Here is a 72,089-nt window from a genome sequence, read left to right on the forward strand (position 1 = left end):
CGATCTACAACTTGATAACAATAATGAATTGTGCATTATTCAGAGCTTTAATGATGATAGATATTTTTCTACAAGTCAGATGGTCACACAGCTTTGTTTTCCTTCATTTTAATCCAGCCAAACTGGTCATTTCATAAAAAGATGACATGGTTGTTCATTTCAGTATTATTCCTTAATGTCAGTGAGACTGGGAATAGTCAGTCTACCTTCAGTCTGGCGGGATTCCCATTTGAAAAAGAAGTCAACTCTTCAAATCCTCTTGGCACATTATCATTTCATGAAATACTGAAGATATCCAGTAAAACGAGTTATGTCTTTGCAGTTTCTCTACTCGGCGAACAAGTAACACGATCTGCAGTGAGATTATTCATTATTATGGTTCATGTAGCTGGGTCAATTTTTTTAAGAAGGACGGACCGCTCTACATCATTTTGCTTTTCTAAAAATATCTAAAGGAATCTTTTCGAGCAGCAAAAAGATAAAGTTGTGTTTTTGGCTACCTGGATGGACACAGTAGTTATTGCAAACAATAGTGGGGGGAACAAATTGGCAAAAATGTAGTTTGTGGCAGTCTGCAGCTCCTAAATCGATGAAGCGAATAACAGGATAATGCAATAGTGGGTATTTTAGAAATATTGATTGTTCTCTCAGTTTGAGATGTATTTTATGTGAGCAATAACGGGAGAACTGGCATCAGTATTGGCGCCGCTGAAGCATAAACTGTACGTGCTCAGTTTCGTTGAACTTCGAGACAAATTAATTGTCTGTTATGGGCATTTAACCTTTTGGCTGTGAGCTCACTAAAGTGTCTCTTGTCTTTCAACTGCTATTCTCACAGTTTGCCTTTGTATCGAGGGATACTTGCGGATTTTTCATCACCTACGTCAGCAGAGAGGCCAATAAATTCTGCTTCCTGCCTTGTGTCCTCTTTTCTTTTTTCCTAACTACTTGTAAAAATGTCTTATTTGCACAGCCAGTGTGTTTCCTGGCAGCGTGCAATGGAGGTCAGACAATCACAAAGATAGAGATGTCCTTCATCGTCTGGGAAAGGTCTCAACATGTTGGACACCTAAACCCAGTACTTAAAAATAATAGCTTTTCATTTGATTGTCCGAAACTCTGCAGTCTGCAAATGAGCACCTGTTTTGCACTGCAGATGTATCTACATGTATTTTAGTTTGCTGTAGGACTTGGATTTAGACAGAGATATTTTTGTCTGTCTTGGGAGGCGGGATAAGAAGGCAACATGGTGAGTGATCTCCATCTCAACTCGGAGGTGAAACACAAGTGTGGATTGCACACCAAAAGCTGAAACTCAGCGGGTTGTTTTAATTTAGGAGATGTTAGAGAATTTAAGCTTGTTTTCATTTTAATTTTAAATGAGCCTTTGTTTTTATAGCATGCTTTGTTCCTAATTGCCTTCTCTGAATACTGTTTTGCCTTCCAGTTTTCATGTTGTGGAGGGGATGAGTATAAGGACTGGGGAGTCAACCAGTACCATTTCTGCAACGGCACTGGTCCATTAGCCTGTGGGGTTCCATATACCTGTTGTGTTCGCCACAAGGTGAGTGCTGGACACACACACACACACACACACACACGCACACACGCACACGCGCACGCGCACGCACACACCAAACAACATAACACACACACACCAAACAAAATCACACAAAATGCCGTGAAACATCTGCATCATCTGTTACTTCCTGCTTTTCATATCATATTTATTTCAGTACAGTTGATCAAGAAACAATTCATACCTTTTTAGTTCTGCTCTAGTCTTGTTCATGGCCACACTGAGCCGATATAAATAAACCACGGAGATTGAGCATAACGTCACATGGACCGACGGGTAACTCGCTACTATTTGGACAATTTTGGCCACTGTCATCTTGCAGCGTTAGCAGTACATAAACCCCTTCGGGAAATAAAATCAAGTCCCGGAGACTGATAGTAAGTCATGCAGCACATTACAGCACCACTTGTGGTTATTTGAATTCTCTGGAGTCACAATGTGCTTCCCAATAAAAAATGGATTATGGGCATGGGAAACCAAACATTTGATTAACAAATTTCCCAGCGAAGCAAACAGGAAAATGCACCAGAGTTGATTTGAACCGCACATAACCAGTTGGGTGTGAAATCACTTTGAAAAAATGAATACAGTATTTTTTAAGAAAACTCATGGAGTTGATGCTTCTGAAATGAAACGCAACATCAACTAAAACTATAAGGGACATTTCTTCCACTTGCATGACATCTTTTCAGACAGGTAATCGGCCATCTGGAATGTTTGTTTGCTTGAAAGGCCATGATTGGACTGAAAATGTGCAAGAAATAGACTAAAAATAGACAGACTGGATTTCTACTGGAAGATGAGGGCACATTTCAGAGGAACCAATTCAGCGCGTTAATTAGAAATTATCGATATTATGTCATCCGGTATTAGAGCATCAGTGATGTTGCAGCCATCTTGGTTAATAATCATTGTCCCTGCTGGCAGATCCCAAAGCATGTACTGAGTTAGTGAAATCTCCTACTTTCCCAAAGCATCATTTATTGTACAAGAGAAGCATCTCATATATGGCCTTTAGGGTAGCTCTCTCTTTAAATTAACTCCCTTGTGGCCACCTCCACCCTCGATATGACCGGTATCATTCCTGTCCCTCTGCTCAAAACACTGATACTGTCTCTGGAAGCAGCGGAGCTGTGCTGCAGAAACCTAATGACAGATTCATCCAATACACTCACACACACACACACACACACACTCACACACACACACACACACACACACACACACACACACACACACACACACACACACACACACACACACACACACACACACACACACACACACAGCGATAGAGGCCTTGATTAGGAAAGCTGAACATTGGCTAGGTTTCTACTGTTATCAGTCCCTACCTGTCAGGGTTGCAGCCATTTTTCAAATCCTTAAGTTCACGCTCTGGCTGCCAGGGGACAGGAACACCCCTTTTTGAGGAGCATTACTCCCATTTATGTCCCCATGGTTTTGTCTCTTGTCATCTTAGCTCAGTTAAAGTCTCGTCTCTGACTTTCTCAATCTCAACTCTTTACACAGGTAGGAGAGGTCGTCAACACTCTATGTGGTTACAAGACTCTGGATCATCAGGTAAGAGGAACAACAGGTTATTGTCGACACATTTTAACATTGGTTTTAAGTAGCATGACTCCTAACACAGGATGTGTGGCTCACACAGAGGTAACACATTTATTTTAGACCACTTTATTCGTTATACCCACCATGGAAATATCTGCTGTCACAATTAAAGTGAGGGTCCCATTTTTCTTGCATCATAGTAGAGCTGCAGCACTTAGTGGGTTAATTAAGGAGATACTTATTTGACATGTTGGAATGGGCAATATGGATGAAATATAATATCATGGAAACTATCATATACATCGTTAGTTTATATCATAAACCCTTTATTGATCAAATAACCAGATGGAAATGCATGTTTTGGGCTAATCCAGTCAGTCATTGATGCAAAATCCAATAACAAGTGTCACATATGAAATGTAACTACTGAGGTGGAAGATGATGAGTAAACGAATCCTGAAGCAGCTGCTCACACACACTTCTGTTAGGCTCTTTAGGCGGTCGTAATGATTTGTTTAATTCAGTTTTCAGTTTTCTGAACTCCTCGTCATCACATTCTGTGACACTAATTCTTGGCAGCTTGACAGGCCTATCTGGTCCCCGCTTTTTTTTTATTTTCTCAGTAAAACAGTTGGAGGATGCTTTCCACTCATTTACACACCACATATACAATTTACATGAATAATGCATGTTTAGTATGTGATTTCAAACAGAGCCTGTTCTGGTATTCTCTCCATTCAATAATAATATGTGATGTCAATACGTAATCATCTAGTCATTGAATATAATATGCATCCCTGATGTTTTTAATACGTTATCTAGTATTTCATGATTGCAAAGGAATATACAAATATTATATAAAGCCAATATTAACAATTTAAATTCTGCTAGCTTATAGTCAGAAGGTTTATTTGAGAAGGATGCACATTAGCATCTATGATTTACTTGTATCCCTCTTTAGAGGAATTATTTTTTTTTTGGACTGAAAAACATCACTTAAAGAATATATTCGTTTACGTCATGGTGTGTTGTTTCTAGATAACAGGGAGTTGCAAGCAGAGTCTGTAATACTAATTGACACATTTGTCATTTTTTTCCATCCTCCAGCATCTAGTTTTTACAGCAAACAGCTGAAATTGAAATATCTTTGACATCTTTGGAGCGTTAGAACTTCACTGACTCAACATGCTAGTCTACTTCTCTTTGTTTTTAGAGGTAGTGACTGTTTAGTTTGACTTTGGAACTGAAACTTTCCTCTTGTGTCTTCCTCTGGTCTGTGCATCAGCGTGAAACCCTTCATGAGCTGATCCATGTGCGAGGCTGCATCCATGCCGTCAACCTCTGGATGAGTGACAACATTGGAATAACTGTTGCACTCTGCTGCGCCATTGGGCTGCCCCAGGTAATTTAAAACTCATAGCGCCGACTCACTGACACTGAACGTGGTTTGAAGCCCTCTTTCCAATCAAATGCACCTCTTCAAATTAACCTTGATATCTGAACTGTAAACTCCCATCTTCCTGTGAAGGTTTGTAATTTTCCTCACATCAACACTGCCTTCTCTGCTGCATGAAAATAAAGGATTGACACTGCCAGAATACTTAACATGAATTGATTGCGTTTTCAAAAAGGTGCTTCAGTGGCTCAGTTTTTTATAAATTTGATGAATTTGAATTTGTCTCCTACACATTACAGTGTATAATATTTCCATCCATACATTTAGACTTGTTGCAGCATCCTCAGGGAGGAGTAATTACAATAATTACACTTCTAAAACAACTGCATAAATGAATACCATTGGTTATTTCCAGCACCTTTGATTCAGAATAAATCGTAGCTGATTAAGTTTATCCAAAAATAGTTAAGTGCCCTCACACGACTGTTTTCTGTGAGAAAAATCCCTTTATTTTTTGTCTTAAACTAACTGTTAGCAGACAGTACTTTCCATTCCTTTGACTTGCTGTGGCTTATGTGCTCTGGTTAAGATTTCTCATCACTGTAAATAGACGTTTCTTTCTACAAACGGCGGTGTGGCTATTGGGGATATTGTATTACTTTAGACCCCTATCAGAACTTTAACCTCAGTGATTGGATGTCTCTATGCCAAAATGCTCTTGGAGTTGTATGTAACCTCACACCAGATATTTTTTGACGTAGTGTTTCATCTTTTGTGCTGATGATTTAACCAGAAGGGTTCCGTACTGATTCAAGCTGTGTATTTGCTCTTGTCATTAGTCACCGAGTCAATTGAGAAATGAATAAAAGATGTTTTACCTGTCTGTTAATTTTCTGTTAATAATTCTTGGACTAAAGTCATTGATTGATGAAAAATAAAATATTTTTTCAAAACCCCGAGAGGCTTTTGTATTTACAATGTCTCATGTGTCCCTGCAGCTGCTGGGCATCATCCTGAGCTGCGTCTTCTGGAACCTGCTGGTGGACATGAGCGAGTCGACCGACATGGTGGACTTCAAGCTGAAGAAGAAGGATGTTGAGTACACCGAGCTGGACCTGGCTGGTGCCGGCTGGTGTATGTGTCTGCCGAGGGACGGCGGCTACCTGCCTGTCCCTGTTGTTGAGCCAGATCTCGACCCCATTGATGTTCACTTGCAAAAGCTCAAGAAGCAGGCGCCTCGCACTCACGCTCAGCTTCGAGAAATGCAGCAGTCCAGATCGACCACCGGGCTGGACGAGGTAGATGTTGGCCGGAAGCAGAAAAGGGAACACTAAATTGGTATTTTTGCTCTTTCTTGCCTTCTGTTGTTTTTTTTGCCTTTTTTATTTCTGTCATTGTAATCATTGCATTTGTTGAAGTTGTGTTTCACTACTTAATGGTTGAACCTGTCCGTCATTAGATCAAAAGAAAGTTGGTCAGCTAAAGGGATCAAAAGTACTTTGGCACTTCTGTTTATAACAAAAATTGAAGGAACAACATGCAGCGTTGGCTTTAAAAAAAACAACAACCTTTCTTTTGTCTTGTTTGTGGCTGTTGATATTCAAAGATTTATGGCATTATGTCACTTTTTAATTTATTAAATCTTTTTAGCCTTTGAAATTGAGCTATGTCTCATGTGCTAAAGCTTACCTCAGGCTGTTTTAAAAAAATAGCCCAGTATTCAGAGGACAGTACTATTTGGTGTGTAAATTAATGGTAGCTTGAAAAGATGTTCTTCAGTGTCGGAGAAATAGGATAGCCAAGTATGTCTTGCGTGTAGCGTCTGTGACGGATGTGTACAGTTTGTGTATTATTTCTTTTTACTATGATTTTGATTTGATTTTGTGCAGTCGGTGTACATTGTAAGACTGGTAGTTGTGAAATAACATGGGATGCATGTTTTGTACTGTATATAAAGTAAATTAAAAAAATAAAAAAATTCTCAGTTTACATGTTAGGCTGTCATCAGGGGGGCTTCAGTCTATTCCATTTTTAAACTAAACTTTTTATTCCATCTTTTAATGGAACAACTAAAGGGATTATCCAGACTACAAATCCAGTGAAAAGATACTCTTAATGGTTTTTTGTATCTGAGTTATGCACTGTTTTGAGCTTTCCCCTAGCTCCTGCCTTGTATCAGCACTACTGTTCTTGTCAATAAAGCTGGATTTGTCTACTGATTTTTGCGCTGAGTTGCTTTGCATATAAACACGATGAGGTCGCAATCAATTTCAACAGCAAACTGAAACATTGTTGTCTCCAGAGAGGAATACATGTCCCTTTGTAAACACACACAAAGATTTAGTGTTGCTCACCAAAACCCATTGTGTGAGGTCAAACCAATGTGTTTGTTTCTAATTTGCATAATTTTATTTTAAATGTAGCATGTTTACATCCATGTTCCCTACCATTGTTGGCACGTAGATCAAGAAAATAATGTGAAACCATTGGAGTGCGTACAGATCATGGACACTTCTCATAGTGATCCTATAAGCGGTTGATTTTTAAAACCAAATTTATTTTCTTTCTTTATAACCTAGTTTACCTTTTAATTTACATTTGTATATTCATTCGATGAATATAGAGTGATTAAACTGACCGGCTCTGATCCACCTTTGGACTTAGAGTTAGATGAGAAGACTGATATTATTGCGTTTTTTGGCCAGGACCAGTTGCCAGGCAACCAATTGAGATTGGGCTGGCGTTGAATAGACAAAAGGAATTACGCCCTTTGTCTTTTTTTTTTTTTACCCCTTTTTCCTAACCTCCATGGAAATTGCCATGAGATCAAGGAAAGATGTGAAGGAGAATTCATAACGTAGGAAAAGAACTGCGAGGCGGAGATGCAGTGATGAATGTTATTATTGACGTGGATGTGGGGGATTAAGTGTGTGACTTCACTAAAACGCTTCTCAGTCAATCATTATGGAAGCTAATCAATGACTGATGAAATGTGTCTTCAACACTGTTCTCTAAAAAAAAGGGTAAAACTCAGTAAGCAGTGACACAAATATGTAGATCTTTTTTAGGACTTAAATTTCAGGTGCATCTGCAAATTAGTTTGACAGAAGCTTCCACACCGTTATCTGTCGGGGAACAGGCTCGGGTATTTGAATGCTCTCCATCTCGATTGCTGCACAAATATTGAGTTCAGATAATAACATACAACGTGGAGGTTTCTCGGAAATAACCTGAAATTGCAGCACGTATTGTCAACAACCTACAGCCGTATGATGGAGAGAGCTGCATCAGAGCTACAGAGAGGTTAAAGCGTTTTGTTGACTATCAGCTATTCCTATGAAAATGTGTTTAAACATTAAGTATAACAAATCTAAATACTGCGAAAAAGCCCCCACCAGTGTTTGATCTATTTCGTTTATAACTATTTCATTCCGAAATGTGGCTCGGTAGAAGTATAAAGGCAGGATATGGAATTACTCATGTGAAAAACGTCCTTGCAAAAGTATTCATCACACTTGGTGTTTTCCTATTCTGTTGCGTTATACAACCTGGAATTTAAAAGTATTTTTATTTGGATTTTACGTAATGGAGCTTCCACAAAATAGAAACATTTGTAAAAGGAAAAGTGGAAGTAGTCACTGTGACGTCACCCTTTGGTTTGTGGACTGTGGTTTTGAAACCTCCAGTTTATACCATTGCCCTCTCGGTTTTTGGCAACCAAAGTGTCATGACCAACCAACCAACAGCTGAATAAGACTTTATCTAACTAATTATTTGATTTATGAAGGTAATGTGTTGCACCAGATTGTATTTAGGTTATTCACATCAAATGAGATGTATACATTTGCAAGCACCACTTTTTTTAAATCTTTCAAAAAACTTTTTTTTTTCATTTCACCTCACCGACGATTTTGAATAGGTCCATTACATTAAAAAGCAAATAAAAAGCAAATTCAATTCCAGGTTGACATGCATCAAAAAAACTCCAAGGGGTGTGAATACTATTGCAAGGCACTTCAGTCATGTACTTAGTTACTTTTCACCACTGCTTTAAACACTGCAATGCCTCATCATGGCTACTAGGGGTCAGACTGTGGGTAAGGGGGAACAACACAGTAAATCAACGAAGGCCTATCAAAGTGACCCTCATCAGCGGGTTCTATCATCTCTTTAATCTCACTTTTATAATGTGGTATATGAGATTCTGCTAAATATATATGTTTTATCCCTAATCCAATACTTTTTCTTGTGTAAAACACATATCAATGTCACTAGCATTAGTCCCTTGTATCTCAAACACTCTCTCTCTCTCTCTCTCTTAACATTTGCAGGACGGACAAGTGTCTATGTCTGTGTGCACCCTTGATTAAATTACCTACCTATCTGGCAACTGTTACAGGGAAAGCTTGACCAAGCAATCTGCAGTCAATTTCTCACTAAATGCTCCATGTGCTGCTAGGTACAAACACAGATTTGAGACTTTTATCAGAAGCTTCTCCCGCAGGGTATCAAGACTAAGGCTGTATAATGGTGCATGGTTACAACGGGGCTTCTTATCAAACATATCCCCTCTGTCTCGTCCTCCTTAACCTCTTCATAGTTTAATCACTCACATCCGCACCTCTTTGGATCTGCAGTCCCACTCCATTAGGTTTTCAAAGACTACCTTTAATAGCCTCTCTCTAGCGTTCTCCGCTCTATGAGTTTGGACAATGTGAAGCAGAAGATTATCATCGACACAATAACCTGAGCAAGCTTCAATTCATTTATTGTTAAGAGCTGGGAGGGTTTTTGGAGCCCTCTCACATGCCCATGTAAGCACTTTGTGACTCCTTTGTCTTCTGTGTTTGATATATTCATGAAATATTTTGTTACAAAGTATTGGAATTTACTTTCTGTTCGTTGAAGCTATTTTTACTCAACATGTCCCCTCTCTACCTCCATTACAGTTACGGATTTCCACCCAGAAGGCCTTTTGACAGAGAAGGGTGTGAATTGCTGTGAGTTAATAATATGACCACTAGCATGTCTATACTATAATTATGGCACTGCCACATGGTCAAAATGGGGACAATAACAACCAGATGCTGATGGGATTTGAACCCATTATCTTCAGACAGGAACTTTAACAAACAAAGCCACAGCACCTCCATTAATATATTGTACTCTGATATTAAAGCTCAAATTATATCAAATACATTTCTGGTCTGAAATGATGACAATGTTAAAGATTGAAAGATTATGTTGTAACAGTGTCTGGAAATAGTTAGCTTTTATTGAAAATGAATACCAGAATATTTCAAAGAACAAAGCTCACTAACAAAGTATATTCCTGACAGATGATGGGCAAATAATGTGATGAGGCAATTCATTAATATTCAGGAACTGTCTGGCATTGCAAATGTTTTTCGGAAGGAAATGGATTTGATATGTTTGTTAAACACCAACAATTCACACAGGTAATGCCTGTAAATATAATAAACACTATTTTTGTTTGTTCACAATAAAACTCCACACGGCATGCTAAAATGTTCATACATAAATTAAATTCAAAATCACAGATCAAATATTTGCCTTTGGCTTTACAATCTGTACACATACGACATTCTCTGTCCCGGGACCTCACATCGGTTAAGGGAAAAAAAAACGGGGAGAAACAGAGGAGGGAACCATCCCCCAGGATGCACAGAAGTGCAAGAGATGTCATGTGTACAGAATGAACAACATAACAGAGTTGCAACACATTCAATGCATAAGACAGAAATGATTGATGAGAGTAGTAGGCATGATGAAAAAGTTACGACTACTTATAACAATCGCAGCAGTGGATGTAGTAGAATAATATTGATAATAAAAGCAGTAATGGTACCGGCAATAGTAATAGCAATGCAACTAAAAATGATATTGGTAGTAGCAGTCCAGGGTCCAGATATAACCACGATCAAAGTCAGAAAATGTGCATGAATGGGACATAAATTCATACAGAAGGGAAGATTGAGAAGAGTGGGCGTCAGCAGGGCCATGACAGGAGGCAGGAGGCAGGAGGCAGGAGACAAGAGGAAGGAGGCAGGAGACAGGAGGCAGGAGACAAGAGAAAGGAGGAAGGAGGCAGGAGGAAGGAGGCAGGAGGAAGGAGGCAAGAGGCAGAACCAGGGTCCAAATATAACCACGATCTATGGAAACCTGTGAGGCGAGAAAGCACAAAGACTCCGGGAAAGAAGCAAAGTTAGTATTGTGCATTGATGGGACATGAATTCATCCAGAAGGAGAGAGAGGAGAGGAGAGAGGAGCTCAGTGTATCCACAAATGTCCCCTAGCAGTCTAGGCCTATAGCAGCATATCTAGGGGCTGGACCAGGGCAAACCTGAGTCAGCCCTATAAGCGCGTTCAAAGAGGAAAGTATACTCTTAAATGAGGTGACTGTGTCTGACTCCTGGGCTGAAAGTGGAAGCTGGTTCCACAGAAGAGGAGCTTGATAACTGAAAGCTCTGGCTCCCATCCTACTTTTAAAGACTCTATTGAACCACAAGTAGCCCCGCAATCGTTGAGCGCAGCTCTCTAGTGGGGTAATATGAGCTCCTTAAGATATGATGGTGCATCACCAATTAAGGCTTTGTAGGTGAGGAAAATGATTTTTTAAATTAGATTATTGATTTTACAGGGAGCGAGTGCAGAGAAGCTAATACAGGAGTAATGTGATCTCTTTTGGTTAGTACACGTGCTGCAGCATTCTGGATCAACTGAGTCATGAGAGAGTCAGCAGCATGATAATAAGGAATTGCAGTAATCTAGTCTAGAAATAACACATGCTTGAACAGGATGTGCCTCATTTTGAAATGTCACCATACTACCTTGATCTGTACTCCAGGACCCTGTGACATAACTGTTGGGTGTGTTTCAAGCAAATAGGCTTAAAAGAGAATCATCATATCTTTGGTACAACACATGCGCGGTAAACTCATTAGTCGAAAGGATCCCTAGTTGGAGCACGATCATAGAACATGAGGATGATTGATTTGTTACACTGAGGGTTTTAATCGCATACTTTAAGGGTGAGAATTGCAATTCATGCAAAAAAATATGCAGAACAGCAGGCTGGTGGCCAGCTACAAGGGCTGTAATGCACTAAATCACAGCATGTGGCTGAATATCTTCTTTTCTAATATTAAACTTCAAATGCATTTCTGTAGTGAAATGATGAAGACGTTAAAGACTGAAACATGATGTTGATCTTTAGAATTGTCTTTCAACAAACAGGATGACTGTAAAGAGTTTGCACTTTAACCAACTAAGCCACAGCAGCTCACCAACATAAGTACTGTAAAAAAGTATTTATTTTTAATTCACAGATAGCCATGCTCATCCACTCACACATATTGGGAACCGGAAGCTATTGGGCTTTCTTGAGATGTTTTTATACCCGGTAAATATCAACATTTTGTGTCCAGGAATGTCATCAGTTGCAAAAGCTTTATTCCCTTCCAACTATGGAGCTGAACAACTTTTGGGAAAAACCTGATACAAAATCTATGATCAGATAAGGTCCCACAGTGTGTTTTTTACAAGCAGCATCCTGTAACGCCCTATTCTTTATCACTTTTTCCATAATGCTATATAACCTGCTGGTACAGTATATTGAGAGTTTCTCTATTGGTGGGCGGTATCAACCATATTCTGAAACAACTTTGTGCCCGGAGCTCTCTGCCGAGTCCTAGTTTGACCATTATTGAACCAGCAGAAAGAGAGAGAGAGAGAGAGAGAGAGAGAGAGAGAGAGAAAAATAGAAATGAACTTTCCTCTTTGCTGAGTTTGTACCATTCGATAGTTAGTTGGAGCTCCAGTGGCATGTTTTCATTGATGCGACCCTACAAGCAGCAAAGGCCTTTTCTGCTTTAACTCATTCTAGCTGACGACTAATCCAGGTAGGTTGTTTTATCCTTTTGTCTTATTGTCTGCCTGTTATGTTATGTTTTGTTTTCCTTTTTCTGCACCATTGATTGTTTTTCTGTCGTACTGAGCTCTCTTGTGTGAACGATGCTTTTTCATTTTCTCAGCCTGTTGAGTCAGAGATGGCATTTAGATCCTCAACTTTATCTTCCGAAGGTCTCAATAGACACGTTGACAAATTGGAGAATTGTGGGCTCTTGGATATCAACTTCAGACTGATATTTGATTGAAACTAATGTTGGGTGTGATGTTTGACGGTTTGGTTCCCCTGCTTAAAAACCTGCAGTGGCATGTGATCTTTTTGTAAAGTTGTTTCATATGACCACATAATCTTGTGTGGAAAAAGTTAATTACACAGGTTTTTAAAAATACTTTGAGAAGTTGATGAGGCATACAGTAATTTATTTAAACTTACTGAAGCATTAATGAGCACCACTTATTCTAATAATTGTAATCTCTCTCTCACTTTATCTCCTCACACACAAATCCCTCAAAAGTTTTTGGCCTTGTGCAGCTGCTTAAAACTTTAAATAAGTGTAAGTCAATATAAATACCCCAAAAGCCATGAAAACACAACTGTGTGTTTGTGTATTAGATAGATAGATAGATAGATAGATAGATAGATAGATAGATAGATAGATAGATAGATAGATAGACATGAATGTTGAGATTTGCAGAAATCTGGAAATTATTGATGTTTGCACGTGTGCATGTTTACATGTGAGTGTGTGTTTGTGCGCGCGCATATCTCCATCAAGCGGTATAGGGGTTTGAAGGCAGGGCGAGCCCATCGATCATGTCGTGTAGGGGGCCGCCTGCAGCTCTCGCTCCAGCTGCCCACTGGGTGTGAAGGACACTGATGTGACAGCACTAATTACAGAGGCAGGAAGCCAGCGCTACAAACATTCACAGTGGCAGCTCAACCGGGCTCTGCTGGGCTAAACCCATCCTCCACCAGCTACTTTGCACATATCGTCCCTCTGGGGTGGATTGCATTTGAAGAGACTCATGGCCAAAAGCCGCATTATATTCAGAGTAGAGAAGCAGAGGTTTGACTCATGGGATGTAGAAACCAGAAATACTTCTGAGTGAGAATTGAAACTTTAATCCTGAAACTGTATCGGAATAATTTTGTATTACAGGTGAATTGCCTTGCAATTTCAAAACAGAAGAAACCTCAGTAACAAATAAATAATCAATTGTATTTTATTATTTAAAAATGTTGTTTGTTTGGTTCTATGGGGTTCAATTTACCTTAACTGTATGTGATGGGATGGATTTCTTTAGATACAAAACTAAATGATATATTAGACCAACAGATGTATTTAACAAACCAAGAATGGCCACTTCACTTTGCTTTACATTGTTATACTAAAGCTTGATATAGATTTGTGTAAGCAACAAGCACCGTTATACAGTAGCTTGCTTAACAGCTTTGTTGTTGTTATTATTGACAATTCATCTATAATTATTTATTTTATTTAAATCTGCCCATTGATGGATTTTTTGTCCACTTGGGACCAGAGTAACATGTTTTTTTTTCTGGTCACTTTATGAATTTAATAATTCCCTTTTCTGTTTGCTCTGTTTAGCTGGTGAAGCCAGTTAGCTGCTCACTAGTTAGTTACTAACGTTGTCTGTTTGGTTTTCAGTGGGTTTATTAGAGCTTTTTGGATTACAGCTGCTGGCTGCAATTAGACTGAACCAAATCAGGAAATCTGGTCAGAAATGCTTAAAATAACCCTAAAAGCTTCATAGTGTCAAATGGACTGATTGGAGATTTATTATTGCAGCTTGAATGTTTCCCATATGTAACCCAACAGGATACTTAATCCCACAGATCTGGTGTATTGTCAGGTCATGGCTGAGCTACATGGATGTGATGTACTAGAACTATTCCATTTAGGTGAGCCAACATAAGGGTCCTGCATTGTCCTGGCTACTTCAGTGACATGGCTTACCTCACTTTCAAACCTTTGCCTGCTGCGACAAGACAAAAAGAAACTGTGAAAAAGTCCAGAGTTAAGTTAATAAAATAAGTTAGTGGCTTAAAACCGACCGATATTGTCAGCGAAACATTTTTTTTATAAACCCCACGGAAGTTAGCGACTAGCTGAGGAAGAAAGTCAAAGTTTAAAAAGCTAAGCAACATTTTCAACAGTAAAAGGAAAAACAATTATGGACTCTCATTTGGACCAGAAACACAAAATGCCCCAAATGAATGCACATGTTCCCTGATGTCTGAAGGCAATTGAATGCGAGCACATCAACCATAACCGATATATGGTCATAATATGTCAGACCTGTTTAGCTTGTGTGGAAGTCCTTTCCACAAGCAGGCATAAATGTATTTGAGTTTTAAATATATAAGGCTACCACTGCAAACTCACTTAGCCTTAAAAACCCTATCTCCAAAAAATGATGTTGCCATACATCTTAATTGCATTTTCAATTACGGTTCAGTGGAAATTAATTTTTTCCCAAATGATGGTTTCTGTTATAAACACATGGTTAGTGTTGTGATGTGGTGTTTGTTACCTAACTGAAGTTATGTTAACATAAGTTAGTTTGTCTGACTCATTCTTCCGTCCATCCACCCCAACACCCTGTGTGGACTTTCTTTGCAGTGTGGTTGTAACACAGTTTTCATGTTGCAATAAATTGATTCGCTGACAAAAAAAAGCCAACGATTCACATCTGAAAGAAATGTAGGCAAATTAAAATTCCAAATGGCATCTTGCTTACAATTACAGTAGCTTAGTGTACATTACACTATGCTCTCTCTAACCTGCCACCAGCAGGAACAGGGTGGCCTTAAATTTTGCTGGTGGCGTTCAATGTGTGAATCGTTGCCACGTGCGATAGTTTTCCTCACATTTGTTTTCCATTGATTTGGCCTCCCTTTTAATTATTTCCCCATTGATCTGCACTGTAACCCAACGTGCAGGTCAGTGAACAAGAGTTGCTGCTGGAGTGTTCTCCAAGCAATGACACACGCACACACGGACACACACAAGTCACTGAAACACCCATGCACACACGTGTACAGAAATGGCAACACTAAAAAACAGTGTGCCAAGAAAAGAGATACACAAGTGTTACACAGGTGTGTAGGTAAACACACACATATGAGCATATCTATTGCCATTGTGCATTATAGGGCAAACACTAGTGATTTGTGTAAAGGACCTCTAAATTGATACACATTAGGTCACAGACCCCACTTAATTTCACTTCAGGGACCTCCATCTGAAAAATGTGTTGTTGTTTAATATAATTAAGACCTACTTTCTTTAGTTTCTAAGAACAGTTAAGGGGATAACCATGGAGGAATGATCAGAGTAGTCACTCTTATGACTCTTACTCACACTCTTGCTTACATAGTGAATTGACGAGTGAAAGTAGTGCCTATTCATGGGGACCCTCTGGAAGTCCCTCAAGGAACCTGGCTGACATCCACAGGCATACACACACTCAAATAACATACCGCAACAGTCTAATGCTACACATACCTAAAGTCAATTTGCATGTTATCTCTCTTCCTCTACACCAGGATGGACCATGGAGACCGAGGAATGGGAGTCTCTCACCTTCGCTATGAGGAGGAGGAGGGTGAGTGTGTGTGGTTCATATCTATGGTAAATCCATCATAGAGTTGCCCTCTGTTACAGTAATAGAAACAGGAAATGAAGCCATTACACCCACTCTGTCTCTTAGTATTGTCATGAGACAGTTAATTCATCACACTAACTTATAGTTTCTGATTTGTTCTGAGGGTTTGTGTGGGTGAATGCGGTTAATGGAGTGGAAATGATGAGGCAGGATTGACATGAGATTGTGTGTTTGTAATTTGGGGGCTTGGGGAGCTACATATGCTTGTTTGTGTGTTTTCTGTCTTCACACTGAACAGCAGGTTCTGTTATTTTCCAAACATCCGATATTGGTTGGCATCTCCTAGTTTAGTTATTCCACATGGGGTTTAGTGTGCAATTAGTTTTAAAGTGAAGCCCTAATTGCCAGCAGATGATCAAACTCACATCCTCCAGGTTTTTGTTGCAAAACAGGGATTGTACGAGCCAAATGCTAAGTCAAAGGAACACTACAGCTTTGAGTGAGTCTAAATAGACTTGATTTGCTTTTAGCTTTTAATTAGCAAACATGTTGTGAAACATAATACATTCAGAGTTTGTTAAAGTTGTTGAAAACACTCCACTGAATATGAGTAATTAATGATCTAATTAAACAATCTGCCAGTGTTACTCGCTGTCAGTCAAAACATGTTTGGTCTTTCATGAAACCTTCATTGAAGTCATTTGTTTTGGAAGAACTGTGCCCTCATTCTTTTGGTAAATCTGTGTTCTACAGAAACCCATATTGGCATTTTAGTTTTGCATTCATATGGGTGCAACCATTTGTACAGTATTCAGGTAACCAACCATGCACCGTCCATATTTGTCCTCAGACCATCAGTCTATCTACATAGGTGTCCCAGTGCCTCGGGGAAATCGACGCAAACGCAGGCGAAGGCGCTCTAGTCGTGAGGCGACTGACATGGACAGGGACAGACACTACAGCCAGAACAGACACCAAGAGCACAACCGCTACGGAGACATAGAGGAAGGACTCCATGATTCAAACGATCAGAGTCTCCAAGACATCAACCGCACAAGTAAGTCCGTGGCCAGAGACCCATAACATTACATGAGGTGATAAAGGAAAGCAAGAAACTGAAATCGTTATGGACAACTTTTCTTCCTACCCATAAGTTAAACTAATAGTCTTATATTTGTTTTAAAGGGGCACTCAGATCCAATGGGGACCAATGGGGTCTATGATCCACTAAACATTGCATCTTTAATGAATTTGGTGCTGACAGTGTATTAACATGCACCTTAAATGTCTTAAATGTATAATATAAAACTGCTTCTGACTGTATAATAAAGGAAAATCAATAGCCTCTAATACAACTTCTGCTAATATAGGGAAGTAAGGCTTTACTTTAATTGTTCCAGTGAAGTCTGCTTTATACAACCAGTGTTCTGCACACAGCTGCCAAGGAGGCTTTTACTTCAAACATTTAAACACTTTCAAAAGAATTGGCACAGACATGATCCAGATTGTATTGTATTGCAATGTTGTTTCACTCTTTATTCTTTTTATTTGAGTTTGCTTCCTTGCAGCAGTTTTAACAGAGAACAGAAGGAGGCTGAGACACAGCCTGAGACTGTAGTAATGAGTTGCCCGGCAGAACACTACTGTTTTGGCTTTCAAAGACTTGAAAACCAAAGTCACCCTTGCTAAATCAATTTGGTGCAAGCAGTAGCAAGTGCAGCAGAGGTGTCTACTTGATCTGGACTGTATCAACTCACAACTATGGTCTTTTAGAAAGTGTTCGTGCATGAATATCGATAGTGCATATAGTGCCATTACCAGGAGGAAGTTAATAGTAGTTTTTGAAAAAAACAACAACCGGAGAAAATGGTGGCCAGTGTGGGGTAAGTAAACAACTTGGAGATCATTGGAAGGAAAATAAATTTGACATAAAACATGTTGTTTGAAAGGTGTACGTGTTCATGAATGTTGTATTTTGTTGATTTTTTTCGCTTGCCATTCAGATAAAACAACATATAAGTAGAATTCATAGTTCGTTCAATATAATGGACTCACCCCATGTATAGTTACTACCATACAGCTCAGTCCATATGCTACATGTCAGCTGACAGCTCATTACCCTGCAGCACTACTGCAGAACATTGGGTCCAATTCCACCTCCATACAATAATGAAATGGATTTTAAGTACAGTTGACTCACAATTGAATACCTATAATCAGGTTGAAATGTGTGATCTGGATTTACGCTTCAGTACTGCAATCATTACTGCTATCGCTGTGGAGGAAATACATGGACTGACATACAACAGCTGGTTGTAAACAAGGTGTAAGTGAAAATATTTGTATAGTTAGGAAGTCTGTTTCTATTGATTCAGATTTGAGATCACCATTTGCATTCATAAATAAAAGTTCAGTTTGATTTGACCACTCAGTAAAGGAAAAGGGACATCCTGTTTGTCTCGTAGAGAAGCTGTGGGCTTATCTTTTTTTATATGATGTTTTAGGTTGCATTTCATAATCATTAGGCCCTTAAGCCTGTTAAAACTCTATAAATGATAGCATCAAATAAAGATTCTTTCACTCCATAGTGTCTCCAGCGGCAGAGCGGCTACGTTACATCCTAAATGAAGATGATGACATGCGCACGCCGACACTCTTCACTGAGATGGACACTCTCCAGCGAGAAGGAGACGAGCTGGAGTGGAAAGAGTCGGCCAGGTGGATGACTACACTCACAAACACATGCACAATCAGATTCAGACACAGTCATGCTTCTAAAACTCAAAAATACAATTTATTTTGTACTTTCTTGCTTTGCTTTTGCCGAAATATTCTCAAATTTGAAGTATATCCACTTAACAAATGATGCAACCTGTCCAAAATTCATGAAAGTCTTTTAGTACCATGTAGAAAAAGCACTGTGAATTTCCCTTGATGTCAAGTGTTTTCATTCTTTTCAATCATATGTTATTATCCGGGTCAAGTGTGAGCTTCCTTTTGACTGTTTACACCATATAGGTGTGACCCAACCCATATTAATGTAATGATTTAGCCACTATAAATAAGGCTTGTAATATACTTGCTATCCCTTGCTAGCCTGAAATTCTCTTATTTTCCCAATGTGCAGGAGCACTTGCCATGTTTTTGATCAACGGTTAAGTAAACAGAGAGATACAGAGTTACAGAGATACAGAGTTATCTATCTCTCACTGCCTGTTGAACTTGTTGACAAGTATTAAAATGAGATTTAGGTGATTAGTACCCCATCCTAGTAGTGTGTTGACTCAGTGGAATACTGAGGCAATTTAATGCAAGGGAGCATTCACAACTGCCATTAATTTATCTCTGTTTTTCCTGCTTTGACAAGGCAACAATATTACAATGGCTGATTGCAGATGTAAAATATAGGATATACAATATAAATATGAAAGACAGATATGATATCTAATCTCCAGTGATATGAAGAAAATGCTTTGCTAAATAGTTTGGATGGCATTTGATTGTTTCAGGAGTAGCTGCCATATTTATCAGTTTGAAAAACGGAAATTACGGTCAATGTCAACTCAGAAAATGGTTACTTTCCACAATCTACCAACAATGTAGGAAACACTGTCACATTTCTATTCTACAGCCTACAAAAAATGAATTATGGATTACATTCATGCAAAATCAACCCTCAGACCACATAAGCCAAAATAAAAATAATGTGTGTGTTACAAAATCAGATTGAGTTCAAAATGTTGGAAAGGTCATAAAAGAGATTATTTGACATGGGTAGCAGCAACCCTGTTCCTCTCTGGGTGAACTGACGTCTCTGCTCTTCTCCACAAGCCCCGTCCTGCTTCTTATTTATACAATGTCATGCCTGGGAGCTGCAAGCTCAAACCACAGACATCTACTGAGTATGGGCACCACCATGCTGAGCTCGATGCAATCTCGACAGTTGTGTATTCCTCACCTGTGCCTTCTCTCTGTGTGGCTTTGATGCCTTCAGGTGGGTAAAGTTCGAAGAGAAGGTGGAAGAGGGCGGAGAAAGGTGGAGTAAACCACACGTGTCCACACTGTCCCTGCATAGTCTTTTTGAGCTCAGGACGTGTCTCCAGACAGGGACGGTGCTGCTGGACCTTGAAGGCTACTCACTACCACAGATAATTGGTGAGATGATTTATTTTGCTTTCCTGATTATTGCATTTCTCATTGTGTGTCACTGTTAATATTACATTCACAGCCACTGAGTAATCATTTTTGGCCAGATACATTCTTGTGTCTCCACAGTGTCAGCTTGTAGCATAATGTTATCTAGTATCTTGTTAGCAAACCCTTCCCTAGTTGAGTGGTGATCTGCACAGGAAGTCAGCTGTTTTATAGATTGTTTTAAGGTAAATTGCTTCAGTGCACCAGAAGTTCAGCTCCCTCCAAAAGGATTAGGGTTAGGGTAAGTGCAATATGGTAAGGTGTTGTCTGTTCTTGATGATCAGACTGGAAGTGACTGCATCTTGAACCCGAGGCCTCTGGCTCAGGCTTCTACTTGAAAATGGCATGCCCAAAACAAATAGAGTGTATCTCTACAACTACAGGATCTATTTGAATCATCTTGGAACACAATAAAGGGCCCACTTGTGAGAATTCAGCAGATGTGTAAGCATCCATATATATGTAACTGTTTTCTATATGAAACTGTGTTTTACTGTATTCACAACAAACTAAGGACCAATTTGAGGCAAACCCTTGTAGCATTGTAATGGTAGTTGAATTTGAATAGTAGTCTATCTTAGGTTTCTGGTAAATTGTTTGCTACTGTATGCATATCCCTACCATAACAACTTATTAACTTTCCCTGTTGATATTTGCGTGACACAGCTGCCAACTCGTGCTTTTCCCGCTTGCCCCATACTACTCACCATATGCCAGAGCGGAGGCTGCAGATGCATTAGTATGGAGTAGTCAATAAATCAATTAGCTAATTAATAGAAAATGAAACAATGACAACAGTTACAGGGTTTTCTAGTTTGCAGCTATTTCAAACAACTCCATATAACATGTTTTTAAATGCATATACATCGATGCTTATACCTCAATTTTCCATTAACATTACCCGGTCAAGTGATCGGTAGAATACCTTTAGACCAATATCACATTATGCCGTTACCTTTGGCTCTGTAGACAAGGGTGTTGTTATGAAACACATTTTTAATTCTGATTTTGATTGAGCTGTTATTAGGGTTAATGAAGAATTCTTGTCTGTTCTTAGGAAATGCCTGTTTGCTGTGGGCGATTCTTTAGCAAATCATGATGATAATACACAGACGTTTCTTAATTCATTCATCTGACATGCACAAACTATTACTATTATTCTTATGGAGCCTGGGGTATCTGCATCACCGAAAATCCGAAAATCAGGCCGAAAATCAGGCCGAAAATCTACCAGCACAGTCACTCTTTAAACCAAACACCAAACAGGGCTTTTAGTGCTACTCAACCTCTATCACAGGATGTTGTATACATGTTGTGTATATATTAAAAGGAATATGCATGCCATTTGGTGGCAATGTTAATAGTTTTAGCAGCACTAAGCCTAGCCATCTGCTCTACACATGACCAGCAGGACCCTATACATGTTTATACTCTCAACATAGTTTCCAATGGATGATGTGTTAACAAAACTACAGTAATACAATGTGTGAATGTGTGTAATTGGGAACACTGGATCCCAATGCGACGTTTCTTCATGTGAAATTTGAATGTGTCCATTTCCAGATGACATCATTGAGCGACAGATAGAGGAAGGCATGATATCTCCTGAACTGAGAGAGAAAATCAGTTTTGTCCTGCTGAGGAAACATCGACACCAGACCAAGAAGCCAATCCACCGCTCGCTAGCTGACATTGGCAAATCCAGCTCCTCCACCAGTGAGTGCCCAGTTCTATAGCTATTGAAAATTATCATCTAGCTTTATCTAACAGAAATAAATACATTATGGGACCTCTATTTACATTATTAATAATACTACATATAATGTCGGAGAGCATGTATTACGACATCACACAAAATAACACATTGTGTACCTGATATATAGCTTTTTTTTTCTATTATCAATGATTACTCCACTTTGGTCCCTTGTATAATTTTGCAGCCTCTGAGAAATATACTATGCATGTATTTAACTCACTTGTTAAATGAATGAACGCACTCCTGCAGTCAACAAGGCTCATATCCTCCACAAGGGATGTATTAATGTTTGATGAGTTAATTACCGCTGTAGCATTTCCTCATCTCATCCGGGCAGGACACCTACTGCTAGACAAATCATAAAGCATCACCCCCCCACCCCTCTGTTACTGTTTGTGTCTGTTTCTGTTTCCCTTCCCTTGCCAGATCGTAATGTAGGGCCCCGAGGTGGTCCGGGGACAGGTCCAGGGCCAATAGCTAACTTTAATCGATCCACAGAGGACCTCCGAATGAAACAGCAGTCTGCCAACTATGGTCGCCTGCGTGAGTGTCTGTCTATGAGTTCACTGTTTGTGGTTTATGGTTAGATATATCTTTTCTTTTTTCTAAGGTTGAACAATATTAGGCTAGGTTTTTTTTTTTCACAGGGCTAAATAAAATAATCTTTTTTAAATCAGGAGAAAACCTCTGAAACAGCATATAATCTCATCTCAGAACTCTTAAACCAAATTGACCTCCAGCAGCTTTGACACAGAGACTGTGGACTTCTCCACAGTAACTCCTTCACGTCACAATCATAGTTACACTGACTATCTGTAATCAGGGAAAAAATGCTATCTTGTCAGCAGGGGTGTGTCTAAAGGGGAGGTACGGGGAGGCAAATCAAATATGATTGACCCCCTGGTGCCCAGTGGCTTGAGTACCAGGGCATTCCAGGTCTAGTGCACAGTGCAACTTTGTATGCAAGACCACATGTATTAGGGCACAGGGCACTGCGCAAGAGCCTGAAAATCCTGGTTTTCAAAGCCAATTTCGAACGCTATATGTATTTCTGATTTCCCACCGTGCCCTCCTGACTGGTTCTTGGTCTCCCCTGTGCCATCTCATTTTTTTAATGGAATGGAATTGCCCCTGCTTGTTGGAGAGGAATGGTACTACCCACTGCCCAAAATCAAATTGACCTACTTATTTACTCACAGGACAGTGTCAGCCATATCGATCCATAATTCATGATAAGAATGCTGGACTCAACCCCTTCACCCACTCATTCCAACACACATGAACCAACATTTGTTTACTGACCCCAATTTAAGAGTTATTGTAATCCTCAAAAAGTAAATAGTGCTCACTACTTTTGGGGTACAATAACATATTTGAAGTAACCAGTCATGGATTGGCATCTCAACAATTTAGTGTAATAAAGCAGTTTGAATTGAACTGGATTGTCCCAGAGCTTTTCATCTTCAACTAGCATCTTTAAAATAAGCAGGTGACTTTTGCATCAACTTGTTTCCTGTATTAGAGGGAGCAGTTTCACTCAACATAACTGTCGTGTGGTGGATTCCGAGAAAGAGGACCCAAATGCTGATGCAGCATGCAAAGTACATTTATTTCTCAAAAATAAAAGACGGGTTTCCAAAAGGCTGAATTAAAAAAACAGGCAGAGGAACGAACAGGAAACTAACACACAGCCTAACAAGGCGAACACACAGTACAATCGACAAACTTAAACAAATGATCCGACAATGGGGGAGGAGACAAACAGGGTTTAAATACACAGGGTGTATGCGCAGGTGATTAGACACAAGAGGAAACAATCAGGGACAAGGCAGACAATCACAGGGGCAGGAAGTGCAGGGAAACAGAGGACACAAGAGACACAGCCTTCAAAATAAAACAGGAAACAAGAAAAACTCAAACCATGACAATAACATTATTATGTTTTCATCTGGATGCATTACTCTCTAATTTCTAACTCATATATTGTCTTACATATCAGGCCCAGCGTGGTTAAGATGAAAGAGGGGAGAAGTAGCCAAAAAATGACTCTATCTTTTGTCTTATTGCTTTACCTTGCTCTTTCTTTAAATGGTAACTGTAAGAACATATATTTTTATTGTACGGCTATAGCTGTATTGTGTAGCTCATTTTACAGTTCCAACCAATGTTGGATCATAAATGATATATAATATATTGCATGTAAGTAAGATGTTATAGCTGTTGTTGTTGTTGTTGTTGTTGTTGTTGTTGTTGTTTTGAACTCCAGGTCACGCCCAGAGCAGGAGTATGAATGATATTGCAGATGCTCCCAGCACAGACCAGGTGACTACTTTAATCTTAAGCATTATGTACCGGACTAACAAATTAGAGAGTGATATTGACTGTGATAATAAACAATCATATGTGTATTTTATATTTGTAGGGTTTAAGCTTTTTCGATAAATTCATGTTTTTATTTGTATATATTAGCAAAATGTCTATTTATCTGCATCAAAGCTATTTATGTTGTCTATACTTATTTTCCACTCTGTGGCTTTTCAGAGATTACCTATCTCATGTCTCAGTAAGGCGTGAGTGTTGTGTTGAATTGATGTTTCACCAGAGCTGCAAGAACCAGCTCAGTCCCAAGTGTCATCAATCTTTCATTGCTGTTGCTGGTGAAGGTGACAGCTCGTGATAGAGGAAGCATGCAAGCACATAACTCACTCATTTGTGGGGCTGATGTAAGGGTGTGCTGTTATCGCCTGGATTAGGCTTCCAAGTTTTGGAACAGACAGGTCAGGATTAAGTGTCATACACAGTGATGACTAATGTTCAAAAACTAATGAATGAAAAGATGTTATTTGTTGGTTCAACTACGGTGTCCAGTTCCAAGTAACCCAGTTATGAGTGGTTGGCTGGATATTCAAATTGTATTTACAGGCCTACTGTTGGTCACATATGACAATGGACAAGTGGTAGCTTGTTACTGCATGGGTGTGTGTCAATATTGAACTGGCACCTGGAAAAACATGGATTTTGTTGTTCGTGTTCGTGTGCTTGGCCTTCATATGTAATCACAGATTTGGGCTGCGTGTTATTGGGAAGGCTCTTCAACACTGAGTGTTATTGTGCTGCCATCCAATATCCTGCCACACCTTGACCTGCAATCAGACAGGTCAGGTTAGCTTGCCATCTCTCTTTCACTCTTGTTTTGCCTCTCTCATTACTGCTGTTCAACGCTCATGAAAAAGCCTCGGGTTGTTATCTTGCAAACTTCTGCCGATTTAACGTCCCCCTCACAGATTCACTGCCAGGTTTAGAGAGACTGTTAGTAACAAATGATAAAGATGACTCTTTATGATCAATGTGGGGGAGATCCAGTCATTGCAGCTGCAAATCTACAGCTGCAACTAATAGCTATTTTCACTATCGATGTATTGGCCTATTGTTTTCTTGCGTTTTTTTCTATAAAACGTAAGAAAATAATAAAAAAATCAGTGCATTCACTTTACTATCTCATATGAAAAAAGAAAAGCAGCAAATGCAGACATTTGCCAATTTGGTTTAGAAAATGACTGAAACAATTAATTGATTATCTAAAAGGTTTTCACTAATGTTGCAGTCTAATTGTTTCAGGAAAAGTAATAGATATTAGTGAAAAAACTGAAAAAAACAATAAACAACATAAATCACAAATGTACTGATACAAGATGTCTCATCATGCTCTCTCTTTGTCTCTCCACTTTTTGTAGCTAAGAAATAAATTCATGAAGAAAATACCCAGAGATGCAGAGGCCTCTAACGTCTTGGTGGGCGAAGTGGATTTTCTGACCAAACCCTTCGTAGCCTTTGTCCGCTTGGCCCAGGCTACAACACTAGGAGGTCTCACCGAGGTCCCTGTTCCCACCAGGTAAAATGATCTGCAGTCTTTTGCTTCTTCAATTACACACGGCCTTTTCAGAGTCACCTGCCAATGCAGCACATGCCTCACATTTGTCTCATTATTACACAGATTCTTGTTTATTCTCTTGGGACCGCAAGGAAAAGCCAAGTCATATAATGAGATCGGCCGAGCCATAGCAACACTAATGGTGGATGACGTAAGTGTCATTGTGTAATGAAATATCTTTTTCCATGACATGCCTTCCTACTTAGACAGCACATGCTGACACTGTAGCTGTCTCACTGAACCTGTTGGAGGAGAACATGTCATTTACTGTGCTGGAGTTGAAACTAATATGTATGTGCCATGTCATTGTATTTAAATTACATCGGGAAGTGATGCTGACAGTTAGGAGCAGTGCTTCTATTGGGATAATGAGTCACCCATAGCTTGTTACTGGGGGTGTGTATTTACAGATGCAAGTATTAAAGAAATAATTGGCTTTTATTTTAGATTCATAGATTTTTAGTACGTTCACCTGCCACAATCATACACTGACTGTAAGGTTAGTGGCAGGTTGACCCCAATTCTAATCTGGCATCCTATTACGAGTTCAATTTAACTTGCTAAACTAACGACATGGTATACCTGCTAAACGTGTCAACACTGTCATTGTGAACATGTTCAAGTACAGTTTCACAGAGCCGCTTTTATACGTTGTTTTAACATGGATCTATATGAATGCCTCCTCATCAATCCAATGACAAAATGCTCTCCGGGTTTATATTTCTGTACTTCATCTATACGTGCCCACAAAATAGCGAGCTGACAAAGAGGCAGATAACCCCAGATACCAACACTGGCTTTAATTGTAAAACATTTCACTTCAAAGGCCATCAGAGAGGATGCCAAAGAGTCAAATCACAGTTATTAAAGCAGTACATATACTGATCACTATCGCCATGATATACGCCAATTGAAATAGTAAAATCCTCTCCTTGTATCTCTCCACCTACCAGCTCTTCAGTGATGTAGCTTACAAGGCCAGAGATCGTGAGGACCTCATCGCAGGCATAGATGAGTTTTTGGATGAGGTGATTGTGCTGCCGCCTGGAGAATGGGATCCCAAAATTCGAATTGAGCCGCCGAAGAAAGTTCCCTCAGCTGACAAAAGGTTGGAGTTTTTTAATCCACATCCGCAATGCACATTAACATCTCAGTTTCCTTGCCTGTTGCATAAGGAGCTATATGCCTACAACAGTTGTACAGTCAAACCTTCACTAAAACCAACTTGTTTTGTTAAAGATGAACAAGGTAGGTAAATAAATTGATTCCTGAATGAAGCTTTATGCAGGGAGCAATAACACCAGCCAAAGCTGGCAGGGGTGAAAAGCCTCTAAAACAGCACTGATAACATCATAAACACACATGAATGAATTGCCATCCCCATGTTTACTCCCATCTGTGTTGAATTTCTGCAGAAAGTCAGTGTTTTCCTTAAACGAGCTGGGGCAGGTGAACGGTACAGCTGGAGGAGGAGGAGGCCAGGCTGAGGACGAGGAGATGCCACCGCAACATGAGCTCGGAGAGGAGCTGGCATTCACTGGACGGTAGGTAGTCCAGGCCACATGGTGAGCTGCTGAGAGGTTTGAATCAAGCTTAACCTGACTGGCACCTGGAAATTAAATGTGAATGTAAATTCATAAAAATTTGGCAAAATGTAAACTTTGTGCAACAAAGTGTAAACTTTACCTGGCTACACATTCCACTCGCGAAAAGAGCCAGACACTCTTTAATAATAAGCATTTTATTTGAGGATTTTATTCAGCAGTGATGGACTGCCAGTTTCAGTTCTGTGCCTAAAACAACAGAACCAATCAAACAAATGTGATTTCATCCGGATCTACAATGCAGTGATACTTTTTTATGAAGCATCCTAACCAATGTGTTTTTCCGTGCACATTAGCTTCTGCGGTGGTCTATACCTGGACATAAAGCGGAAATTGCCATGGCTGCCGAGTGATATCTATGAAGGTTTCCACCTTCAGTCCATCTCCGCAGTGCTCTTCATCTACTTGGGCTGCATCACCAACGCCATCACCTTCGGTGGTCTGCTAGGAGATGCTACCGACAACTACCAGGTAAAACAGAATGAGAGAAACTTAAGAAACAGATCAAGTGATTTATGTAAACTTAGTTTATCAATTAGATTTGCGTTTCTGCCACAAAGGGTTCTATAAGTGCTGTCAGGCTCTGTGTTTCTAGCTTTACACCATAGCATAAATCATGGCTTTGTCCAAGATAAACCATACAAAAAGCAAATTGTGTTAAAACATCAAGTTGCAGTTTTATGGGTTGGGTTATGTGTGTTTTCTTGATTGGGAGCAGTCACTTCCTGTAGTCATATGGTCAATTTGAGAGCGTCAGGCATCCAGCAAAGACTTCAGGAAGACTCTGCTGCGAAGTAGTCCAGCATATAACCGACCTATTTTTCTACGTATTTTCTACAAATGATATGAAATACGTTAATTTGTGAGCTTCGTAGATGCTGGGAGGCTGTTTCTCTTACCATTGGACAGAGCCAGGCTGGCCATTTCCATCTGCTTACAGTTGTTGTGCTAAGCTAATCAGCTGCTCCACAGTTTTTTGTTTATTGCATATGAGAGGGGTGTTGGACATTTCATCAAAATGTCAAACTATTCCTTTAATAGAAAACAAGAAAATCCAGCTACAGCAGCTACATGTGTCTGTCATATTTATCAGGTTATAAAAAAATAAAATGTATATATATTTACGGTATTTACCTATACTGTTTTAAATTGTATTTATGCTGAATTAAATCTATCGTCTTCAGCATTTTAGTCTTCTGATTGTATTTGCATATATGAACAGTTGAGAAAAACTATGCGATATCATCATTAATTCAATTTAAGCTTCTCAGCCATGAAGCAGTGATACTGTTGAATCTATTATGAACGTCTACTTGCCAGAGAGTAAATAGCTTCATAAATAAGCCTCAGGCTCCACTGCACTGCGAAGTATTTTTAGCTCATTGTGGTCTTGCATCAAACCAGGTCTTCCTTTTACTATTCCTGCATCAATACCTTTGAACCAATACAAGCATTAACACACTCATAGACACACACAGATGCACACGGGAATCATTTCAGATAAGGGCTTTGAACGGCACTCGTTCACTCCTCACCCTGTCAGGTTGAAATAAAACATCTTGTCTAATGTCTGATGTACTGAACAAGCCGCAGACACCTCGCGCCCTGCAACACACACACACACACACACACACACACACACACACACACACACACACACACACACGCACACACACACACACACAGTCAATATCTTTGAACCAATAGAGTAAATGGCTTCACAGTTTCTTTTTACTCACAAAGTCACAGTAGATAATGCAAGCAGTCCTAATTTCTCAGGATTTGTCTAGGTCAGCCTTCACTGCTTTTTTTACATTGTTCTTTTTAGTCCTTGAGCAGAAGTGTCTTTCAGACTCTACGGCTGGAAGCAGATCCATGCTAGCAGTCCTGATTTCTCAGGATATTCTAAGTCAGCTTTCGCTGTTTTAAACTTAGTCTTCTGATAGCAGTGTCGTCCAGTCTCTAAAGCTGGAGGCTCTGTTTTCCAGTCTCTGAGACTGTCTTTTCTCATCTGTGTGCCGGCTTATAATGCTACAGAGAGAGCCCGGTCCCTCCTCTAGTTTCATGTGTCACTCCCACATAAGATATCCTGTATCTCGCTCAATTTACCTTCTTCTCTCTCTGCGTCTCTCTCTCTCCTTTTTTGCTTTACCTGATAACATTAGCTGGGTGGTCCACAGGAAAGATTATATAATACTTGAGTGACTATTCTACATACAGCGTCTAAGCAGGTTATATTTAGCGAGTATACTTTCATGCTTTCATACTTTTCTACGATCTTCTAAAAGTATATTAACTCTTCTCACCCCCCTTTCTCTTTCCCTTCTAACAGGGTGTGATGGAGAGTTTCCTGGGAACAGCTCTGGCTGGCTCTGTCTTCTGTCTCTTCAGCGGTCAGCCCCTCATCATACTCAGCTCTACTGGACCCATCCTCATCTTTGAAAAGCTCCTTTTTGAATTCAGCAAGTGAGCTTCTTGACAGCCAAATGGTTTTGCAGTAGACAGACAAAGTGGAAATACTAAGTACTGTCAGACATGAAAATCCCTCACCTTTCGGCGAAATTCGCCGTTTTGAAACCAAAATAGGTAACCTACGTGAATGGTGTAGATCCGAATAGTTTTTGTTTTTGGGAGAGAGGGGTGGGTCAACTGTCCGCCGTTTCTGAGATTGGAGTGGGACACAGAAAAAAACTGAGGTCGTGATCATCTTAGCAATAGAAGATCTTTGACATGTCGAGTCTTGGCCAATCAGCGTTAAGATGTCTACAGCGGCTTCATTTCCCTCCCACCAGTTTAATAATAGCAAGCTAGTCCGCTAGCTAACACGTTAGCTAACGTTTTTGGAGAGACAGCGAGTGAGATTACTGGCAGCGGAGAGTCCGTGGCAGCGTGTGACGTCAGACAGGAGAGCGGCGAGTCAGCGGCGCTGCAGTTCTACCTACCGACACCTGACCACATATAAGGAGAGGACAATTATTTTAATAAAAAAACAAAATGAGTTTCCTCCGTAGGGTGGCCGGGCTACTGTTTATATTTAAGGGTTTAAGATCTACGTGTAGGAAAAAGTGTATCCTCTAGTTAATTATAATATATATAGTTATGCGGTTATAATCACTGTCACACAAAGACAGGTGTGCATGTTCAGGTTTACTGGTGGAAACATTATTCAGTGTTCTAGACTAACAGTGACGTCTCCTCAAAGTAAAGTGGTATAACAGTATGACATAATATGGTCAAATAAAAAGGCTGGTAAATTATACATACTATGGCATATAAGTGTAATATTATGAAGTGCAATGTAGTAGTAGCAAAACAATATTCAGTATAGTATAGCAGTATTGCATATTGTAAGTATTAAGTTTACAAAATATATACACACACACACACACACACACTACCGTTCAAAGGTTTGGGGTCACTTAGAAATTTCCTTATTTTTCAAAGAAAAGCACTGTTTTTTAGATAACATTACATTAATCAGTAATACACAATACATTGTTAATGTGGTAAATTACTATTCTAGGTGGAAACAACTGGTTTTTAATGAAATATCTACATAGGTGTATAGAGGCCCATTTCCAGCAACTATCACTCAGTGTTCTAATGGTACATTGTGTTTGCTCATCGCATAGAAAACCCTTGTGCAATTATGTTAGCACAGCTTAAAACAGTTATGCTGGTGAGAGAAGCTATACAACTGGCCTTCCTATGCATAGCATCACATGTGTGGGTTCCATTATACTCTCAAAATGGCCAGAAAAAGAGAACTTTCATGTGAAACTCGCCAGTCTGTTCTTGTTCTTAGAAATGAAGGCTATTCCATGCGAGAAATTGCGAAGAATCTGAACATTTGTCTGGGTGACCCCAAACTTTTGAACGGTAGTGTGTGTGTGTATATACAGTATATGTACACTTGGGTATTGACAAAAGAAAAATTAAAACCCATAATGATCATAGTTTGTCAGCTTCTCGACGAGTGACGCTGTTCGGCACTGACTCGCCCGTCACTGCCCCCCCGCCCCGCTGGTGTCACCTTTTTCACCCCTCATGAGTTTGCAGGTCTGACTGTAAATGTTCGACCCAGTGACAGGCTGGCATGAATGGCTTGCATAATACTTAGTACGGAGGCCATACTAATTTTTGACTCATGGCTGAAGTTAAGTTTCTCCAGCTCTCCCCAGGTTGGCAAAAAAAGCATCTCAAAATGCATCAGATTGATGCTTTAAAATATGGAATATTTAAATTTTTCTTACGGGGGAGTATGCCCCCGCACTCCCCTAGAGGGGTAATATCCTTCTCACCTTTTTCACCCCTGACCCGTTTTCATGCCTGACTGTGTAGACACCCTTCTTCTTGTCATTTAGAGGATTATTAGATAATCCCATTTATAAAGAAAAAACACAACTGAATCTCCTGCTCTACAATATATGACGCCTATTCATTATACATTATGTACTGGTTCTCAAAGTCTATAGATGCCAGTTTTTCAATCTTTTATTCCCTTGAGGCTTATATTTAACACACATTGGCAAATTTCCCCACTGCAGAACTAATAAAGGATTATCTTATTTCAACTCATCTTCACTAGTGGTCTGTATTGCTAGGTGAACAAAAACACTTGAATTTCTCGCTACATTATCGAGAGGGTTTGATCTCAAGGCAATTAAAAGAATAAACTTTGAAGTTTGCAGGAAACAAATAGAGATTTTTCTTTTGGCAATGATTTAGTTCTCCCAAACTAGTATGTTATGAAACTCTTCCTAGCACATACTCTGCTAACTATGTGACTGAATAATGTCATATGGCCATTCTATGCCATGTGCATTTGGATTGTTCAAAAATTGCTGGAATATGTTACTGCATTTGTAAAATGTTTGTTCTCCGTCTTCCTGTTCCGTATGTTCATGTTATAATGTGATATATGTGCAAAATACTAGCATTGTATATGTTTGTGTTGATTGTATCTATGAATTCCCTTTATTAATGCATTTACCATGCTTCTCTGACTTCTCACTCCCAAAGGAGCAACAGCATAGATTATATGGAGCTGCGTCTGTGGATCGGCATGCACTCCTGTCTACAGTGTTTCATCCTGGTAGCTACAGATGCCAGTTACATCATTAAATACATGACACGCTTCACCGAGGAGGGCTTTTCAAGCCTCATCTCCTTCATCTTCATCTCCGATGCCATCAAGAAGATGGTGGGCTCCTTTAAATATTACCCCATCAACACCGACTTTAAGCCTGACTACGTCACCACCTACAAGTGCGAATGCCTGGCTCCAGACCTGAGTGAGTTCACCCCTTGGCTCAGGGAGATGCAGGGGGCTTATCCACAAGGGGGCGGTGTGGCTACAAGTGGCTCTTTTTGGGCACCGATTCATTCATTATTTTTATTTTGTAGGGACAGAGCATGTTAAAGCCATGTTAGGAAACCAATGGTGATGTTAGGTTAAAAAATGTGTTTATTGTTTTTCTATTATAAGTATAGATACATTTTGGCATGTATCTGTGGTTACTGTCGGCTCGGACAATATACTGTATCAGCTACTATTAGCTTATGCAGGTATACAATATTGGCCTGTATTCCGGTTAATACATAACACAACATTTCAGGACAGAAATGACAAGTATATGTCTAAGCTTGTGTAGAAACAGTTTAAAAATGTATAAAATGGAATGCTCATAACTATAATAACCAAGTAGAAAGGGTCCTTTAAAAAACAATTGTGTTCATGTAAATAGATATGTTGTACTTGGAACTTAAACTATTTATCTTGGGGTTGTCTGGCTTAATGAAAATCTAATTTAAATTAGATGCCTTCATTGTACTAATTCACAGATGTTATCAAATCTATTTACTATCTTGGAAAATGGTAGTGATATGAGGTAATTTTTGTAAACATTAATTTCTGTAACTGATTTGTCTCTTGTTTGTTTTCGCCATGCATAAACAATTTGGCTACTGTCTCTTGGATGTAAGTACCTCTTTGTTTGTCTGCATTAGCCTCGGAGTGCTCTCTGCAATGTCCAGCTGCTGCATTCTCATTGTGTTTTGCCTTTTTTTCCCCTTCCTTTTGTTTCCCTCTTCGCCCCCTCTTCATTTGCTGTCTCATTACCTCCCTGTCTCTACCCGTCTCTTTCCCATTCATAAACAGTGGCTGCAATGATCTTCAATGGTTTAGTTCCAATACCAGATAACAGCTCTAGTGTCTCTGGGGTAAGTACTAGTTTTCATTCCCTTTTCATTTTGTTGCCTCTATAAACAACCCTGCCTCCTCCAAAAAAAAAATACCTACCCATACAATTATGTTTCAAGGGAAACACATTTTCTTCTGTATGGAACAGTTTTAAAAACGTGGTAAACCAACAAAACAAAAAACTCTTCAAAACTACTTTGTTAGGTTTAGTAAAAATTTTAGGATTAAAATTCCAACTAAATTCAAACAAAACAAAACAAGAAAACGCAACAAAAGTACTTGGTTATGTGTCGTCAACACAAGTACTTCTTTCAAACAGCAGTCTTCTGGGTTTCAGGCCTGTGTTTTGTGGTCCACCCATCACCCTGACCTCGTCCTGACTAATTTGAAACCTATTTATGATTCATCAAAAATAAACAGAATCCACGACAAAATAAGTTTCCCTCGAAACGCAATTCACAATTGAGTTTCTTTGTATGAGAACGTACTTTTTAGGAGATAGGGCTGCTATTTTGGTGCATTGTATTTCAAGCTGAAGGTTTAAAGGGTCAGACACATCAGCTTTTCCCAGAATGAATTACTGGGGTTGTATTTAAGCCCTCAATGTTGGAAAAAAGCCTCCTGTTTTGTTTACAGCCAAACCAAGTATTATCAACTCTGTCTGACAAAGAAGTCGCTTTATTCTCCTCCTTCTCTCCTTTGTTTGTTTCTTTCATCGAATTTCCACTCTGTCTGGGTTTACATTTTTCTCTACGCCTGTGTCGAAACACTTCACTCCTTCTTCATCATCCTTTCCTGTCTCCCCACCACTGCCAACCACCATCCCAGTTGAATGTGACAGGTTTGGACTGGAGCCAGCTGAGCAAGAAGGAGTGTCTTAAGTACGGAGGCTCTCTGGTGGGAAAGACTTGCAAGTTCGTCCCTGATCTGGCCCTCATGTCCTTCATCCTCTTCTTCGGCACCTATTCCATGACTGTCACCCTCAAGAAGTTCAAGTTCAGTCGCTACTTCCCCACCAAGGTGACAAATTGATCTGTCAGTCTATCTATCTTGAGCTCTGTGTATTTCCTTAAATGAATAAAACATATATATTACAACATACTTTTCAGAATAAGTAAGAGGATTCTAGTTTAAATTAGACTGGACTCATCGCCTCATCGCACTTGAGTGTTCCAAATTGGACTCATTCAATCCTCTCGTCAGGCTGTCTGTTCCACTCCATTTGTGGTCAAATTGACCAAAAAGTAAAAAGAAACCTCAGAGCTTCAAGTCTTGTCAAAAAACAGCTAGTTTGACCCCCCAGATGATTGTGATTGCTTTAATGAAATTCAAACAAACTAGGGTGTTTGTTTCCCTCTATATGAGAAAGTTTGAGAGACCAGAAATCAGCAGACAAAGACGCAACACATTTAGCAGTGTCAGTAGTGTCATTAAGGGAACCAAAGCTTTAAGAAACTAGAAGGGCACTTGTCGAGCTCAAACTTCTGCCAAGGCCATGACCGATCTCGCAATGTTAACAAAAGTGAAAAAAATGTGTATCTGCCTCGCCATGCTACACCCTTCCACCTAGTTTCATGAACATCTGCAAGTTTTTCTGTAATCTTGTTGACAAATATATATGTATATATACATATATATTATGAGTATATATATATATATATATATATATATATATATATATATATATATATATATATATATATATATATATGAGTTGTTTCCTATTAGTCTGTGTCTCTCTGTGTCTATTTTTCTAATTTGGGTTTCTCTCTGTCTGTCGTCAGTTGAGGAAACTCATCAGTGACTTCTCTATCTTCATGTCCATCATGACGTTTGTGGGGCTTGATATGTTGTTGGGACTCAAAACTCCAAAGCTAATCGTCCCCACAGAATTTAAGGTATTTCTTTTCAAACTTTTTAAAAAAAAATTAGGTTTGTTCATAAATTTGCTCTAGAAATTAAAACGTTTTTGACAGCACAAACTAAAGCAAATCATTGTTGTTTATTTCTTTTAATTGACAAACAAGTGCTTTCCCAAACTGGCTGATCTAAGCTTTAAGGAATAGTTTCACATTTTGAGAAATACACTTATATGCTTTCATGCTGATAATTAGATGAGAAGATTTATACATCTCTTATGTCTGACCATTAAATCTGAAGCTTAAGCCCAGAGACACTTATCTTATCACGCTCACTCCAAAGAAAATACATCTGCCTATACCAGACCCTATTAATGTAACTCTCTGCAAGGAAACAGATGTTTGTCCCAAAATGTTGAATGACTCCATTATATATATACTGATTTTTGTATAAAATGTGCATGTACCTTCTGGTGTGCAAATGGGCTGCTCCGTTATTGAAATAAAGTGGCCTCTCATCTCCTACTAGCCAACTCGGCCGGGTCGTGGCTGGCTGGTGATGCCATTCGGTAAGAACCCCTGGTGGATTTACGTGGCCAGCTTTGTCCCTGCGCTCCTCGTCACTATCCTCATCTTCATGGACCAGCAGATCAGTGCCGTCATTGTTAACCGCAAGGAGAATAAACTCAAGGTAGGGCATATTCATGGATGATACATATCTTTCATATATGTGTGGCACTCTGGGATTCTTTGAAGGAAGAGTGCGATAAAAATGAAATGCATTATTATTATTATTATTATTATTATTATTATTATTATTATTATTTATTATGAAGTGACATTATTACATGTTTCCACCTCTGATTTATTTCACTTTGTTTGATTTAATCAATTTATCAATCAAATGCATTTCTCTAAGAAAATACATCACAGACAGTGTAACATTCAAACAACAAAAAATCTAATTCACCTGGCAGAAAGGCTGCGGATACCACCTGGATCTGTTCTGGGTGGGCGTCCTGATGGCCGTCTGCTCCTTCATGGGCCTGCCCTGGTACGTCGCTGCCACCGTCATCTCCATTGCTCACATCGACTCTCTGAAGATGGAGAGTGAGTCAAGTGCTCCCGGAGAGCAGCCTCAGTTCCTTGGGGTCAGGTTGGTTGTCAATACGATAGAAACACAGAAATAAAAAGAAAACTGTGACTTAATCCCTCGAGGCTGCCGCTGGCAATATCACAGTATGAGTGACACCCTTTGTGAAGTCCTTTGAAATCGAGATTTTGAAAGAGATAAGCCTTATGAAATTAACTTCAGTCTCTTGTGTATATGTCCTCAATGTCTAAAATACAGAGAACAAAGAATGACAGGGATTTTGGTGTTTGCCCTCACTGGAGTCTCCATCTTCCTCGCTCCAATACTTAAGGTATGAAGTGTAAGGTGGATGAATCACGTGTTTGTTCAGATTTATTGTGGAAGACTAAACCATCTAAATATAGGATACTTTTTTAAGAAATGCTTTCCTAAAAATATAACTTATTTGTGGTATTTCTTTTTCTATTTAAGATCCTCTAGAGGTCAAGTTAATCCTCTGTTATTACTTCCATTCCATTATGTTTGCTCTAGCTAACAAAGCCAAGGTGACATTATGAAATATAATGTGACATGAAATGATTCATTAGGAAAAGTACTATTCTGACAATAAGAAAAACTAAAAGAAAAAATTGTATGAAATGAAATGAAAAAAATATTTATTTTACAATTCGTAAATTCATTAGTGTTATGTATTAATTGATTGATTGTATTTCATCAATGTTTTTTCATGTTATACATTTAACACATTGGGGCTTCATGCTCTGGAAGCTCTGAGAGGAAAGAGAGAAACGTTTTTCCAGGTTAATTTCTCTAAGTTACTACTTTTTCCAATATGAGAACATTGTCAGGATCCTTTTAGAGTGTTGTTGAGGCATTTTCACTTCAGCCTCTCTGGCCGAAATTAGTATTACAATAAATGTGACAGATCATGTGACACTCAGATTACAAATAGATGGACTTTATTTAACTGGTTATGTGACTTCTGAAAGCAGTTTAAATAAGCAGATCTTACTTTTGGGCTTCATGAAAAAGTGGGTGAATACATATTCTAGTAAAAAAAATTTAATTAGCGAAAAAATTAATTTTATTTTACATTTTTTTTGTGGGTCCATGACCTAAAATCCAAATAAAAATCATTAAAATTAATATCAATCTATTTTAAAGTTGTAACATAATAGAAAAAAGCCAAGGAAGTGAATACTTTTGAAAGGCACTGTACATATATTGTCTATATAGCAAGTTATGTGATATTATTGTCAACTTTCTTTTAGTCTCTAAATGTATTTAAAGTGTTGCTAATCTGCCTTTAGGGAAAACATGAATGCTTGTAGTCCTATTTAGAGCATGGAGTAGTGGTGCACTGAAACAAAATAAGTCTTACAGAGAAATTATCCTGATAAAAAAAAAAGTTTCACTTACCAAAACTTGTTTTTCAGCTGTTTTCACAGATGAAAGAAAAAGAAGTGCCTTAAAAAGAGATCCTGGCAAAAAAAAGATAGTTTTCACCTGTTTTTAAGTCATTAACAGGAGAGAAAACAATTAGATCAGACTTCTCACTTGCCTCTCAGAGCTTATGTAACACACATCACTGCCAATCATGTTAGCACTCGAGAAACTTGTCTGAATTATGGCTGTAATAATGTGTTTTCTGGCCTTTTTCCTTGTAGTACATCCCCATGCCCGTGCTGTATGGTGTCTTCCTCTACATGGGCGTAGCTTCCCTCAGTGGAATCCAGGTACACTGTGTGCCAGCAGTTGATGTTGTTTATCATAGTTAATTGAGTTATTGTGGCTGGACATCTTACTTATTGCATTTCTGACAGCAGGCGGGAAGCGGCTTATTAAAGCTGCCAAACAAACAAGCAGGCAGGCAGACGGGATTCGTAGTGTCTTTAGACATAGCAGAGACAGCAGAATCGCAAGGGATTAAATCATATTTGTTATAATTATATGTATATGTGCAAATGTGGAATGAATAAACAAGAGATATCAAAAACCTGGGCTGAATACATAAACTGTACCTGCGGGTGGCTGTACTGAATGTGTCAGTGTAAGCTTCTGAAGGCCAGGTGTCTTATTATAATGACCAAGAGCAACAATTGTACAGGTGCATTTAGATTAGTTGAAAAACTATATATTGGGATATCTTTGTCTTGGAGCAGGTGCTCCTACGTAACTTTCCTCCAGTTTGAGTTTGAGCTGTGACACATACAAATATGTTGTGATGAATCATTCATGGAGCTCTGCATGTAAGTAACCTGTGCTATTCAGACATGTCTCTCCTTCATTTGTTCCCTTTTTCTGATCTTCGTCTCCAGTTCTGGGACAGGATTAAGTTGTACATGATGCCGTCTAAGCACCAGCCCGACTTCCCTTACCTCCGTCATGTTCCTCTGAGGAAGGTTCACCTGTTCACACTGGTCCAGATCGCATGCCTGGCTGTGCTCTGGACCCTGAAATCCACCTTCTTGGCCATTATCTTCCCTGTTATGGTATGTTCTCAAATGCTCACATTTGCAAACACAGCATTTGAAAAATCCTGTGTTGTTGTATTGTGGGTGAAGGAAGAGAGGCCCACGGAGGGAGAGAGCCAACCAGCATTTTAAAATGTCAGTGTATCTCTGTGTTGAACCCTTCAGATTCTGGGTCTGATGGTCGTCAGAAAGATGCTGGACATGGTCTTCTCCCAGCACGACCTGGCCTGGATAGACGACCTCCTTCCTGGGAAAGAGAAGAAGAAGAAGAAGGATGATACTAAAAAGAAGGGAAAGGACAAGGGCAAGGACACGGAGAAGGAGAAGAAGAAGCCCAAATCAGATGACAGTGAGGAGGAGGTGAGGAACTCAAGCTTCTGCTGCCCCCTGCTGTAATGATGGATCATGACACACGTTTCTGACGATTTGGCTCTTTATTGTGTGTTTGTGTTTGCTTGCAGGACAAGTGCCACACCTACTCCAACCACTCACACAGCCCAGATTCAGACTTGGATCGCAGGTACTGTGTCCTCAAACTGCACATCCCCTACAAAGATCTTGTCGATCCTGAGGAGTCTCAGTGGGGAGCGTACTGCGAGGCTGCTGCCACACACAGGGCTCTTTAACACACACACACACACACACACACACGCACATGCACACACACACGTGCATGGGAAACGTTTGTCATACACATTAAATGTGCACAGATTATAGGGTCAGTTCACACAATTTCAAAAAGAAAGAAAGCTACATAGTAAAGCTAGTTTTAGTTATATCTCAGTCAACCAACTTGTGTGGAATATATTATTATGTGACTGTATAATATGTCTGGATATTTAGCGTCTAGGCTCTGACTTAATCACTTGCCACACGGAAACACCAGGCCGAGAGAGGAGGAGGCCGGTGGTAATACATTCCCCCCCGGAGGACTTTAGAGCCTTCAGGTGGATGCCGGGGTTGAGATGAGGTTTATTCATGCCACAGCAAGCAAAGCATTGCTTTCAAGAGCGCCATGAAGGGAGGCGAGTATAATATGTGAGTGTAGCAGCAATTTTCAGGAAGTTTTTTGAATTGTCATTTATTATGATGTGAGCACCAAAAACTAAATTCCATTCACCTCCATTGTAAGGAAGTGGCAGCAGAAATCTATGTGACGCATATTAAAAACTAGCAACTAAAACTAAAAATTTCTGCATGGCTGGATACCACTAAGTTTTCATATGTTTTTTGTTCTGATGGTGAACTGACCGTTTAAAAATATGCCCAAATCGACACATTTTAATTGAATGGCTTATTAAAAGCCTCACATAGTTAAATGATCACAGCAAACACAGACACAGAGATAGGCACTGGAGAATGAAAGTAGTCCATAAAAGCCCTTCTTCTGACATATTATTGCATTGCATTATATAATGGTGTCTTTTCCCATGAAAAACAACAATTAACAATTCAACAATTAGTCCGAATGAGTCCGAACGTCCGAATGAATTGTGTTTACTATTAATATTAACTATTTTATTACAGGCCATCTTACAATACAATGCAATTAAGAATACATTTAAATTTAAAAAATGGTTACTTTTGTTTCCAGACATATGCATTTACAATTGCAGACAGAAATGTACACGTAACAGATGTCATCATAGTCTCCCCTCATTGTCATGTTTGAGATCAGTCTCCTCTCCATGCACTTTAAGGCAATGCAGATCATTGATGTTCTTTACTGCATACTCCTGCTGCTACTCTTCCTGTGTCATGTGCAAAGCCAAATGTCTTGCAGTATGTGCACTGCGCTATACAACTCAGCATTTTTACAATTCTTCATTTATGTGTGTTGTTAGTTTTGGAGTTTTCTGAAAGGCGGTGACTTTGAGGTGATGGGTGAAGACCTGAAATGCATGCAGTATAGTTTGCTCTGTGTCTCAAAGCCATTGGTCAGGGTACTTTGTTTGGATTCACATATATGGAATTTAAATAGATGAATACAAATAATGTGTATAATGGTATATTAAGCCTGTTGTATATCTAGTACATGGAAAGGATTTATTTTTAGGCCAGTTTGTATACAAATGTATGTTCATCAACATGCAACAAGCATCATTGTTTTGGTTGTTTCTTTTTCCTCCATGTGATGAATCACTTTAGCAAATCAGTCCATGATGCACACACCTGTATGTGAAATGTAGCCTGAGAGCTTTTTGCTCTCTGAACTACCCTCTACTGGAGCTGCAGCAGTTTCAATGGAGATGTTTGCATTGAAAGTGCAGCTAGTGAGGCTGTTTCTGATCACTTTTTCTCCATATACTCAACATTTAACCACAAATACTTAGTGAGACCATGTTTTTTTTATTTTGTGGGAGATTCAGAATTTCATAAATGTGCTTCATGTCTGCATTGCTTTGAAAGACGCATGGTTAGGAATTGACTGTGTAATTTATTATTGATTAATTTCAATTTGTTTCGCAAGATGTTGTCAACTGTGGATTAAGATGAAGAAACGTTTGCAATGTCATTCTCTTTTTTTGCTTTTAGACCTGCCTTGAATGCATGTCTAACCTAACAAATCCATCTGTTTTATACAGTTGTTTTTTTTAAGATGCCGCCTTCAAATAAAGTTCTGCTTTCATTCATTTGTTGAACAAATAATGTTACAACATGTACTGACTTCAACAGTGTAAAAGGCTGAATATATATTTTGTTAGAAGTCAACTTCAACGTCTTGTTGGATGTCAGACTCAAAACAATTGGAAAATGTGGTTTGATCTTTGCTCCACTGGAATCTTAAATGTGTCTCTCTTGGAATGAGGGTTTGCAAAGGGCACATTTCCATGTTGATGGTATAAATAATTTTCCCAGCCTTGAAGTTGCCTTTCCCAGTCACCAATCACCAGTCTTAACTATAAGTGTGGGCACAGACAACCACTACAGCAGCTCATTTCACTCATCAGTCACTTGTCCCTGACATGAGCTGCTGTAGTGGGAGTCATGATGCCACATGGCTGAGCTCCTCCATCCTCCCCTGTTTTCCTCCCTCAGCCCCTCATTGCTTTTGTCTGTGTGTGTGTTTGGTAACTGGAGCTTGCCCTTCCTCAGCATCACCCTCCACCTGAAGATCTCCTGCCCGTCGTCTCCGGCCATGCCCATGGGCCGAGGAATGGCCTGCCCTGTGCCCCAGGTCAAGATCGAGATGGAGTCGGACTACGACTCAGACAGCGACCACCACCGCCCCCGGGACATTAGCAGTGAGACCACGTTGTAGAGCTCAGACTCTACGTCTTGTTGACAGAACATCGCACAACTCAGTGTGGGAAAACTACTCAACGCAGCCAGTGCTGACCCACGGACAGTACAAAGTGGCGGCTGTGAGCAAACTGACTCCTGAACAGACCGACTGAAATGGGACCGATCCAATCAATGCAGTACGAGAAGTTTAAGCTTTATTTTTGTCTGCTTTTAAATTGGTGCAGTTTTGACAGATTTTGCTTTGAATAATATATTAAATACAGCATTTATTTGTTTACTTGTATAATATAAATGGCCGTAATAACAGAGGAAATATTTGTTTGTATGTGCTGAATAGGATTATATATCTAATGTGAAAATATTTATCTTTATACATATTAGCTATATATTGATAGTGTACTATTAATGTAGTTACTCCAACACTCCAACACTTCCCCGGGCGCCTCAAAGGGCTGCCCACTGCTCCCCATCCAGGGATGGGTCAAATGCAGAGAAGAATTTCCCCAAGGGGATTAATAAAGGATACTTTCTTTCTTTCTGTCTTTCAAATCCAAACTACCGTAATCTTGAAATCGGTACAATGTCCAAACATATTGTACAATCACTTCACATCAGTCTGTGTGTACAGACTTTGATTTTGAGGCAGGAAATGTGAAAACAAGCACCATTTTAGTAACAGAACTATTTACCATGAGGTTGTAAAGTCGACGGTCTTTTACTCTATGGTAGCATATTTGTGTTTTGGTGTTATTTTGAATATGCTGTAGTGTGCCTCTGACCCCAGAGAACCAATTCTCCTTTCCCTGCTTCCCTCCAGTTTAACACTCGTCATTGGCACATTAACCTGGAACAAAAAGAAACAACCAAAAAACACTGATGTTGCTGAAAAGGATCGATTTATTATGCATGATGTATCATACGGGTTTATATTTGTGTTTTTACTCTCGAAGACTCTGTATGAAAACATAATTAACTTCCACCACAACACTTATGCATATGTCAGTAACAAGAAATTGACAGATATATTATATGTAATTAAAATGCAGTTATTCCAAAGCATGTGGTTTGTCTTGTGTTTAACACAGTGGCTTAAATACAAATACAAAAAGTGGGTTTACTTCCATTTTCCTTGATCTACCAAATTTTGCAAACATATTAAACACAGTTGGTCAAATTTAAAACACAAAATTACAGCCAGCCATTCAAAAATATGTCCAAAACAAGCACACTGGTTTAATATTATCAATGTTGACCTCTGGGACAAAACAGGGACCCAATAGTAAAAACATTGTGAATGCCTCATGTACATACTTTAGGTGTTTGGTAATGAAAGAGATAGAGAGTGGTGTATCCCTAATTTTTTTTTTATTTGGCACAAAATATACTACAATCATACTGTTTATAAAAACAGGGACTTATATTATAAATATTTAAGGCAATAAAGTCACAAAACAGGACTCGAAACACAGAATTTGAGTACCATTAACATTAATAATAGTACAAATAATAAATATGAATATTATTCCAATTTGGAATACAGTCAAAATGTGTCATTAGAATAATAATGCCATTTCCATTTAGTGTAGTCTTGATTAACTCGACAACAATGCCAACCTAAATCATTTTCAAAATCATTTGAAATTTCAAAGGGGCAAACTAAAAATCCCACAGTGGCTTTATTAAAAGCTGATAGCAGCGTCACGTCAACACACATGAAGTGTTCAGCAGAGCATCCGAGTGTTTGGTAAACCCGTCAGCAAAGCCCTCCCCTTCCACCAGTGTCGGCCTCCTGTTGCACATGGGGCACAGTTTGTTGCGTTCCTGGGAGGCTCTCATCCAGATGATGAGGTTCCAGCGCTGGCCGGAGGAGATGGGCAGGGCCCCGTGCATGTGCTGGCCCCGGTGGAGGAGGCCCTCGGTCACCCTGTGTTGAACCTCTGAACACTCCATCTCACTTAAAGGCACCTGCAGGAGGATACAACCACTAACTTTACACAAGTTTGAGCTTTTTGGGATAAAAATTACATAAAAAAATGTCTCACCATTACAGCTGTTATAATATATTCAAAATATCAGGTAGTTTAGTTTTTAATGAGATGCAATTACAGTATCTCTAAACTGACAGAAACGTTTCCTCAGCAGGCTTTCATATCTTTTCACTATAGGACATTGTTTGAACAACAATAGGTAAAAAAATAACTGAAGTGAAGGGGTATACTTCTTATATCTGACATGAAAATCGTGATCTTTCCAGACATTAACCTTTTCTTAAAGGCAATTCCTCTAAGAAAAAAACTAAAGGATTCAAAATAAATATCCTACAAAACCTTCTTTCACCTGCTCGTAATAGAGAAAACTATTTGGATTAGACTTAGAAAATAAAACCAGAAATATTTTTTTATCATGCCTTTTCGAGCTTCAGTATAGATAACCTAAATTGTGCATGGTTATCTCATTTGTGTTATATTACATATTACAAAATACTACACAAAGTAGAAGTGGTGGTTGTCTGTATGCTAATATAACTAATGACAGTAGTAATAGTATTGTACGCATATGTTCACCTGTCTCATAGCACCAAAATAAAGGTTGCCCTCGGTGAAGTCCTTGCCCAGGGAAACATTAAGTGTGACCTCTGCATTGTCGTAGTGGTAGCTCAGGTCCAGGTCTTCATTCATGTCATATTTAACCACAAAGGCCTTGTGGCTGTCCAGACAGCGCCCCCCACAGTCCGGGTACAGCCGGGAGGTGAGCGGATGCAGGTAGAGCTCACGGAGGGGTGTGAGGAAGCCCTCGTCAAAACCAAGTTCATTCAGGAGGATCTGCGAGAGAGAAGGCGGCGAATATCATGAATAATAGAATGTATCACTCGTGTTCCTTCTTACAATTATACATATTCAAGTTAGACCTCTTTCATGGCTTCAACCCTGTATATGTTCCTAATTTAGGGTTTCAGCTGCATGCCTCCATCTTGGCTATAAAGACATGTAATACACTGAATTTTTTTAAGACTTGCAGTATATGCATGTTACTGTGAAATGACTCTTGAATTTCCCTGACTAATCAAGACAATCTCTCAAAGTTCCTGCATGTACCTGCTTGGAATGCACCTCTTATATTTCACAGAGTTCTACATATTTCATGTCTGAGGGACCGCAGTAGGCCAAAGATCCAAATGTCATGGCACAGTAAAGTAAAGTAAATGACTGAGCGAGGTTTTAAGGTGTTTCCGCCTGTAGGACCACAGACATTACCCCGTAATGGTTCATGGTGTTGGGTCTTCCTTTAGGGGCGGAGGACTGCTCAAAGTGCTCCAACTCCTCCACCAGCTCCTCACAGAAGCTTTTCTCAAACACGGGGAAGCGATAAACCTTTGCAGCTTGAACAAAAAGATGGGAATCACTTAACTATGCTCCATGTGGCATTTCAGTTCATCAATATATTGCTATCCAACTGTGATAATGTGGTACAATCAATACAAACAAATGAGAGCACGGGGAAATATATTTTCTTTTACAAAAGATGCTCTGTCCTCATTGTCATGAGTCAAAGTTTAGGACCATTTTCAAAACTACTTCTTAGAGACGTTATACATACTAGCCTTTTATGCTGATATGAAGTGTGCGTATGGATGTGTAAAGTCTGAGCTTTCCATTTTGTCGAAGCCCAGCATTTTTAGTTTAAAGGTAAGCGTGTCACTCTTTTTTGCCCTTTGCATCAAGAGTTTTGGATGTTGAAACTGATGTAAAAACGGAGCCAATCATTAAATACTGTGATTTGTTTTTGAAACATTTAACTAATTCAATTTGTGGGTTTTTTTTGCCATCTGTGACAACTCAGACCTGTAGAGCATTATGGGTAAAGTAGTACCATGATCAATACTTTGCATTGAAAGTGAGCTGCTACTTCTTCTTTTAACGTTGGCCACTGAGAGGGAATTAAAGCACTTTCCAGCTAACCTGCCTCTTCCTCCAACATGTCTCCGAGACCTTCTTCACTGATGTTGCTGCTTCGGTAATACTCAACAATCTGCTTGAACTTTGGTGCGAGGAAGGACTCCTGAGGAGAGGTGGTGTGTATCTGTAAGTGTATCTCAGCATGGTGTTAATGACACATTGGTAATGACGCTGTTGGCAGTGGCTGATGCAGAAAATACCTGCAGATGGTAGACATGAGGATGGAGAGGCTGGTACATGTCTTTAATAGCAACGGCTCTCTCAGCAGAAGTTTCACTTAGACGCCTCCGCCGGTCCACTTCCTGTGAAATCTAAAAGGAGCAATCATACAGTTGAGAGCAGGGTTGGTAATCTAAAAATGTAAAAACAGTTTTTATATATATATTATTCTCATTACATCCTGATGTTTATTTAAAACGTCTTGTTCTGCCAGTAAGCGTTGACTGGCAAATACAGAGATGCTATGTTAAGAAAACAAGAGCCTAAATCTAGAGAATTAAGAAAAAATAAAATAATTATCAAGTATCATCACACAAAAAAACTCTTAAAATGTATTCAGATTTCTTCTCTGTCGATCAACTTATTAATTATTCATCTAATTGTTGGAGCTCCATGGTGACGTGTTAAAAATGTACGTGTTTCAACGCACGCGCACACTTTCTCACCTTGTTGAGCACATCCTCAAACTGTCGGTCCGTCACGCAGCCGAGCCCCCGGAGTAGCTGCGTGCGCAGCAATAATTAAACACACGATACATACATGTCAATAGAGTTCACAAACCGGAACATTTCAATCCAAGTATTATTTTTGTTTTAAAAACGTAACTAACACCCACTCACTGATTGGTAGTCCAGTCTGAACTGCTGCTCTGAAGAAAAGCGGACATGGAGTTTGTAGTCGTCCAGGAAAATATTATCAGTGGTGAAACAGTTACAGATATAAAACGGGCGACTTCCGTCTTCCTTGTTTGTCATTACTACCTGTTTGAAAAGGAAACGCTTCAATAAAACCCACAGACGTGTAAAAAAAACGTTTACTAACTAGACTGTTTACTAACAAGCTCCACGGCTGATTCTGCGTTAACGCTCGTTAGCTAGCAGCAACAAACAAACATAACACTTCCGGTTCGAAGTCTTCAATAATAAAAGTGTCATCCCCACAGATACAAAATTGACAAATAATGTACACAATTTATTTTTCAACTGGAGGAAAAAAGTAGCATTAGTTCACATTAGACTTTACTTGTTTACCCCCACGTGTACTAGTACTGATATTGTTATTGTCAAATTGGCATATGTGGTTACAAACTGTGGCCACTAGATGGCAGACGTGTACTAATATAAATAAAATAGAGAGAGAGAGCGAGAGAGAGAGAGAGAGAGAGAGAGCGAGAGAGAGAGAGATACAACCCCATGAATACACGACTGCAACTTTTGATACATTGACGGCAGATAATCAAAAATACACCTTTTCCAAATCATGCATCCACACTGTAACTGTATTTCTAGCCATTGCATGCCTAGTGCCAGTATTCAAAACAGAAACATTCAACATATACCTGTGTGTGACAGAGGACAATGCTGTTTTGTCATGGCTGTGGGAGGTCCTTATTCAAATGTGTTCAGAAAAAAGAAAAGAAAGAAAGAAACATGCACTTTATTAGTCCCCTTGGGGAAATTCTTCTCTGCATTTGACCCATCCCTGGTTAGGGAGCAGTGGGCTGTCCTTTGGGGCGCCCGGGGTTGGGTGTCTGGCTCAGGGACACTTCGACATGTGAGCTATGGGGGGACCTGGGATCAAGCCGGGTACCTAACTGCTTTTCTTTTCTTTCTCTTTTACATGCATCTGAACAATGTGAAACAAATATTTTTCTTGTAGAGTAAATATTATTTGTCTAAGCAATAACTGAACTGATTAATTGCGGTTCAGTTTTCACCTGAGCTATATTTGTGTTTATAAACTCTTTGATGCAAAACCCCTGAAGAATTCGCATTTGAATCCTTATTATTGCACAGTTCAATTTAATATTTGTGAACAGAATTTGAATTAGAAAAAAGAGAGTAAGGACTGTATGTCTGAGCTATTTGAGCCAATGTTTGCAAAACTTTGCATCCGTATCACATAACAAATACTGACTATGATATACAGTCTGGTTCTTTTTGCGCTGTCAGCCGAGGAAAAAACAGTGTTGGCGTTGCTTAGGACTTTATTATGTCCACAAAATAAGAATGAACAAAATAAATTGTGTTTTTGTGTGAATTTTCCATTCATGATTTAGATTAAAATATTGTGTTGGGCTTAGATTTGACACAGAGTGTGGGATTTATTTGCTACGGGTATATTACCTTTTTCTGCTTTTTCTGCTTTTGGGTAAATAATATAATTAATATGTTGCAGTTTGCATTATATAACAAAAAAAAGTTTGTTCCCATATGCCTGATTTTTATTTTGAAAAATGCAAATTTGAAAGCTCCCAGGCGGCCAGGCCAGATTACTCTGCGGCCAGAATTAGAATGTGTCATCTTTGTTCATTCTAGAACAACTAAATATGACATTGTACTCCTACATTACTGGCGGTCACGGTGGCGTAGAGGTTTCCTCTCGCGCCTATCACATTCGTGAGAGCCGGGTTCGAATCCAGCCAATTCGACCCCGACTCTCTGTGAGCGGGCTTGCACTATCCCCTCGTGACTTGGTGGGTTTCTCCGTTGGTTCGGTTGTTTCCTCCCACAAACCAGTGGTTCCCATAATACGACGGATCCTGGCCTGACAAGGTCCGTTGGGAAGAACACTAATTGTCGGCTTAAGGGTCCTATAATATGTGTCAGTGTACGGTGGTGCATAATATACTGATGTGTATATACGATATAAAGCTCTTCAGACGACAATTGAATAGAAAAGAACACTTTTTTGAAAAACAGTAAAAAAAATGTTTTTGCATAACAACAGTTAGATACTGAGGATAACTGAGATAACTTTACGAGTTAGTACAACCGGAAAAAAGTACCAGTAGTTGTCCGCCGTAGGGCGCTAAATATAACCAAACGCATAAATGCAAACGTAGAAGAAGAGAAAGGATACAACAAGCGTTGTATCTTTATCCTGAGTGATTTTTTTGTGTGGATTATTTGATATTACTCGTCGACAGGAGTAGCTAGCACTGCTGCTAAACATGCCGATTGGCAGTTAGCATATTTGTGTTTTTTGGGAACACAAACGCCGGCCATTGGACTACTTTGTAAAGTCTAAGAGGAAATGTTAAGCGCGGAGTCGTTGCAAGTGGCTGAGGAGGAGGTGGTTGAATCCAGCGCAAGTAAACTCGGGGACATTTACACTTTTGTGGCTAAAGGCTGCTTTCCTCAGACGATGAGTCCTTTACGAAAGAAGAATCTTAAAAGATATGCCCAGAAATTTATAATTGATGGTAAGGTTTATTTTAAAAACCTTAAGAATGCACCGCTTTCCCGTAGCTCCTGTTCACGTCTTCGTTTCTACATCACGTACTCCCGTTTAAAAAACTTGACAATTTGAAATCGCTTTTCTTGTCATCAAGTGTATACAATGTAGGGCATAACGTAACATATCATATGAATCTGTAGGAGCCTGTAGTAAATTCCGCTAACTAGCTTAATGATTGACTATAACCTGCAGTCATAAACTGGCTCTAGTACTTGTTCAGGCATGTGCTTTTGGTGGAAGAGAATTATGGGAAGTGGCGTTTAGTATATACAGTGTATGCCATGTTGTATCTGTATGCCTACCATTAAGATAAGCAAGACAACATTACATACATATGTTTAACTAAGTATGGTGAGGCATTCTCCGCAAGTCAGAATACCAAAAGTGTTTCACAGCATGTCCCACTTTTCCCTCGTTTCTACATTCAAGAGGCCAAGCTGTACTATGTGGGACCCAAGAAAGAAGAGAAGAGGGAGGTGGTGATCGAGGCTGAGAGGAAGAGGCAGGTTTTTCTCGACTGCCACTTCAATGACATCGGCCATCACCTGGGCCAAAAGAAGACCGTCCACAGGATCCAGAGCAAATACTACTGGCTGGGGATCATCAAGGACGTAGTGGATTGGGTAAAACATCTCTGTGACCTCAGAGTTTTGTTAACATCAATGAGACATGATGAGGATGATGATGATGATAATAATGTTTGTCCTTTTGCAAAAACTGTTTGCTGCTTCAGATAAAAGTATGCGAGACCTGTCAGCACACAGAGAGGAATAAAAACCTGGCAAGGACTGTTCGGCCTATAAAAGTGGACGCACCATGGGATATTGTTGGGATTGACATAACAGGTTTCTGCCTTTTTAATTAATTAGATGAAATTATTTTTTGGTCTTCATAATTTCTTTCCACGCTTTGAGACCTGCTGCCTGTTTTTCTCTTCTCTCTACCAGGACCTTTCCCAGAGACACAGCAAGGCAACACCAGCGTTACAGTCCTCATTGATTATTTTAGTAAATGGCCAGAAGCTTTTCCAGTACAGAAGACAGATGCTCTCTCTGTTGCCAAATGTATTTCCAAATGTATATACAGGTAGAAGCATTTCACAAAATCTTAAATAATCATATGATGATGCTGATGTAATTTGCCAGTATGTGTTATTTCATGCTCTCTATCTATTTTTTTTATCTGGAAAATAACGTATTCTGATCTCTGTTCAATCAGGTTTGGTGCCCCTAAAACAATAGTGTGTACACAGAATGCTGACTTCTGTGATGAGGTGAGATGTGAGTCACAAAGTCAATGAGAATAAACCAATCAATTAAGGATTACATACTGTACTGTTGTGGACCAGTTTAGTCAGTTCCTGTATTGGTGTTTGCTAGGTGACAAAGCTGCTGTGCGACCGGTGGAGCATCGTGCAGAAGGTGTCTCCTCTGGATCAACCTCAGCTCAACCCGCTCCACGACTGCACGAGTCCTTTACTGAAGGAAGCCATTCTGCAGATGGTAACGGAGAAGCAGGCGGAGTGGGACGACTTCCTGGACCCTGTGCTGTTCCTCTTCAGGACGTCCACCAACCCTACGACTAAGTTCAGCCCTCACTCCCTCATGTTTAACAGGAAAGTTAATTTACCAAACGAGGTAGGACTCCATTGTCAAGACCAACAAGTATAACTATAGTTTGTTTCTGCTTACTCATTTGACTCTCTTTGCTCTAGACTACTTTGAGCCTGCTCAACTATGACGACCAAGAGCCGGATATGTATTCCACAAAGGAGAAGGCCTCGGCGTATATGACCGTAATGCAGGAGCAGCAGAACTCTGTGAAGCAGCTGGTAATTGTTTTCTCTTGCTCTATTTCAACAGGTGTTGGTGGTGGAGCTTGTTCTTTGTTCGTTTGTGTGATTGTCTCCCCTGCTTTGTGGGTTTTGACAAAATATCAGCAATGATGATTCTCATTCAACGTTTGTTTTATAGGACAGGTGGGATGGGGGATGGCTGCGTGAACTGAATTTAAAAAAAGTGAATGTAGTCACTGTGATGTCTTCCATTGGTTTGTGGACTGGCATTTTGAAGCCTCAAGTTTGGCATTATGTCCGTATCTGTTGCCATCTTGTTTGTTTGCTACCTGAAGTGACACAAGGGTGGCACCTGAATGCCTAAAGAGAATTTCTCATCAAAATGGTGTCAACACCCAGATTGATTAATGGCATGGTAGCGACCTGTCAATCATCAGGTAGCTTCGCCCTAAAGCAAATGAGACCATGAATTACTAAATGATCAAACTGCATTGAATACGACTTAAAGCTAGCAATTTAGGCCACAAATTCAAGTTTACTATATTTATTACTGAGGTAATAAATCAAATGAGAATTTCTCATAGACTTCTATACAATCAGACTTCTTTTTGTGATTTGAGGCGGGGCAACAATCGGCTTTCGCTGCAGCTAGTTCTTTGATGTCAGTTTGCTGTGTCTGGCCTTGTAGGTTTGCAGTTTCACCCGATCAAACAGAAGAAGGGTCATTGGCTGCAAGCTGTTTGTCAAGTTTCTTAGAATGTAGTCTCTCAACTTGCTAAACCTGTTTTTAGCCTCTTTAAACCTGTCCCCAATCCTAAAAGCCTCTTCAATTTGCAACCGCAGCTGTCTCTGAGTGTAGCTGTGAACTTAAACATTGTTGCTGACATCTACATATCTTTTTTTTAAGATTGTTACGGCAAACGCGTTCGCAAACAAAGAGACCATATCATTTGTATAAATGATTACTGATACAAAGTTGACACTGGTATTACCCATGTGTTATGCAACAACTTGTCCAACAAATATTCACAAATGCATACATTTAAGGGGTTAATTGTTCAACTCATAAACAGACATGGCTGTGTGTAACATGGTAGATAGGGAGATAAAGGATTCCACTCAGATGTTTTATATTTATTTAGTTCTTTTTTTCTTATTTATGAAAAAACTAACACCCTCCTGTTCTGTGTCTGACTGTGTTTCCTCCACTTCCAGGTGATGGCCAATATGAACGCTGCCTACAAAGAAGAGAAGAAGAAGAACACCAAGCGGAGAACACATAGTATGCGCTCGATGACTTTTAAAATCGCAGATCCTCTTTTCTGTGCAGGAGACTCGCCCTCCCCGAAAAAACTGAAAGACGGTATATATTTATCTTTCCCTGTTGAGACGGTGCTGGCCACCGAGCAAAGCAGCTCCGAGGACATGAAGACAGAGTTGGAATATCACTTAGCCGAGTCTGACGTCCACTGAGGACGACTGGGAAGAAAATTGTGAACAGATGGAGTGGCGCACGACGATGTTGTCATTAGCTGCCTGAAGTCTTGGGCAGAAGATGGAAATTCAGATGTTGGTGGAATGAGTTTGATGGTAATTGCTGCTAACGCTCACATCCGGCGGTTGATGTTTCACTGGTGTTTAGAACCAGAATACAAAAGAAATGTAGAAGTAAACATCGATCCACGTGAATTGTTGAGCTTTTTCCCGGTTTCCCTACAAACATTGTTTCCCTTGAAAAATGTATAACTTATTTGTGTCCAACAATAGATTTTTTTTTTTTTTTAAGCTACAATACTTTTAAATGTATGTATAGTTTAATTTGCATAGCCTCTGTTTATAGTCATTACCTAATGAGAAATCAGATATTGCTTAAATAAAGGAGTCGGATGCATTTGCAATAGTGGGGTTTCAGTTTCCAAATGTTGGTTAAAATAGTAGCTTCTCTACTTTGTTTTCAATGCTTTTGAGAATGCAGTTAAAGTTAAGTTCACGTCTGTGAACATCAAAGAAGCATCAAAGAATTACATTTTTTTGGCAAATGGCAGGCAAGCCGAAAACACAACATCTGACGGTAGCTAAAAACGTGAGTGGAAGCGAGCCTTGCTTTTTAATGGGAAGGAACCCACTGATGGCATGTACAACTTTGTAAGTACATATAATACTGACATCATTTCCAGTTACTCCCATGCTGCCCCGGTATAGGGAAGGAAGGTGAGCATTTTCTGAGCTCGAGGACAGGTAATTTCACCACCGATCAGATTGATTACCCACATGCTATCAGGGGGTGGCGGTTCAGAGTCACTTGATCACATAATTGATTCATAGCACAAGAATCTCTAAATGTGATTACATAAAGCCGACTAATTTGCAGGTGCTCGTTTATGCCACAGTATGGTACCCACCTGTCTTCGTTAGGGGTTGTCAGACCTGCAATGTCTGTGGAAGTACACCCCTCTAAAATAGAAGTTCAACAATCTCACATTGACTGTAACATTATTATTATTATTATTATTATTTTTATATATATATATATATACGTACAGTATATTTTCAATTATATTGATATTGTGGGAATTCTTATGGCCACGATAATTGCCTAATGAAATTAAAATATGGTGACAGTCCTACTTCTGATGTTGATGCAGTTTCAAAATAAACCAACTTGCTTTAGAGAGACACTAATTACAGATAAATAGAAGGTGACGGGCGTATTTGTTGCAGACTAGAATTCAAATTCTTGGAATGGAGGTACCTAACCCTGAAGTTTGCTAAGTAAAAAATGTAACCTTTGGCTCAGGAACCCTCTCTGTGAGGCAGGACTATTTTTTATTTTTATGAAAACTATAAAAAATAAACTTGTTAAAAAAGGTAATACTGTAGTATTTCTGAAAAACTCTTGCCTCTAAGCCACCATGCTAATGTCGGAAATGTATGTATTAAAAAAAAGACAGTATAATATGTCAACGTTTTTTTTAAATGGTATTTTTGTTCTTTAATCATTTAAAAGTTAAGTGCAGTATAGTATGTCAAGTCATTAAACAGTAATGATATAGTATGTATAAAAATTCACAGTACAGTGATTATAAAAACTCAGTATAGCATGTAAAAAGAATATTAAGAAATTCATAATACAATATATAAAAAAAGTAAAAAGTCCTAACATGTCAGTCACAATATCGTGTGTTTAAAGAATTCTTAAAAGGTTATAGTATCAGTCATAAAAACGTCAGTATCACATGCTGAAAAAAATCACAAAAAAGTAATAGTTTCGTATAAAGCCATAAAAATTCCTAGTATATTATGTTGAAAAAAGTAGAGATAGAGGCAATGTTAAAATTATGTTTATTGGATTCGGGTTTGTTCCACTCAATGGAACTGGAACATCATTTAATGATAGATTATCTGTCATTTCAGGGTAATGCCAAACATGTGGACAGATATAAGTGAGGAAGTGTATAAAAACAGCATAAAGAAGGCACATTCACATAGGACGTCTCGAAAAAAATAAGTGAGTCAAGGCTTTCTCCTGTGTGTATTGCTCAGTCACTGCTTATCACCCGCGTGGGCTCTTCTCATATGAGCCAACAAGCCAACATTTCTTTTGAAATCTTTTCCACAAGTTGCGCAAGAATGTGACTTCTCATCTGCGTGGGATCTGATGTGACTCTTCAGTGATGATCCCCGAATAAAGGTTTTCCCACATGTTTCGCACGAATGTGGCTTTTTACCGATGTGGGTTCTCATATGCCTTATCAACGCGGAAATATCACAGAATCTCTTGCTGCAAGTCTTGCAATGGTACGGTTTCTCGCCTGTGTGGGTTCTTATATGGACTGTCAAGTCACTTCTACATTTGAAACTTTTCGCGCATGTTTCACAAGGATATGGCTTCTCACCTGTGTGGGTTCTTAAATGAATCTTCAATGATGATAATTGATTGAATCTTTTCCCACATGTTTTGCAAGAATGTGGCTTCTCGCCTGTGTGAGTTCTTACATGAGCCTTAAATATGGATGCCTCACGGAATGTTTTCCCACATGTTTTGCAAACAAACGGCTTCTCACCTGTGTGGATTCTCATGTGCACTTTCATGGCGGTGCTACGACTGAAATCTTTCCCACATGTTTTGCATGAATAGGGCTTCTCGCCTGTGTGGACGACCATGTGTCTCTGCAAATCTGACTGATACTTAAACTCTTTTCCACACGTATCGCATTTGTTAGTCTGTTTACCTGCGTCAGTAATATTGTGACTATCCAAGACGTTGGAGTTGTTAACAGTGTGTTTGTGGCGCTTTTTCTTCGGTTCTGGCTTGGAATCTCTAGTTGATCCTGAGTCTTCGTGCTCGCCTCCTTTCTGATCTGGGCTCTCAGCTTTCGGGTTTCCAAACGACGTGCAACAGTCTGCTCTGACGGAAAATCTCTTCTTTGTACTCAAAGATATATTTTTCAAAAACTCCGAATATTTCCTCAGCTGCAGCAGATAGTCGCTCGTTGACAAACTCTCTCAAACACACAACTGACGACATTGTTGCTTAATTACAATCAAGGTGACTCTTTTAAGTTGTACTCCTATAACTCTACACCTCCTTCCAGAGACCAGCGCCCGTATGATGCTTACTTCTACTGGGTGTCACACTCTTACGCTCCGACAGTGGAATGTATGTTTTGTTCCGCCTACAATTGTTGATATTTTACATAAACATTTTTTTTTTAAATGACTGTAGCAAGTTGTCCTGGTGTAATTTGTGGCTTTTACAAATTTGACAGTGGCATTTTTTTGTATTTAAACTAATCAGAAGAATATAATTGTATCTCTAAACTAGGAAGTGGAAGATGTATTTACTCAAGTATTGTGAAAATAAAGTTATCAACATTACCAACTAGTCCTTTAGCTTTAAGACGTCCAGCATTAAATCCATAAAATGTAAGAACAGTAAAAGGAAACCATTCTGTATTATTAAAGTGGCTTATGTAATTAGATTTAGTTGATACTATGTTTTTATTTGTTGAATATCTACATACTGTTGAATTGTAATGTTGTATTGGTTGTCAGTCTTTCTGAACAAATACACCATGTATGTATGTCAACCACTAGGATCCTTTGAGTCATATTATCCTGAAGTTTTACTGTCCTATCCTGTGTACCTTTATTTCGCTTTGGTTTTCGTTACTTCGCAAATAATGATTTAAAATAAAACAAGCAAAGACAAAATAAGCAGCGATGGAAGATTCATTTAGATCGTTCAAGTAGAAATACCAGTATAATTCAAGTACAAGAATGGAAGTACTATTAGCAAAATACATAAGAAACGTTAAATGTATCATTATGCAAAAATGCCTGTCAAAAATGCCACAAAATTATGTATCTAAATATAAATGAATGAATTACTGCTTACATATAAGCATATATTTCAAAGGTAATGCTATTTTTAGTTAACCTTTTTGTCCCTCAAACTCTATTTAGAGCAGTCAGTAATTAGTTTGAACTCATTACACACAAATACTACTTTAAAAAAATTAACACTGATTCTACAAATATGAGGAAGCTACACTTATCAAACTACCAAACGCTATCAAATCATACTTTAACTTTGACTCCAGCTGACAAGCAGCAACATCAAAACACCTCTTGCATGTTAAACCACAACACTCTAACGTAACTTTTCTTCACTAAGACTACTTTTTATTTTGATGTCAGTCACACACATCTGCAGCCTTGATGAAAAGAAATTGCTTCAACATGAACCTGGTATTCTTACACCATCACTGTATGCATCTTTATTGTTAGAATACACAAAATCAAATGACATCGACAATGTGTGTGTGTGTGTGTGTGTGTGTCATCTCTAAAGTCTCCTAAAACAAAACATACTGTATATGAAGTTAAGCCAAATTAAGAAAACACAACATATACAATAAAATGAGGCTTAACAGAGTTAACAATCCATTCTTGAAACAACGTTTAAGAGGCTTCATATAGAACTGCCAAATACTACTTGAGGTACATGCATCTTAAGTTCTTGTGAAAGAAATATCAGAAATATAGTTAAATAAATAAAGGGGTACTTTCTATTAATATATGGTAAAGTGTATTTCACTCAGTTAGTGAACACGTCTCCACAGGAGTTCCAACTCGATAGCTTCTCCTGTGTATATTGATCCTCAGGTGTGTGTTTTTTCTTCAGCAAAGTAATGAGTCAAGTTCTTCCCTCAAGTGCTGCAATTATGTGGCTCTTGATTGTTTGGACCATTACGTTTGGACCATAAAGCACTAGAACTGAATCGTCTCCCACATATTTGACAAATACAAGGCTATGTGCCTGTTGTCTTTCACTGATGTGGGCTTCCAGACCAGACACATACAAATACAATTTTCTTGCAGATTTAGCAAAATTACAGCTGCAAACCATTGTGGGGTCTCCTCCTGTGTACTGCCAGGTCACCACTATGTCTGAACAATTTCCCACATAAGAGACAAGTAAATGGCTTTTCACCCGTGTGGATTCTCATGTGGACTGCCAAGTCACTACTAAGTCTGAAATCTTTCCCACATGTTTCGCAAGAATATGGCTTCTCGCCTGTGTGGATTGTTACATGAGTTTTCAATGCTGAGGTCTGAGTGAATCCTTTCCCACATGTTTTGCAAGAATATGGTTTCTCACCTGTATGAACTCTTATATGGGATTTCAGTGACGATTTCTGACTGAATCTTTTATCGCAGGTGTTGCAAGAATACGGTTTCTCACCTGAGTGAGTTCTCAGGTGCATGAGTAAGCTTGACTGATAGATAAAAGCTTTCCCACATATCTCACATTTTAAAGACTTATTAAAATGAGGCCTTTCACCTGTGTGTACTACCAGATGTCTCCGCAAACGTGACTTAAACTTAAAAGTCTTGTTACACATGGCACATTGGACAGTCTTTTTACCCATGGGAGTGTTAGAGTCCATTGACATTTCAGGGTTATGTACTTTGTAAACGCAATTTCTGCTTTGCTGATTCTTTGGATTTTGCTCTGCATTTCTGGTTGATTCCGAGTTTTCAGGCTCGCTTCCTTTCTGATCTGGGCTCTCAGCTACATTAAAGATGTAAGAGAGGAGCTGGTGGTCAACTGTTGGTTCTGGTTCACTGTGGTCCCTTTCCTCACAAGTAGGAGTCAACATGAAGGTCTCAGTCTCCTGCTTCAGCTCAAGCTGCTCTCCCTCCTGACTGCTGCAGAGTTCCTCCTGTTCCTCTTTAATCTGTGGAGGCTCTGGGTCCTCTTGGTCCAGACTGGAGCTCCTCTCCTGAATACAGAGCTGCTGCTCACAGAGAACCTCCTCCTCCTCCTCTTCTTCCTCCTCTTCCTCCTTACAGACATGTTGCTGTGGGAGCTCTGGAGGGACAGAGAACAAAATAAATAGGACACTACTGTGATGGTAACGGGATAATGCAGACATGCGAGCATTTAAACAATTGTGAATATTTCGTGTCATTAAAAAAACACACCTATCCTGTGTAACTTTATTTCAGGTTTCGAAACGATGTCCAGCAGTCTGCGCTGACGGTCGATCTCTTCTTCGTACTCAACCATCACTTTTTCAAAAACACCGAATATTTCTTCAGCAGCAGCAGTTAGTCGCTCGTTGACAAACTCTCTCATGTACTCAACTTTATACATTGTTGGTTAATTTCAAACGACTGCTTGACAACTGAAATATCTCAGATAATACCATACATCCATAGAGCTGAAAAAAGGAGCAGCGGTATTGTTTACTTCGTGTTTTACCTTCTTCTTCTTTGGGGATTTATGGCATCTGCTGTTTCGTTGCTGCCCCCTGCTGGAACTAGTCCGTTACTACGCCATCCTTTTTCTTTCTATTATATATTATATTAATCAATTTTATTAACCAATGCATCTTACGTCAAACATCCGTGTCGCTCCTCTACCTTCCCCTTCATGCTCTAGTCTACAACACTTATTACTGATATTTCTGTCAATCCCATTTACCTCATTTCAGTTAACATCACATCGATTTCTCTATCCTTTTCATGGTGTTGTGGCAAACCTGATACAAGGTTTAATAATCCATTGATACAATGTTCTTCTAGTGTGGTTAAAATTATACACAGGACGTAATGTCCACCCTTCCATCCATTTTCATCGGCTCATCAGTCTCGGTGGCAGCAGGCTGACCCAGACTTCCTCTCACTCGCAACATTTTCCAGGTCATTCTGGGGGATCCGAGGCGGTCCTATCACACCATTAACAGCCAATAAACACACATTTCCTTCATCTGGGAAATAAAGATTGTTTCAAATCAATTCTGTTTGCTAACAGAAGTTTCAGTAACATAGTTAAAGAAAGGGATACTCTATTAAGATATGGCACTCTTTATGTTATTTAAAACATTTTACATTGTCACAGAGATGTAGCGATTGCAAAAGTCTATTTCACTCTTGTTCGTGAACACGTCTCCACAGGAGTTTCAGCCCGATGGTTTCTCCTGTGTATATTGATCCTCAGGTGGGTTTGTTTCTTCAGTGCAGTGATGAGTCAAATTCTTCCCCCAAATGCTGCAATGATGTGGCTCCTCATTTGAGTTCCTGTGTGTTTGGATCATGAAGCACTAGAACTGAATTTTCTCCCACATATTTGACAAATACAAGGCTATGTGCCTGCTGTCTCTGTCACTGATGTGGGCTTCCAGACCAGACACATACAAATACATGTTCTTGCAGATTTAGCAAAATGATGTCTTCAACCCATTGTGGGGTCTCCTCCTGTGTACTGCCAGGTCACTACATTGTCTGAATAATTTCCCACATAAGAGACAAGTAAATGTCTATTCATCCGTGTGGATTCTCATGTGGACTGCCAAGTCACCACTAAGTCTGAAATCTTTCCCACATGTTTCGCAAGAATATGGCTTCTCGCCTTTGTGGATTATTACATGAGTTTTCAATGCTGAGGTCTGAGTGAATCCTTTCCCACATGTTTTGCAAGAATATGGTTTCTCACCTATATGAACTCTCATATGGGATTTCAGTGACGATTTCTGACTGAATCTTTTACCGCAGGTGTTGCAAGAATACGGTTTCTCACCTGAGTGAGTTCTCAGGTGCATGAGTAAGCTTGACTGATAGATAAAAGCTTTCCCACATATGTCACATTTTAAAGACTTATATGAATGAGTCCTTTTACCTGTGCATACTATCTCGCCTCCTTTCTGATCTGGGCTCTCAACTACTACATAAGAGATGTAAGAGAGGAGCTGGCGGTCAACTGTTGGTTCTGGTTCACTGTGGTCCCTTTCCTCACAAGTAGGAGTCAACATGAAGGTCTCAGTCTCCTGCTTCAGCTCAAGCTGCTCTCCCTCCTGACTGCTGCAGAGTTCCTCCTGTTCCTCTTTAATCTGTGGAGGCTCTGAGTCCTCTTGGTCCAGACTGGAGCTCCTCTCCTGAATACAGAGCTGCTGCTCACAGAGAACCTCCTCCTCCTCCTCCTCTTCCTCCTCCTCCTCCTCCTCCTCTTCTTCCTCCTCCTCCTTACAGACATGTTGCTGTGGGAGCTCTGGAGGGACAGAGAACAAAATAAATAGGACACTACTGTGATGGTAACGGATAATGCAGACATGCGAGCATTTAAACAATTGTGAATATGTTGTGTTGTTAAAAAAACACATACCTATCCTGTGTAACTTTATTTCAGGTTTCGAAACGATGTCCAGCAGTCTGCGCTGACGGTCGATCTCTTCTTCGTACTCAACCATCGCTTTTTCAAAAACTCCGAATATTTCTTCAGCAGCAGCAGTTAGTCGCTCGTTGACAAACTCTCTCATGTACTCAACTTTATACATTGTTGGTTAATTTCAAACGACTGCTTGACAACTGAAATATCTCAGGTAATACCATACATCCATAGAGCTGAAAAAAGGAGCAGCGGTATTGTTTACTTCGTGTTTTACCTTCTTCTTCTTTGGGGTTTTATGGCATCTGCTGTTTCGTTGCTGCCCCCTGCTGGAACTAGTCCGTTACTACGCCATATTTTTTCCTTTCTATTATATATTATATTAATCCATTGTATTAACCAGTGCGTCTCCAAAAAGTCAAACATCCATCTTGCTCCCCTACCTTCCTCTACAACACTTATTACTGATATTTCTGTCAATCCTATTTTCCTCATTTCAGTTAACATCACATCTCTTTTTCCACCCAAAAGCCAACTGGGATTGTCTGGTGGTACAGATAATCACAGAGCATGACATATCTTTTGTTCTATCCTTTTCATGGTATTTTGAAAAACCTGATGTAAGGTTTATTAATACATTGATACAATTTTCTTCTAGTGTGGTTAACATTATACACAGGACGTAATGTATTGGTATGTATCTCCCTCCAAGTCCCCATATGGAAAAATAAACTCTTTTAAGCAGCGTTGTGGCAAAATTAAGAGCTCCAGATTTAATTGATTCGTTTTCTAATCTTAATCAGCAAAATAATTATAGCCGTTAAGGTAATGTGGTTGACTTAAAAATACACATCAAATTGAATCAAGTATAAGTAAAGTAACATTAAAAAAAACATACTCAAATGTATATATTTTCTTGTTTTGGCTATGTGTGTATAGTTGATCCTGAGTGTTCATGGTTGCCTCTGTTTCATGGTCAAGGAGCTGGTTGTTGTTAAGTTTTACATCAATAACATAGCACAGAGTCGCCAATATGTGTCACCTTAAAGCGTATCACGTTGAACCAATCCCAAATACATAAACATTTTTGCGTCAGACAAAAAATACCAATGGCAAGCAGGATGAAAACAAAAGTGACCGAACAACATCACCTGAGGGTTTATTCAGTAATGAGTCAATTCAATTAAAACCATTTACCAGAAATACTGCATTCATGTGGCTCCTCACGTACATGTCGGTTAAAAAAAGAAAACTATGTCTGTTTGTACTCTTTCATGCCTTGCCAATTCAAACACGCTGCAGAATCTTTCCCCGAAGGTGTTGTTATGAGGTCTTGTCACCAGTGTGAGCTCTCCTCATGTGGACCAACAAGCCACTTTTACATCTGAAATCCTCTCCACATATTTCGCAAGAATATGGCTTCTCCCCTGTATGAATTCTCATGTGGTCCTTCAATCGTGATGCCAGACTGAATCTTTTCCCATATGTGTTGCAAGAATACGGCCTTTCATCGTGGGTTCTCATGTGGCGTAACAAGGTACCACCAAGTCTGAAATCTCTCCCACATATTTTGCACGAATGCGGCTTCTCGCCTGTGTGGATGCTTACATGATCGTTCAATGAGGATTTCTGAGTGAACATTTTCCCACAGGTTTTGCAAGTTAATAAATTGCCATCCGAGTGAGATTTCCTGTGGAGTGTTAAGCAGCTACTCCATTTAAAACCTTTCTTGCTGTGCAAGAAAACGGCTTCTCGGTGTGATCTTTTCTCATGTGGGACAACAAGGCATTATTAAGTCTGAAATCTCTTCCACATGTTTTGCATGAATATGGCTTCCCACCTGTGTGGTGATGATGATGTCCGACTGAATCTTTTCCCACATGTGTTGCAGGTAAGCAGCTTTTCACCCGTGTGCACTACCAGGTGTCTCTGCAAATATGACTTGTACTGAAAAGCCTTCTCACACATGTCACATTTAAAAAACATTTTATCCGTGTGAGTATTGCTGTCAATCTTTGACATAGACTGACTCTTAGTGGGTCTGTTCCTTTTGCAAAGGATTTTCTTTACTTTGGGCTTTGCATTTTTAGTTGCTCCTAAATCTCCATTCCTGCCTTGTTTGTGATCTTGGCTTTCGGCTTCATGCGAGTTGTGTGAGAGGAGCTCGTGGTCACTTTTTGGTGCTGATACCACAGAGTTTACAACTGATAAATTGACGGTGTCATTGGGATTGAAAATCAGTCTCATCTTTAGTGTGGTCACTTTCCTCACAAGTAGGAGTCAACATGAAGGTCTCAGTCTCCTGCTTCAGCTCAAGCTGCTCTCCCTCCTGACTGCTGCAGAGTTCCTCCTGTTCCTCTTTGATCTGTGGAGGCTCTGGGTCCTCTTGGTCCAGACTGGAGCTCCTCTCCTGAATACAGAGCTGCTGCTCACAGAGAACCTCCTCCTCCCGAGAGACATGTGGCTCTGGAGGGACAAATAGAAAAAAGTAAAGAGTACTATTTGAATGGTAACGGTAAGGTAAACAAACAAACATGCGTTCATATTAGTACCAGAACAAAATAGTGTGTTATTAAAATACTTATTTTACAAACCTATCCTTTGTAGCTTTATTGTAGGTTTCCAAACGACATCCAGCAGTCTGCGCTGACGGTCGACCTCTTCCTGGTACTCAACGATAGTTTTTACAAAAACTCCGATGATTTCTTCAGCAGCAGCAGATAGTCGCTCGTTGATAAACTCTCTGAAACACTCAACCGAAGACATTGTTGCTTAGTTAGAAATTAAATATATGTACTGTCGTTGTTTTCTAACGACCAAGCGTGCAGGAAAAGACCACTGGACTTCAGTAGGGTAAAGTTTAACTTAAATCAGGTTTATTCAACAGAGTATCACACAAGCAGATAATGTGTGCAGCACGGGTCTGTAGGAAGGGCAGCTCTTCGCTCTATTCCTCGACAGACTGGCTCTTTAGGAGAGTGCAAAGCTTTGTATAGTCTCTAAGAGCATTTGTGATTGGACAGGACTAAGATGGGGGAGTCTCCTGGTTTAGACTTTGAGATCCCCTTGTTGGAGCACAGGGTTGGATCCACCCCTCTTGGCTCACGTCTCCTCCAATGGCTCAAGTATCAGTGTGTGTGCATGTTGTTCATGTTGTGCAATCTATCCTAACAAACTGTATTTTGTCTAAACTGTCAAGCGAGGCCAAATTCTTATTCTAGCAAACTGTATCTCATCTAAACTGTCAAGCGAGGCCTCCGCACCTGGCGCTCCCTCATTCCTAGGTCTAGTGATTGGGTGAAATGACCTTGAGTCGCAGACTCTTTGGCGCATACTTCTCCAATTGGAGTTTTCCCACTCCTTGAGCAAACTTGTTATTTTCACTTCAAATAACCTGGCCTCATGGCCTACTGTACAAAAAATGAATGCTTTAGCAAGATGGATACCTTCAACAGTACCTACACGACGACTAACTACAATAGGCTCGTTCGAGATGAGCCAGTTCTGCGCAGAATCGATCGGTGGCGATCGGCGCGCAATGCATGCCGGTTAGATTTGTGTCCGACTTGGGCCCGACTTGCTCTGACGTCATGCACACGTGGTCAAAGATGATCCCACGAGATCAAGGATGCCGTCGATTTTAGAGCCAGGCAGCGCAGTAGCTGTCCAACGACTGCGTGGCCCAGTGCATGATGGGAAACGCCTGGCTGTCGCCACATCAGTGAGCTGATTGGCTCTTAGATCTGACAGCAAACACCACGTTGTAGAAAATCCTTATTTTATGTGTAGTTGTAATACTTAACGCTGGATTGTTGACTATTAGTCTCATGTTTAATCTAAAAACACATCTTGTGTGGTTGATAATACAAAATCGTATTTATATAACACATATCTAAACCAGTAGTAATGTATTTCACAGGCAGACATAAAAAGAACAAAGGATGCAGCTACACACACATTTCTACATAAATATATATTTATAAACACATATGAATGAATCCAAACGTGATGTGTAAACTACAAGTAGCCTAAAGATCAGAACTAACAGGAAGTAATTTTTTTCCGTGACTTCCTGTGTATACTTTGAAGGCAGCCTAAAACTGTCCGAATTGATCGCAGTTATTTGTCAACGCCTCCTGCTGCGGCCGCCTGCTCTCATCTGGATTCCAGGCGAGGCGCAGCTCTAACGAACGAGCCTATTGCTACAACTCTTATTTTGTCTACTTGCGCTGGATGTTACGCAATAATGTTCCGACAGTGGACGTGTGTTAGCCTCCCCTTTACCTCTGCATGCAAATGTTAGTAAATATACGACAATTCATTATTATAATACATTTATTAACACATGATCGGCTTCGTTCATTTGGGCACTGATCATTGTATTCATTACTGCCATCACAGGACTGACACAGAGACAGACAACCATTGATGCTTACACTCTGAAAAACCTCTTTATTCACTAGGATCACTTTGACCTTTGAGGTCAGTCACACATCTGCAGCCCCGATTAACATAATTTACTTAAGGCTTTGACTTCAGAATGATCTGGTATTCTTAGATCCTCACCTTGCAAACCTGTATTTTTAGAATACAAACTGGAGATCAAATAACAGCATTGTGTTGCCCATGTTCCTTTAGTGATGGCATGCCCTTCTAACACGTGGGTTCTAGCTGCTTGTACTTAACATAATCATTTTCCAATTCATCAATTTGGGAAGACCAGTCTTAATAACGGGAATTCAATATATTTTTGTATTTATCATTATTAGCAAAATTCATCGAGCACACTGTCGCACATCATGTACAATTTGTAAAAACAATTTACAAAATATACAAAGGTTAAAAAAAGTTCAATGCTGCAAGTAAAAGAAAAGACTTTTCAACAGGATAACAACATAAGTAACCCAACAACAGTATAAAGAGGGTTCTCAGCCTAAATATCACAGTTCAAAATTCATGCATTTGAGTATTCAAATATATTTTTTAACTGGTATTAGTTTAGCAGATCAAACATTTGTATGAACTATGAACTAATTGTGCAGCAAAGATTTTAGAACGATTTGGGAGATAATGATTGTTTCAAAGACCTATTGTTGAAAACACAGTAATATTTAGGATTTAAAAAAGAGGTTAGTTCAACAAAACTTGATGGCTTTATTGATGATGTACTATGCAATTAAACAAATATATTGTGATTTCTTCATGATGGGAAATACTTCATAAACAATAACAAAGAAATTGCTGGAACAAAATTGTATTCATGTTAGCGAGTGAACACTTCTGCAGTGGTTTATTCTGTTTTAGTTTAGTTTTTTCAAGTGTGAGGCAACAAATTTCCCCTCGGGGATTAATAAAGTATCTATCTATCTATCTATCTATCTATCTATCTATCTATCTATCTATTTATTTGTCACTATGCATTCTTTCATGCCTTGTCAATTCAATCACTCCGAAGAATCGCATTCCACAGGTGTGGCAGGGATATGGTTTCTCACCCGTGTGGGCTCTTCTAGTGTGGATTTTCAAATCTCCACCAAACCTGAAAGCTCTGCCACATGTTTTGCAAGTAAAGGGCTTCTCCCCTGTGTGTGTTCTCATGTGAACCAACAAGCCACTATTAAATCTGAAATCTCTCCCACATGTTTTGCAAGAGTATGGCTTCTCCCCTGTGTGGATTCTTGTATGAGCTTTCAATACGGACGTCTGTCTGAATCTTTTTCCACAAACGTTGCATGAATGGGGCCTCTCATCTGTGTGGATTTTATTGTGCGCATACAAATTGGACTTAAACTGAAATGCCTTGCCACATGTGTCACATTTGAAAGGCGGAATATTTAACAAGTTAGAGTTGTTTATATTATTACTGTGAATTTTGCTTTCGTGATGTCTTTGTTTTAGCTCTGCATTTATAGTTGATCCTGTCTCATCTGGGCTCTCAGCTACATGAGAGATGTAAGAGAGGAGCTGGTGGTCACTTGATGGTTCACTGCGACAGTTGTATGAGAGGAGCTGATGGTCCTTGTATGACTCTGGTACCACAGAGCCTATACCCGTATGTTGACTGTGTCATCAGGATCGAAGTACAGATACTGATCTTCACTGTGGTCACTTTCCTCATAAGTAGGAGTCAACATGAAGGTCTCAGTCTCCTGCTTCAGCTCAAGCTGCTCTCCCTCCTGACTGCTGCAGAGTTCCTCCTGTTCCTCTTTAATCTGTGGAGGCTCTGGGTCCTCTTGGTCCAGACTGGAGCTCCTCTCCTGAATACAGAGCTGCTGCTCACAGAGAAGCTGCTGCTCACAGGAAACCTCCTCCTCCTCCTCTTCCTCACAGACACGTTGCTGTGGGAGCTCTGGGGGGGACAGAGAACAAGGGAAATAGGGCACTACTGTGATAGTAGAAAACAGACTTGTGTGATAGAATAACTGACATCTGAGCAAATATAAGTACAGGTACTGTTATGTATTAAAACCATTAGGATCATATAAGTCATACACCTATTGTTAGGGCTGTATATATTCCCTGAGCTGTTGTCCCTTTCTTCCCCCTCTGGAAGCTCTGTCCAGGTGTAGCTACTACATTGCTAAACGAGTTGCACCTGGATTGGAAAGGAAGCGCTTAAAATGTCCTACGCCCGCAGCCGAAGAGAGGCCTCTGATGTGGGGGACTCAGATTACGATTTGGTTTTGTGTGTATGTTTTATGATAATAAATCCCACGAATTTGGGTTGTTTTAAAGAAGTATTCTGTGGTCGGTTTGAGTCAGTAATGGACCAACAAAAGGGTGGGGCGAAACAAAAAGTTTGTATTTTAAAGAATACGTTTTACACACCTATCCTGTATAACTTCAATTCGGGTTTCAAAATATTATCCAACAATCCGCGCTGACGGTCGATCTCCTCCTCGTACTCGACAATAGTTGTTTTTAAAAGTCCGAATATTTCCTCCGCAGCGGCAGTGAGTCGCTCGTTGATTAACACTCTCAGATATTCAACTGCAGACATTGTTGATGTGTTCAAATGAAACGACGAACAGCACGACTACAGTATCGTCTTCCAGCTAATGCAGTGCATTTATACTTTAACGTATACAACATAAGATACAGAGAGAGGAGAGGCAGCGCCTCTATTGTTTACTTCCGCTGGATGTCACACTGTGAAGCTCCGACAGTGTACAAGAGCTGACTTTACGTTCCGTTTTTATATGCGGCTGTATGCCTGTCATTTTCGCAGGGGAATTTTCTCCATAGTTAACCACATCTATGTAGACAGAATATGTATTAAAACCTCAGTCATGAAAATACTGATGAAATACATGCATGTTATCTGATAAACGTCTAACTAGTGTAGAACATATGTTTAAAGTTGGATGTTTAGGGAAAAAAAAACTTATTCTCTGTCTTGCCAAGAGTTAAATGATAAGGTAGATACCACGCATGTCTGTACGCTAAAGATGGAGCTACAACTAATAACTTGGGTAATACAGGGCTCTCAAGTGTCACGCATTGAGCGTGACTGTCACGCATTTCGGTCTTAAGTCACGCCCTCCCGCCACACATCGTATTTCTCACGCTAAACAAAGACTCTAGGCTATTTAATGTGCCGCAGCGCGCAAACATGACCTGGTCGCGCTGCCCTCACCATGGAGGAATCAAGCACGTCTCCCCCGAATCCCCTGCCAATCAATAAAAAGAAATGGGCGACACGAATAGCCAATCAGAAAAACGTATCTGTTGTATCTGGGTGAAATGTAATCCCGGTCGCGCCTCCGCCCTCCCCTTTGTTTTATGTGCACAAAAGTAGTGTAATATGTGAATAAAATAGGAGATACATGTAAAATAAATGTCTAAAGTGAAATATCTTTATATAATTAGTAGGTAAGTATTCCCTGTCACTCTACTTTCACCAGAGAGTCTTAGATAAAATGTAACAGAGCAACAACATGTTTTCAGCACATCGTGTTGAAATTAATCCAGTAAACTAGTTCACACAAGTGTAAAATATATTTCAAGTTTGAGATTAACAGGATCTAGATTAATAATTAATATACATTAACAGGATCTAGATTCTGAAACTGGCCAACTAGATATTCACCTGGGACCATGACATCTCCTGCAATAGAGTGTACTGTTCTTACCATCTGCTCTGCATTTCTAGTTGATCCTGAATCTCCATGTTTGACTCCTTTCTGATCTTGGCTCTCAGCTTCATGCGTGCTGTCAGAGACTTATATAGGAATAACTCAATGAGCCCCATGTATTCTTACTCGAGTATATACATTTATTACAACACAAATAGGCCAGAGAAGATCTAAGTACAGCATGCATAAACAGAGTAACAAGAAATTCATACAGCTTTATGCTGTATGAATTTCCACACCATACAGAATATAATCACACTATCTTGGAGGGGGCAAAACATTTTGTTGGGAGTCAGATGTATCTAAAAGGTAATCATATTATCTTAATGCCTCAACATCCAGAGCCTCCTTACATAAGGCATGCGGAGTGTGACCGACGTTCGCCTTTCAAAATACAAAACAGATTAATATTATCATATAAATTTATATGATGACATTCATATGTATTCACTTTTTGTTTTTCCACAAAAATCACCTCATATCAAAGTGAACATATCACAAAATTGTATACTGTTCCTAAAAGCAATATGAGTTATGATATACCAAGCAGGTAAAAAAACTACTTAATTGAACAAATATTTGTGTTTTTGATGATGCACTACTTCATTAAAATAAAATATTATGACCTCTTTATATACAAGTATATAGATGACATCATTGCAAAAGTGTATTTATTTTAGTAAAAGAACACTCCAGAGGGGTTGATGTTTTGTCTTAAACTTTCCCCATTAATGTGGCTCTTCTCTTTTGGGAATTAAATATACCACTTTATTTTATGCAGATTGTTCCCAAATTGTCACACAATATTTTCCTACATGTGTTGCTGTTATGACTTCGCATCTGTATGGACTTTTTTGTGAGTCTTCAATTGTGATGTCCAACAAAATCTTTCCCCACATGTGCTGCAAGAATAGGGTCTCTCACCTGTATGGACTCTTTTGTGAGCCTTCAATAGTGTTGTCCAACTGAATCTTTTCCCACAGATGTTGCAAGAATAGGGTTTCTCACCTGTATGGCTTCTTAAGTGAGAGGTCAATACTGATTTCCGATTGAAGTTTTTGCCACAGATTTTGCAAGAAAACGGTTTCTCACCTGTGTGGATTCGTAAATGAGCACTCAACCGTGATGTCCGACTGAATGCTTTCCCACAGGTGATGCAAGAATACGGTTTCTCACCCGAGTGTATTTTTATATGAGCATTCAATGTTGATGTCTGACTGAATATCATCCCACAGGTGATGCAAGAATATGGTCTCTCACCTGTGTGTGTTCTCATGTGAGTGTTCAATGTTGATGACCTACTAAATCCTTTCCCACACGTGTTACATAAATATGGCTTCTCACCTGTATGGATTCTCAGGTGTCTGTCCAGTGTGGATTTATACTTAAATAGTTTTCCACATGTGTCACATTTTAAAAACTCTTGGCCTGTGCTTGTATTACAGTGAATCGTTGACATAGTGGGGTTATAAACATTGTTACTTTGACTGTTCCTTTTGTGGTGTATTTTCTTTAGTTTAGAATATGCATTTTTTGTTGATTGAGAGTCTCCATGTTTGCCTCCTTTCTGATCTTGGATTTCAGCTTCATGATCCTTGTTTGGTTCTGCTACTGCAGCACTTTCAACTGAAATGTAGCCTTGAGGTTGTTCCTGTTCCTCCCTCTGAGTTTCATCAGTACACAAGTACAGAGTCTGACCTTCACCAGGGTCACTGTTTTCATAAATGTCCGTCAACATGAAGGTCTCAGTCTCCTGCTTCAGCTCAAGCTGCTCTCCCTCCTGGCTGGTGCAGAGTTCCTCCTGTTCCTCTTTAATCTGTGGAGGCTCTGGGTCCTCTTGGTCCAGACTGGAGCTCCTCTCCTGAAAACAGAGCTGCTGCTCACAGAGAACCTCTTCCTCCTCCTCCTCCTCCTCTTCCTCCTCCTCCTTACAGACATGTTGCTCTGGGGGACAGAGAACAGAGGAAATATAATACAACGGTGATGGTAGAAAATAGACTTCTAAACAAATAAATACAGTACGTTTCTTTTTCAACCATCAAGATCATATAGTCAAATTAATTTGTTCTCTCAAGGACCATTCTGGTTTAACACACCTATCCTGTGTAGCTTAATTGCAGGTTTCCAAACGATGTCCAGCAGTCTGCGCTGACGGTCGATCTCTTCCTGGTACTCGACGATATTTTTGACAAAAACTCCAAATATTTCCTCAGCTGCAGCAGATAGTCGCTCGTTGATAACCTCTCTCAAATACTCAACCGACGACATTGTTATTGAATTATAAATGATATAATTAGCTGCGCAACGACTACGGTGCCTGTATTGTTTACTTCCGGGGAATGTAACACTTCCGGTGAATGTCACACGACATTCTTCCGGCGGTGGAATGTGTGAAGATTTGTTCCGCTTGTGATTGTTTGCCTTTTTATTTATTTTTATTTTCACAGAAAACGTTTTTAACACTAGTCATGGCTGAAACGAGTTGTTCTAGTATTATTTGTGTTAACATCTGTCCCCTCACTGAATTGTATGTCCTATTAATACATGGAAGTGGATATTGTATTAATTAAAATACTGTACAATGTGTAAAATACTTGTAATGGAGTCTC

General features: G+C 39.5%; 6 protein-coding genes across 6 annotated transcripts in view; 3 read left to right on the forward strand and 3 right to left on the reverse strand.

Annotated features, from left to right (window-relative positions):
- LOC306739996 (tetraspanin-15) overlaps positions 1-6,743 on the forward strand; it is a gene marked incomplete at its 5' end in the record, with an annotated part of 13,682 nt that extends 6,939 nt beyond the window's left edge. The window contains 4 exons of the mRNA XM_079222099.1: positions 1,448-1,564; positions 3,110-3,160; positions 4,434-4,550; positions 5,543-6,743. Coding sequence (XP_079078225.1) covers positions 1,448-1,564; positions 3,110-3,160; positions 4,434-4,550; positions 5,543-5,878 — 621 coding nt within the window. The 3' untranslated portion in view covers positions 5,879-6,743. The remainder of the gene's footprint in view (positions 1-1,447; positions 1,565-3,109; positions 3,161-4,433; positions 4,551-5,542) is intronic.
- Positions 6,744-16,045: 9,302 nt separating this feature from the next.
- On the forward strand, positions 16,046-42,478 carry slc4a5a (solute carrier family 4 member 5a; the record flags this gene model as incomplete). The annotated part of the gene is made up of 25 exons (XM_079222613.1): positions 16,046-16,103; positions 16,954-17,160; positions 18,692-18,821; positions 20,098-20,258; positions 21,861-22,013; positions 22,480-22,596; positions 24,320-24,375; positions 25,788-25,945; positions 26,048-26,135; positions 26,938-27,092; positions 27,400-27,528; positions 27,885-28,059; positions 29,921-30,054; positions 32,611-32,882; positions 33,749-33,810; positions 34,619-34,810; positions 35,575-35,688; positions 36,179-36,340; positions 36,627-36,805; positions 37,001-37,073; positions 38,410-38,478; positions 39,061-39,234; positions 39,382-39,576; positions 39,678-39,736; positions 42,313-42,478. 25 exons carry the CDS (start codon positions 16,046-16,048, stop codon positions 42,476-42,478), a joined length of 3,438 nt encoding a protein of 1,145 aa, XP_079078739.1.
- A 909-nt stretch (positions 42,479-43,387) lies between these two features.
- On the reverse strand, positions 43,388-47,392 carry ogfod2 (2-oxoglutarate and iron-dependent oxygenase domain containing 2; the record flags this gene model as incomplete). The annotated part of the gene is made up of 7 exons (XM_079222804.1): positions 43,388-44,427; positions 45,027-45,284; positions 45,717-45,841; positions 46,422-46,521; positions 46,619-46,729; positions 47,084-47,140; positions 47,258-47,392. 7 exons carry the CDS (start codon positions 47,390-47,392, stop codon positions 44,161-44,163), a joined length of 1,053 nt encoding a protein of 350 aa, XP_079078930.1. The 3' UTR covers positions 43,388-44,160.
- A 2,281-nt stretch (positions 47,393-49,673) lies between these two features.
- On the forward strand, positions 49,674-53,563 carry LOC306740359 (gypsy retrotransposon integrase-like protein 1; the record flags this gene model as incomplete). Its single annotated transcript, XM_079222496.1, has 8 exons — positions 49,674-49,842; positions 50,307-50,500; positions 50,611-50,722; positions 50,825-50,963; positions 51,096-51,150; positions 51,257-51,514; positions 51,592-51,708; positions 52,888-53,563. 8 exons carry the CDS (start codon positions 49,674-49,676, stop codon positions 53,143-53,145), a joined length of 1,302 nt encoding a protein of 433 aa, XP_079078622.1. The 3' UTR covers positions 53,146-53,563.
- A 4,083-nt stretch (positions 53,564-57,646) lies between these two features.
- Positions 57,647-59,365, reverse strand: LOC306740698 (uncharacterized protein; the record flags this gene model as incomplete). The annotated part of the gene is made up of 3 exons (XM_079222927.1): positions 59,164-59,365; positions 58,604-59,050; positions 57,647-57,693 (listed from the first exon to the last, which is right to left on the reverse strand). The coding sequence occupies exons 1-3, from the start codon at positions 59,333-59,335 to the stop codon at positions 57,647-57,649; spliced, it is 666 nt and encodes a 221-aa protein (XP_079079053.1). The 5' UTR covers positions 59,336-59,365.
- Positions 59,366-69,634: 10,269 nt separating this feature from the next.
- On the reverse strand, positions 69,635-71,748 carry LOC306740699 (uncharacterized protein; the record flags this gene model as incomplete). The annotated part of the gene is made up of 2 exons (XM_079222928.1): positions 69,635-71,424; positions 71,577-71,748. The coding sequence occupies 2 exons, from the start codon at positions 71,746-71,748 to the stop codon at positions 70,307-70,309; spliced, it is 1,290 nt and encodes a 429-aa protein (XP_079079054.1). The 3' UTR covers positions 69,635-70,306.
- Positions 71,749-72,089: the final 341 nt, after the last annotated feature.

Source organism: Taurulus bubalis (genome assembly GCF_910589615.1).
Source record: "Taurulus bubalis genome assembly, chromosome: 8".
Lineage (NCBI taxonomy): Eukaryota > Metazoa > Chordata > Actinopteri > Perciformes > Cottidae > Taurulus > Taurulus bubalis.